The sequence below is a fragment of the Vanderwaltozyma polyspora genome, genomic scaffold (assembly GCF_000150035.1).
Source record: "Vanderwaltozyma polyspora DSM 70294 KpolScaffold499 genomic scaffold, whole genome shotgun sequence".
Classification (NCBI taxonomy): domain Eukaryota; kingdom Fungi; phylum Ascomycota; class Saccharomycetes; order Saccharomycetales; family Saccharomycetaceae; genus Vanderwaltozyma; species Vanderwaltozyma polyspora.
Window position 1 is genome coordinate 1 of NW_001834635.1, and position 69,733 is coordinate 69,733.

Genomic DNA, 69,733 nt, shown 5'->3' on the forward strand with positions numbered 1-69,733 from the left:
TCACAAATCATTATGGGTGTTTAAATTCCGCCCATGAACTTGTTTGTTCACCCAAATCAATTTGGCGGATACATTTCCCCCTTTTTACACGAGTGGTTTATAATTTTTGTACCGGGTTAATTTTCAAACCCTTTAAAAAATAAAGTCCTAGGTTAAAACTAAATTAATATTTTTTATTTTTACCAATTCGAAGCTTCCGCCAATCCAAACCAAAATAATTATGGTTTAAAGTATTCTAACCCGAGGCATGGTTTCCTAACCATTCCATATCATATCCCAAAAAAATTCCTTTAATAAGCTTTTCCTATGATGAGAATTCATAACCATTCTCATCAATTATTATTCTGACAGTCCACCCCTTGGACCAAACCCAATAATAAAGTACAATATTGGTACAATTGTACAACATAAAAAAAGTAATGCAATTCTTTCTAAACTATAAATATCTCTAAATCCATTACCTTGAGAATCGAATGAGTATACCGAATTAGAATCTAAACGCTGAATTGGAATCGTATTAGAATGCGGGTTCTTATCTTTATCAAAATACCCTTTATTTGTACCAGATGAAGCTTTTTTGTATTCATCAATGGTTTTAATCATCATCTCAACCTGTGAATCTGAAAATTGTTCATGCAATTCCATCAATTTTTCATGTTCTATCTCTTTGTGTGAATACTCTTTCTGTCTCCTTGATTCATTAACATTTTCTGGTAGTTTAGAAATATCCACCTCTGGAGTTGCATTCCAACCACCATCAAGCATGTTATTCTTCAATGGCACATTAGAAATCGGCGGTGGCCTAGTATGTTTTAGGGTTCCCTCAAAAGTATTTACTTTAGGTTGGCCGAAATACTGTTGAGTTTGTATATCATCAACATGAGTTTGGTTTTGCTCAGCGTTTAATAAACCGTAATTATCGCTGTAGAATCCCAAATTTGGCCCTACCCTATTAAAATTAGCTGCATTACTAGTATTCGAGTAGTATGTTTTGGGTACAGCTTCTTCCGGTTTTGGAAGACCCATTTCCTTTCGTAAAGCATCTACTGCATCTTCAAGTTCCGGTTCTAATCCCATCTCGTATTCATCTATCTCTTCAATGGATGATCCAGAAACACCTTTAATCTCTAATAAATTACCAGAACTATTAAAATTTGAATTGTCCATGAAATTCGTCGGGAGTTTAGGAAGTGTTTGATTATTGATATAAGAAATGGATTGATCAACGGGTGGATAATAAGATGACGTCCGTCTTTGTGGAGGTGTAGATCTTGCGGTTACCATACTTGAAGAATTTACACTACTCATACTTCGATTATTAGAAAGACTCTGATTAGTCCTCACTAATCCAGTATTATCACCATTAAAATCGAGCAACATCGAAGTGGAAACTGTACCTTGAGATTGATGAGCAGAATTTCGATCGTTTTTATTTGAATTATTTGAATCTTTTGACCTTGTTGAACCATAAGAATCTTTTGACCTCCTATTGTTAAAAGCTTGCAATGGCATTTTATTGCGATCAAATTTCAAACTCTTTAGTTTATAATCAGGAGAGGTACCAGAAGATGAGCTCTTAGGTAATGGAGATTCCACAGTAGTCGTCGGTTTAATATGAATTTCATTATCACTCTCACCAGAATACGCATTAATAATTTCTATTGTCTCATCGGTTAATAGAATTGAAGAAACTCTACTATTATTAATTACCCATGAATAGTCGTCTTCAGGAAACACAATATTATTATTATTATCTTCGTCGTCTTCATCGTCTTCTTTATCAAAATTTCTAATTCTTCCATTTGATGGCCTATCTACAGAGGTAACCATCTTTGGGTATCCACTAAGCTATTAACTACCTTTCACCCAGAATACCCACTGAATAAGTATAACTTTATAGTTATATATTTATATATATATATATAAATGCAAAGCTTGCTTGTGGAACAAACTTTTCAAATATGTATACTTCAAAAGGGTGATTCTATTCAATGAAAACGAAATTTACAACTTTCAAAGTTTTATCTTGCTTGTCTATCAATCTATGAAACAATCCATATATTCCTTGCCATACTTCTCCTAATATCAGTACTAAATATAGCGGATCAACTATATATATATATATATATATAGAAAGATAGATAGAGAGTTTAATTTAGAATAAAAGATCGATGAACTTAGATATGGATTAAATTATCCCAATAAGGCTGATCGCTCGTAGAAAAGTCAGCCAAACCAATTAGTATAAAAGAACATTACATCAACTGAATTAGGTGTCCATTTCGAAAATAGTTGAACTGAGATCACCTAACAGTTCTATTATGGCAAAGTGTCCCTCGAAATTCGAAATTCGAAATTCGATCTAGTTTCGCGTTTTTAATTTTTTTAATTTTTAAATAATTCAAAAGTTTCGCGTCAGTCGAAGAGTTCATATATATGGCTTCCGGAGCAATGATTGGACAATATATGGAAGATTGGATCAAATAAAGAAGAAAGTTTAAATTGAATTGTAGGTGCTGTCCGTTACATATCGAATATGTTGATGTGATTGTTGCTGTACAGATCTTATAGTCATAAATCTTCAGAACTGTTTGTTAATACCTTGCTCTTGTTCTAACTAGGAAGATATCGTGGTATAATGATATTTATATATCTATATCTGTATATCATATTAATTTATACAACAATATATAAATATATAAATTCAGGGACTATGTGATTTAAATTTTAAAAGATGGGAAACAAAAATACAATCAATGTGGTAGATCGGATCGGATAATGTAGTTAAGTCTTTAGACTATAATAACGATACATCCCACGTTCTATAGTTCCAAATATTTGATATTCATTTATTTGATCAAAATGTAATCTGTACCTTTGTGTTATCTCACTATCCTCTTTGTCATATATGTATTCTTCTGGATGAAGTTGATAATAGTTCTTTGGTTTATGTTTGTTTAATGTATATGATGTGTTCTGGTTTGAAGTTCCGTTCAAATACGATAGATTATTAGAATGAGAGAAACTCGATTTTAGCAAACTTAATTGTGATCTCCTTCTTTGTAAGTCAGGATTGTTTAAATAATCATCATCGGTTTCCTCAAGCTCTGCTTCATAATCGTTTTGTAATGATAGTTCTTCCTCTCTTGCTTCATTAACTCTTCTGTCAATGGGTTCTAACCGCGATCTAAGAGCCATTGAATGAAGATCGTGTATAGATCTATCCCAGTATAGTGCTCGGAACGTATTCTCACCGCTAGTAGAGACAACTGAACTAGGAATTTCAAGACCTCCTATTTCCATGGCTCTATCATCACCACCACCACTACTAGTGCCATTATTCTCGGTTCTATTAGTTTGTGAATATAAACTTTCAGATGATTCATTAGTGTGCATCAATCTCCAACCACCTGGTGGTAATCTAGGCGTAGTAATTGGAGATGCACTTGTATTAGTTGCAGCGTCACCTTTTCTAGTCAAAAATTGAGAGATAGGTGGTTTGAAATCTCTATAGGATTGTTTTCTTCTAACTGTACTCAATGAAACCAGACCACAACCTAGCATAATCTTTGTCTGGGCAAACTTTAAAAAATCAGGATGCTTAATAATTTCAATTATCTTATTACCTTGTGAATCGTATTTGGTCATGTTAGAGTGCATATCAATACCCTCTTTATTCAAATAAGGATCAACCTTATATAGCCAGTATCTTCTACCATAAGAGGAATCAATATAACATTTCCATTTGACTAACGTGGCTTTACTAATATCTTTAATAATGGAATTTGGGTTTTTATACCTATAAGCAACCAATTCATGTCTGTCATTCATATTTTCAATATTTCTCCAAGCATCGAATGATACTTCAATCGCTACTAAAGATGGAGAACAGGTATAAAGAGCAGGATCTTGTATAGTCCACTTGTTGATATATGTGTTATTAGAGACATTTAAGAATTTTAGTCTTTGAGTGCATGGTTGAAATGCTAATTCGTTCATATCTATATTCAAATTTTTAAATTTATCATTGACATCGATAGTTGGTATAGTATTTTCTGGAGTTAGGAATTGACATAACCTTGTAATCGACACATTATTATCCCTAATACTCAAGCTTTTTAATTTTGGAAAATTACATTTAATAAATTGTAAAGTGTCTTTGCATTTATAATAATATTTTGTTGGAATTACGGATAAATCTTCATCTTCATGTAATGGCATACCACCAATATTCAAATATTGTAATGTTTTATTATGTCCATAACGACACAACTTTTTCAATAGAAACATTGTATGAACTTCGGTCCAAGATGAAGTATGTGGGGAAACCCTTAAATTTAACCACTCTAAGGTTGTTGTATTATCAACATCAGAGATTGCTGGATGATGAGCAAAAAATTCTAGTATTGCTCTTGGAGTCAATTGCAAACACATCGCAAAGGAAATATGAGTTAAATTTTTTAAATGTGGTATTGCGGAAAGAGTTTCATCATCAATTGAAGTGTGTGTTAAATCTAATTTTTGTAATTCCGGTAACATCTTTAAAGTTCTTGTAACAACATAAGGAGGTAAATCTGTACAGTCATTCAAACCTAAACATGTAATTTGATAATTCTCTTTAATAGGCTCATCAATTTGTAAATTCACATCAGAATGATACAGTTTGTCTAATGCAATAATAAAGCTTTCAGTAAATTTACTTCCCGAGCATCCACAGAAATCTAATACACTTAATGGAGTACCAGGTTTAAGAAGAAAATATATAACATTTTCATCTAAATCATCTTGAATATGTTCACAAGCTAAAAATTCTCTCAATTTTGTTTGTGTTAATTCTAAAAATTCCAACAAAGTTTCATTCGTTAAATTTTTAATCATTTTATTCATTTCACCAGTTCTTCCAAGACCAATTGAAGTCAACTCTTGGAAATCTGCAACTTCTACAACATGCCGTATCTCTGTATGCTCTTTTAGTGTATTGAGTAAACTATTAAATCTTTTAGCAGTAGTGAAATTACAGTAACGATATACCAAAATTTTACAGATATGATAAAACCATTTATTAACGGTCAAATTGCTTCTTAAAAATGTCTTTAAATTCTCATTATACTTCTCTGGGCTATTAGGATAATCATTGCTCATAAAATCCCTAAATTGATAGGTGAGTATTTGATAAATGATCTCTGGTGGTATCACAGCCATTAGGAGCTAAATATTATCCCGCTATATATGGTGAAAAGTCCCAGACAAATAACAACAACACTATTTAACAATCACTAACGAGATATTAACAATTCCTTGACGCTATTCAAGTGTACTAAACCTTTCTTTATGTATTAATTCTTTAAGTATCCTTATTTATGTGTTTTATCTGATTTAAAGTTTTAGATGGAATATTTAAAGAAACCGAAATTCTAAACGATGTTTAATCAATGACATTTTTGAAAACCAGAGTGTCACAGATATAAAGATAGATGATAAAGAGACAATATATGGGTTTTATTTGACGACAGTAACTGTGTAATTTGATAAGTTGGTCGGTATCATAATGGATGTAAACGTTTTTAAGCTGTTTAAATACGATTAGATTTGATTAAATTGCCTTAAAGATTTTCTTTAGATGAAAGTTATGCTTACTGACATATATATATGTGGCAGGTATTATTAATTATTTATCTATATTTGTATATTTAAATTATTGGTATCTATATAAACTTAAAAGTCGGTCCGGGTCGTCATCATTATTATTACTATTATTATTATTATTAGTATTATTAGTATTAGTATTAGTATTAGTATTAGTATTAGTATTAGTATTAGTATTAGTATTAGTATTAGTATTAGTATTAGTATTAGTATTAGTATTAGTATTAGTATTAGTATTAGTACTACTACTGTTACTATTATTTTTTTTATTATTATTACTGATTATTATTCTGATTATGATTATGGTTGTGGCTGTGATTATATTATTATAATTGTAGTTGTGATTGCAATTACGAGTATGTGTTTGATTTGTAATATTGCTTGCAATATAGAATATTTTGTGAAAGAGGTAGAGCAAAAATACACCACTACAGTGGAGTTAATATCTCATCATATAACATTTGTTTTAATTTATCCATTGAAAGCAGACTTTCTTCATCTTCATTAGAAGACGGATCCTTTGATTGATTATCAACTTTCCAAAATTCATCATCTTCTAAATTTAATGGTTGGTATACAGGTTCATCTTGTGGATCATGATAGGTTGCCAAATAAGGGTGGTTTAGTGCATCCTCCGCACTAATACGTTTATGTGGATTAAAAGTCAACATTTTTTCTAATAAATCTAAAATACCTGGATTTAATGTATCCTTTTCTCTACCTAATACCATTTCCCAAGGTAGTCTTGATTTAAATGGTAAATTTGCAATGTACTCTTTTGCACGCTTAGATTTTATCTGTTCAAAATCGTCATATGAAGGTGTACCCAATACTTCTAATATTAACCATAGTTGATGATGGTAATCTCTACCAGGGAATAAAGGTTTACCTGAAACCATTTCAGCCAGTATACAACCGCAAGACCAAATATCCATCGCCGTAGTATATTCTTGGAAAGTTAACATAATTTCTGGTGCACGATACCATCTTGTAGCAACATACTCTGTCATGAATCCAACCAAAGTCTCCTTTGAATCACTACTACTTGCTAAACATCTTGAAAGCCCAAAATCACAGATTTTTAAATCACAATTTGAATTCAGAAGCAAATTTGATGGTTTTAAATCTCTATGTATCACTTTTGCACTATGAATTGATTTTAAAGCACGTAATACTTGGTAAGTAAAATATTGAATATGATCATCACTTAAAGGTGTGTTCTTCCTATTGTTATTAACAATAACTTTTTGCAAGTCAGTTTCCATTAGTTCTTGCACAATATAAACAGCATTCAGGTTATCAATTGATATTGGTCTGACTTTATCCAATATACTAATAATATTTTCATGATTATGAAAATATTTTAATAACTTCAATTCACGTAACGTCCTTGTGACAAACATGGTTTTACCAAAAGGTTGAATCTTTTTAATTGCAACTTTTGTTCCTGATGGCTTATGCACTGCTGAACATACAGTACCATAGGCACCTTCACCAATTAGATCAACCAACTGGTAGTGAGAAGGTATATCAAAAGTAATTGTACGTGACATTTCTAATATATACTAGAAAGAATCCAGTAATACTTCAAAGTAAATGAGCAAACAAACTCCAAATTTATAGAGATAATGCTGTTATGTTTTATTCTGAAATCTAGAGCAAACCCATACAGTTTGATATTATAAACCTTTTTCCTAATATATTTACAGATACATATATTTAGATATATATATATGTGTTTAATTAATCGAATTTGATCAATCAAATAATATATCTAAACTTGACAAAGTAAAAGAAAAAGGTATTTGGAGTAATCTATTGCCAAAAATAACCACTGAATAGGAACAATTGATCAATAAGGCACAACAACAAAGGGCTCGTTCCCTTTCTACAAATAAATAAGATCACAAAGGAACAAACCACTAGTACAAATAAGAAAAGTCTATTAACACACCAGCCAACTCTAGAGATATATGTGTATGAAAATGTCCAGATCTAGATCCTGATTCTAACTGCAATAATAATTTCAATTGTAATTTTAATCCAAGTCCAAATTCAAATCCAAATCCAAATCCAACTAAACCCAACTGATAAACCCAAACCAAATATATTGAACTAGTCGAAAAGTACTGTGTTGTTAAAAACTAGAAAGAAACTCAACGATAAAGACTTGAAATAAAAATAGATACCAACTGGACCACCAGGTTGTTCAGTAATGGAAGACAAAAATTAAGCAAACAACAAGAAGAGCAAGAAGAAACCCATTGGTTTCGAGAGAGGGAGAAGAAGGTTAAAGTGATAACAATTGTAAGAAATAAAGGAAAACTACGAACACGTTGAAATCCATTAAGAAGAATGTAATTGAAACATCTTTTTTCATATAAGCAACAAAACATTCTTTAGACACTTCCCATCCAGCATCCAGTTGGATAGTTTAGTTCGTTGCAGCAGTGACTTGACTGGATGAACATCTGATAATAAGATTAATATGTTGCAGTATATGGGAAGGAATGAATAAAACCATTAAATAATCAAACATCAAACTTATCTGTTTGGTTTGGGTTGAAATAGTGGTTAGTTTCTTGAAACTCAGTTTGTAAGGACAAGAGGAGCCTCAAAACTGTACAGAAATTGTGGGTTGAATTTTAATTCATGCAACTCTGGGCATCATTGTCGTTTCAATTACAGTTATAAAAAGGAAATATGGACATATGAGATGTTCGAAGGGTTTGAATGTCTTGTTTTAACTAAATTCTCCATCTGTATCCGTATAAATCGAACTATATAGAAGTAAATGAAACTAAATTTAGAATAATTCATCATATAATACTATATTTCTATGATGATGACGATAATAGGTTACTTGACATTCGGTTATTGAAATAAATCGTTACAGGAGCCACACACATACAAGACTATACACACTTTTACTTGTTGGAATATCGATATTAACGTATAATTATTCAACTTCATTCAGGTTAAATTACAAATTGTCTGATTCATCTCACTTCTTACAGTAGCAATGTCTTGCCTTTTGTAGTTTCGATTCCTTTTTTCCCTTCTTGATCCGATTTCGATCTCGATCTCGATTTCGATTTCAAATTCAAATTATACGTACATTTCGAAATGAATAAACTATACTAAAAGGCTCATTTTCAATATTATACTCTGTCAGATCATCAATTGAGAAGATGTTATAGAAAGTAACCCATTGTTTTGCGCCTTCTTAACCTATCAATAGAATACATTCCAGTCATGTCTTCTATATTATCTCAAAAGTTAAAAGTTGCTCTTATTCAATTAGCAGGTTCAAAACCAGATAAATCTGCCAATTTGCAAAGAGCTGCAAAATTTATTGAAAAGGCTTTAATCGATCAACCTGATACCAAAATTGTAGTTTTGCCAGAATGTTTTAATTCTCCTTATGCTGTTGATAAATTTAGAGAATATTCAGAAATCATTACACCAGATTCTATGTCCATTAAATTTTTATCAAATTTGGCTTCAAAATTTAATATTTATTTAATTGGTGGTTCTATACCTGAATTAGATCCAAGCACTGATAAAATTTATAACACTTCAATCGTTTTTGATAACCGTGGTAAACTAATAGGAACTCATAGAAAGGCACATTTATTTGATGTCGATATACCAAATGGTATTACGTTTAAAGAAAGCGAAACTTTAAGTAGTGGTGATAATGCTACTACTCTAGACACCAAATTTGGTAAAATTGGTCTTGGAATCTGTTATGACATGAGGTTCCCTGAACTTGCAATGTTGAGTGCTCGTAAAGGCGCTTTCGCAATGATATACCCAAGTGCATTTAATACAGTCACCGGCCCTATGCATTGGCATTTATTGGCTAGATCTCGTGCTGTTGATAATCAAATATATACAATGCTATGTTCTCCAGCAAGAGATAACAATAGTTCATACAAAGCTTATGGTCATTCACTTGTAGTTAATCCAAGAGGTGATATAATAGCTGAAGCTGGAGAAGGAGAAGAGATCATTTATGCAGAACTAGACCCGAATGAAATTGATACGTTCAGACAAGGTGTTCCTGTCACTAAGCAAAGGAGGTTCGATATCTATCCTGATGTTAACAAATGACTTCAATAGAGACATTTTTATTCGTCATTCTCTGACACCAAATATATATATTAATATATATGCATATATATTTATCTGCTATTATTCATGATTCAAAAAAATAGAAATTTTTAGAGAAGAACAGTATCAAACCTTGCAGTAATATGTAGTATTTCATCTTTTTTCAATGTTCAATGTGGTATAAAATAGGTTAGTCTCCTCTTAAATCTAATGGGAAGAAATATCGACGTTTGTGTTAACAATCAGCACAATTTAGGACACATTTTTTATTACGGTTTAATCGATACTTAAGATACTTCGAATATAAAATAAAAGGAAATTCATTGCTTCTCAAAAAGAACTAATTTTTGCTTTATCCTTAGTTACTTTATTCTTACGTTACCACATTATAAGCAATTGTTACATGCTATAGTTATAAAAAGTGAAAATTTAGGAACAAATTTAAAATTTTTGTCAAACCACGGTAACAAATATATTAAATTAAAACAAAAGAAGATTAACTAGTGAAGAGCTTCTCAAATAAGTGTAAATGTGTTTGGCAATTTTTCGTGGAAATTATTTGGAGTCAATTTTAGTCTATCAAAAACAACTTAATTGTTTCTTCCAAAACAAAAAGTTATATGGCAACTTGGCCGAGTGGTTAAGGCGAAAGATTAGAAATCTTTTGGGCTCTGCCCGCGCAGGTTCGAGTCCTGCAGTTGTCGAATTTTTTGCATAATTTTTGTTTTTATAGAAAAAGCCCAAAAATTGTGTTATTTTTAGTATATATATTTATTATAGTTTATAGATAAGAGGGCAAAACACGATAAATGAGGTTAAATGTCATATTCGTATAGAGAGGTTTATTAAATATATCAAGTTCAAATATATAGAAACATGATTGTTTAAAACAATTCTAATTTTTAGTTTTAAAATTTTATTACAATTAAAGTCAGCATTATATATAATTATTAAATATATCTATTGATTAATAAAAATATAGTTATATGATTACTTCTTTTAATTTTAATTTTTAATAAAAAGAATAATTTAATCGCACTTAGTGATACTATTTCGTCAGTCTGATAGACACTCTTCTATCCAATCAATTAAAATTCCAAATAGTAACTATTACCTTTGAAAATAGCAGCTTTATATTCTTGATCAATTTCTTTTATTCAATTTCAAATCTTAATTCAAATAAAGACAAAAAAAATTTCTCTGATTAATATTATTAAAATTATTAATATCGTTATGATTATTATGATTATGATTATTAGTCGTATTTTTTTTTTAAGTTTTTTAAATTTTAATGTGGTTTAATTTAGTTTATTTGTTAAAATTTCATTTTTAAAACAATCGAAACTTCATTTACTTAACTAATTTGAGCACGACCAGTAATACCTGGGATTGAAATTCTTAATCTATGAGTTAATGGTAATTTTGGTACGATACCAGCTAATATAGTAATAGTAATGTTTAAAATGAATAAGTTTAAACTGTAATGACCGTAATGAGTACTTAATAGAACCAATGCAATTGGTACTAACAATAAAAACTTTCTTGCAGGAGTATATAAAGTTTCATTATTAATCTGTTCCCACATAGTTAAATTATCATAAGCACCACCGTTGAAATCGAATGGTGTACCTTTAATCATATGAAACATTACATAGGAACCAATGACATAGGTTAAATTCGTTAAGGTCCAAGCCCATGAATTATTTAAACCAGGTAATAAGTTATAGAAGATCTTCAATAGTATGATGATTACTATATGGATGAACCAAGCACCTCTTTGATCCACCCAAGTAGCATTCATATTTGGTAACATTTGTTGATCATTTTCATCTTCGAAAGTTTCAGGTTCGACATGGGATATTATGGAAGAAGAACGTTTTCTTCTATGATCTTTGACAGGTTCAGGTTCCAATTGATCAGTACCTGAAGAGATGTTATTGCTATTAATAGTAGTACTACTTAAATTTGAGTTTTCGTTTGAATATGATGGGAATGGTTTTAAATAGTTGTTGCTATTATCATCTATGAGGGAGTTACTTAAACTAGTTGATCTTTTTCTTGTTGATGGAGACATTTCAGGGAAAATAATATTAATTGCTGATTGGTATAGAATATAAAATGTTGTATAAGTGTTTGTATGGTTGGGATATTCGATTAATCAAAACCAGAAGAAAAAATTATCCGTATTAAGGGAGGGAACAGAAAAGGGAGTGAAATAGTTAACTTTTTAATTGGAATGTATACAATGGAACAAACCTGTTTGATCAGACAAATGTAAATATATATATATAAAATCTAAACGTATTGCTTGAAATACGTTTACTATCTTTTCAATTAAGTGATAATAATAGCTTTTGCCTCAGAACTCCTTTTGAAAAACAGTCTAGTATGCTATAGTATGCTATAAATTGTATATATAAATTGTAAATTTTAATGTAAATGTAATTGTGATCTAAAGTCGAATAGAACAGTGCAGAATAGTGTAGAATACAATACGACAATATGGGAAAGATTATAAAATGTTTTAATTTTACTGAATAGCATAGAACAGCATAGAATAGAAGAGAACAGCTAGTAAGTATAAGCATTCGAAGAGAGAGAAAATATCAAAGCAGAAAAGAGAGAGGATTTAAGAACCAGAAGGAGGGTTAGACTACAGGTAATGACGATATCTACAAATGATAATGATAGCAATCTACAACAGTATAACTATAGCATGGTAAAAGGTATAGATCAGATTGGTTAGAGGTACAAGAGTAGAGAGCAGAGAGATGTAGATAGTTTCGAAATCCAATCCAATAATTATTCAGTGGTGGTGGTGGTGGTGGTGGTGGAAGTGGAAGTGTAAGAGGATTTAGGAAAAGGAAAGACAGCAGGGTTGAATATAAAAGCTATGGTGAGCAAGAACGTTTGAGATGATGTTTGTAGTGAGAGAGCGTAAGGGTATGCAGGATGTCGTCGCACTGTATCCGTCAATTGGCTAATTAGTCAGCTGGGCAACCAAGAAACGAGTTAATCTTGTTACGTTAAGAGAGGTGACATTGCTCTGGGCACAACTCTGCTTTGCTTGCTTAGCTTTGCTTGCTTTCTTTTTTACCTATATGCCACTTCTAAAATCAATTGAACAGTGACAAGATATATATTCAATGCAATATATATATATATATGAACTCAGCCATTGATTTCGATTAGTTAGATTAATTGGTAGGGCAGAGTTGGGATAGTTTGTTAAGATTTAATGGAACTCGGTGGTGGTACTTGTTGTAGCTGTGGGCAACATCTGTAGTGAACGTAGGATTTATACAACTTTTTCTCTCTTTCTCTTTCTCGTTTGGGCAAACTTACCCGGTTTCGTAGATACGTACCCAGAGAAGCTGTTGGTAAGTTCCCAACAGTTCGAACATGAACATGAACATGAACATGAACATGTGATTCCGTGGATCATACAATACTATATTCTCTTTCTCTCTCTCTCTCAATCTCTGTCCTAGACCCAACTATAGCTTTTCAATTTTTTCAGTCTTTTCGAACGTATTCACAACAGTAACACTGACCTACACCAACAGAACACTGCTTTCTATTCTGGTTGCACACTTATATCCTTTACTCAGTGCCATCCACTCACAGTAATCACTATTAACAGGAGTTTTATCCAATAGTACAGTACACAGCTACAATTCCTTTACTTAGCAATGGAAAAAGACCGTAAACCTCTAGTAACACACACATTCATAGTAGTCTCTCTCTTATACAGTCTGCTGATGCTAGACTCTAACTACTAGATATGTGAGTGCATGTATCAAGGATATTGGTATGTGAAAGCAAGAGTGAGAAACTGTTGGTATTAATTTCCTCTGTTTCACTGCCAGTATCTGTTCTGTCACTAGCGGTCTGTGATACTCTGTGCAAGATAAGTTATTAGTATAGCGTAAAACTCTCACATACGTTAAACCAAGGTTAGTATAGTTCCTTTAGATACCGTTTGGTTGTAGAAAAAGGGAGGGAAATAAGATATCTTTTTTATTGGGAAGGAAGAAAAAAACATCCCATAAAATGGCCCACCTAACAAATCAAGTAAAATATTAACCCACCCAACCTATTCCATCCATCCCAACCAATTTCCCTTCTTGTATCTTTCTTTGCTTGTTTTATTCTCAGACATATGCCCAACAAGCCAAATTAATAGTTTCGAATTTAATCAATCGATCAGATCACACAAAGATCAATCATTCACACACACAAGTTTTTATATATATATATATATATATACCTATACCCTGAATCATTCAAGATACTGGATTACATTATATTACATTATCATTACACCGAATCTGATCCAATCCAATCTAATCGAATCGAACACAAAATGGTCTCTCAACTATTTGAAGAAAAGGCTAAACAAGTCAATGAATTACCAACCCAACCAGCTCAAGCTGAAATGCTAGAGCTATATGGTCTATACAAACAAGCTACAGTTGGTGACAATACAAACCCATCAAGACCTGGTATTTTTGCATTAAAGGATAGAGCCAAATGGGATGCTTGGGAAAAATTAAAGGGTAAGCCTTCTGAAGAAGCTGAAAAGGAATACATCGAGTTGGTAGACTCTTTGATTGCCAAATACAATTGATCTTATCCTTTTTAAGACAATTACAATTTATCATGACACTATACTTCAGCTGAGCAATAGATAATATGACTTAATTTATATTATTTTAATTTATTTTAGTTTAATTCAGTTTAATTTAATAATATCTGTCCAACTTATTTTATTATGTGTATATAAATGCTATGTATACTATGCCATGTGTTCTTGTGTATGCTGAATCAATGACTTTATGGTCTTATGAACTGGAATGGACTATATAGGTTATATATATGATATGTCCTTGCAAGTATCTGTGTAGGTATCTAAGTATTATTTAAGATCGGAAATACATCACATATAACGGGGAACGTAAACAATGACACGATTACAAACGAAAAAAAAATATCAAAATCTTTAAATTCCAAATTGTTCTTTAAACTTCTCTAAAAAGTTTTTCCTTTAAAACTACAAGTTGCTTTTATGGTTCTATCAGCAATTAACATCCGCATCCACTCATCACAATCCGTTCATAGTCAACTTTATCTACACCACTTCAACTGTTTATTGGGATTATATTTGAAATTCATCATTTCAATTCATATCTTTCATTCAGACTAACAAGGTTTTTTTTTTAAAAGGAATATAATATATATATATATACAGAACCTAACTCATCGAGTAGTGGGTCTTTACACTTTGTTAATATAAATTTAAAGGGATTATTCTAAACACGAGTACAGGTGCACACCTAATACACATACACCTATATATACTCGTATTTGGAACATCATACTCGAAAAATAGGAAAACGTTAAAAACTGTTTATTGTGATACCCTTTTAAACCACAGTTTTTGTAATACATTCCCATTGAATTTAATTGTATTTTAATTTCAATTTTAATCCTAAAGTGATAGCGGTTTAACAAACTATATTCAAAAAGAAGAAAGAAAAAAAAAATTATTTTATCTATTTTTAATAACAATAATAATATAATAATGTCTGTGGTAGAATTCTCTCAATTATTAGAAAACTCTATTTTAAATCCTGATCAAAATATAAGAATTCAAAGTGAGACTCAATTAAAAAAATTATCAAATGATGATTTTTTAACTTTTGCTCAATTATCCTCACAAATTTTAATAGATGAAGACACAAATATTAAAGTAGAATCAAAAATTTTATCAGCATTAAATTTTAAGAACGAATTGTCTTCAAAAGATTCAATTAAAAATCAACAATTCAAGCAACGTTGGCTAACCATTATCGATTCAAATACAAGATCACAAATCAAATCAGTCATAATAAACTCACTATTCACAAATGAATCCCGTGTCTCTTCAGCAATAGCCCAACTAATAGCTGCTATAGCGGATATCGAACTACCTGTAGGTGAATGGCCAGACTTGTTGAAAATTATGGTGGAAAACACAAACCCTAATAAACCTGAAAACGTCAAAAGAGCCTTCCTATTGACTTTGGGTTATATTTGCGAATCAGCAGATCCAAATAGTTCTGTATTAGTTTCAAACTCAAATGATATTTTAATCTCTATTGCTCAAGGTGCTCAAGCTTCAGAACCTTCAAAAATCGTTAGATTAACCGCTTTGAATGCTTTGGCAGATTCTTTAACTTTTATCAAAAACAATATGGATAGAGAAGGTGAGAGAAATTATTTGATGCAGGTTGTTTGTGAAGCCACCCAAAGTGATGACACTGACATCCAAGCTGCTGCTTTCGGTTGTTTATGTAAAATAATGTCTCAGTACTATGCTTACATGAAACATTATATGGAACAGGCTCTATACGCTTTAACCTTATCAACAATGAAATCGACCAATGATAAAGTCGCTTCAATGGCTGTAGAATTCTGGTCCACAATTTGTGAAGAAGAAATTGATATTGCTTATGAATTATCTCAATTCCCTGAATCTCCTTTCCAAAGCTTTAACTTTGCTTTGACCTCTTTGAAGGAAGTGGTTCCAAACTTGTTGTTATTATTAACCAGACAAAACGAAGACCCAGATGATGACGATTGGAATGTTTCAATGTCAGCTGGTGCCTGTTTACAATTGTTTGCTCAAAACTGTGGAAATTACGTCTTAGAACCTGTTCTAGAATTTGTCGAACAAAACATAACAAATAATGATTGGAGATACCGTGAAGCAGCTGTGATGGCTTTTGGTTCCATTTTAGATGGTCCTGACAGAGAACAAAGAATCTATTACGTTCATCAAGCTTTACCTGCTATTTTGACTTTAACTAGTGATAAGGCATTACCTGTTAAGGAAACTGCCGCATGGTGTATTGGTAGAATTGCTGACTTAGTAATTGAATCAATTGATTCTCAAGCTCATTTACCAGGTGTCATTGAAGCATGTTTAGTCGGTTTAAGCGACCATTCTAAAGTTGCAGCAAATTGTTCATGGACTATTATTAATCTTGTTGAGCAATTGGCAGACCTACAACCATCTCCAATTTACAATTACTACCAAGTATTAGTTTATGCTTTAATTAATGCTGCAAACGCAACTGACAATGAAAATAACGCCCGTACTTCTGCATTCTCAGCTTTAGCCACTATGGTAGAATATGCTACTGATTCTGTAGCAGAAGTTTCTGCTTCTATCTCAACTTTTATTATGGATAAATTAGGACAAACAATGAATGTAAATGAAGAGCAATTAAGTTTGGAAGATAAACAAAGTTTACAAGAACTTCAATCAAGCATCTTAACTGTATTGGCTGCTGTAATTAGAAAAAGTCCATCAAGTGTTGAATCAGTATCAGATATGCTAATGGATCTATTCTTAAAATTGTTAGACAAGAAAGATTCTTCGTATATCGATGATGATGTATTTTATGCAATTTCTGCGTTGGCATCTTCATTAGGTAAGAATTTCGAAAAGTATTTGGAAACTTTCTCACCATATCTAGTCAATGCGTTAAACCAAGTCGATTCACAAGTATCAATCACTGCAGTTGGATTTATTTCTGATATTTCCAATTCACTAGAAGAAGATTTCAAAAAATATGCCTCCGCATTTATGAATGTATTGGGGCAAATGATTTCTTCCACAAATGCTAGAAAGGACTTACAACCTGCAGTCTTAAGTGTGTTTGGTGATATTGCAGCTAATATCGGTACTGATTTTGTTCCATATTTGAATGAGGTTATGACTCTATGTGTAACAGCACAAAACAGCGAACCAGAAAACGGTACTTTAGAAGCTTTAGATTATCATATGAAGATTTTAGAGTCTGTTTTAGATGCCTACGTGGGTATTGTTGCTGGCCTACATAGCGACCAACAATCTCTGTACCCATTTGTTGGTACAATCTTCCAATTCTTGGCTAAGGTAGCTGAAGAACCGCAATTAGCAGGTCATGACTCTACAGCCAGATCTGCTGTTGGTTTAATTGGTGACATCTCATCCATGTATCCAGATGGTTCTATCAAGCAATTCTTTACTCAAGATTGGGTTACTGAGTTCGTTAAAAAGACTAGAACAAATAAAACATTTAGTCAATCGACTAAAGATACCGCAAGATGGGCAAGAGAACAACAAAAACTTCAATTATCCTATTGAAGAGTAAATTGTTTTCAATTACTGTAACCTTTTTTTTCCTCTCAAGATCAACTAAACAAGATAAGAAACTAAACATTTCTCCATGTCTTATAGAATTATTTTTCTTATTATCATTTTCATCTCCATCTTCATTTTATTTTCCTTACTGCCCTTTCCTCTTTTTTGTTTTGTCATCATTTTGATTATTTTTTCTATTTTTTTTTTATCCTCCTAACTTCTCTTTTTTAAAGGTTAAGACACTATTTTTATAATTAGTATCTTAGCCATCCTCTGCATTTTTTCATTTAATACTTTATTTTAATTATTTTAGCACTTATATGTTTTCTGTCTTTCATTTTTTTTTTTCCCTCTCTTTGTTCTTTTTTTTTTTTTTTTTTTTTCCAGCTTATGGATTTTTCAACATTAGACATTCTATCAATGACTTCATCTGTATATACATTATTAAATCCTGAACCAATTGAACATCAATGTTTTCTGTTGTGCTACTTATATGGAGGTTCTAGGAGGCTATTCCGTAAATATTTATACTAACAACTTAAATTTTCTTGATATCCCACAATAGAACCCTAGTCAGCTTCACTCATCGGTTTTCATTTTTTTGGCTAATTAAGCTTTTAATCTTGTTAAAATTTAAAATTTAAAAATAAAATAAAAAAATCTGAACAATAAGGATAAGAACTTTAAATATACAGATGCTTGACTATATCTTTTGTAATGTTTCTTGATGTTGAGGTAACCCTGAGGACAAATTAATGAGAAGTTACATTTTCTAGTGGTAATCTTGTTTAATTGATAAATTTTTCTGTGTTTAAAAAGAGATCTTACTGAGTTTTTTTTTTTACAAATTTTAAGTTATAGAATAGCATTAATTTATCAATTTGCATCATGAATGTATCAGTCATCGACAACCCATATCTAATCCCCTTTGATGATACCTATATATTGTACGATGCCAGAGATCCAATTTCATTTATAAGTGCATATTTCTCATTATTACCAGTAGGTGTATTGGTATTTTACTTATCATGGTTTATTACCACTAGAGAAATGGAAGCTTGTATCATTGCAGGAGGACAAGTAGCTAACGAAATATTTAACAATATCATAAAAAATATAATTAAACAGCCTAGACCGTATTCATTTGGAGAAACATTTCAAAATGGTACCATGAGATCAGGGTATGGTATGCCAAGTGCACACTCGCAATTTATGGGGTTCTTCTTCGTATATACTAGTTTAAGGTTTGCTTTAAGATGGAAGGGATTAAATCAAGTTAAAAGAATGGCAGGTATAATTACTATGGGGACATTGGCATTTATGGTATGTTTTTCTCGAGTGTATTTAAAATATCATACGTTAGAACAAGTATTAGTCGGATTTTCAATTGGACTGGTATCAGGATCATCATATTTTTTCATTGTTGGAATATTAAGAGAGATTGGGATATTGGAATGGGTATTACAGTTGGGGATTTGTAAAATGTTATATATGAAAGACTCATGTAATCTCGCACCTATCACTTTAAAGGAAGAATACGAAATGTATTTAGCTAGAGTTGAACCGATTGCTAATAAAAGCAAGAGCGATGTCAAGGATAAGACCAAAATGAATAAAAACCAATAGTGGAATTTTGCACAGATTAACATATTGCTATTGATATACTCCCAGTATCACTGACAATGGATTGAGACGGTAACATAATAACAGTAGTAACAAAAATAAAAGTAATGATAATAATATTGCCAACAATAATGGTAAGAACAACAATAACAGCAACGGCTCTATTGCATATAACTCATAGATTCATATTATATATTTAGAAACGTATAGTTAATAGACAAACACACGTGATCATGCATATTCGTTACCGATACCAATCACATGATATTCACATGACCTGGTCATGTTTCATCTTTCCCATCCGCTCCTCCCATATATTACAAACAAGATGTTATTAGTAATTATCTCAAATAACAAAAATAAACAAAAACCGACAACACAACATTTACCTCACAAGAATACCCACTTCTGCAGTTTAAGAACATCAACTTTTCCAAGAAAGATGCAACATTATACAAATTTTACAAATTCTACATATCAATTATTTAACTCAGAGACAATTTTAAGATATAATTACAAAGATAAAATATTAACGCATCGGCAAAAAATTCAAGACATACCCCAGGAACTGAATCGAGTTCAGCCGTATATTACCGTTTAATCAGCGCAAACAACCGACACTGTCCCCCTTCTTCCTTGACCTCAAAAAGAATCAAAAAATGGATTTTTCAATCATTAAATCATAGTGAGCAGTATAAGGTTCTGATATTCCAAACTTGAAACAAATCCACTCACTGAAGTTTCATAACAGTCTTATCTCATCAACCATCAGCATTAAAATGCACTTGTAGCTTTGATAACAAGAAAAACCACTTCTGCATGAGGGGTAGGGTACAAGAAAAACACTACAATAGAATAGAAGAGAATATAATGCCTTTGACTATTCATTCTATTACAAAGTATATACAAAATGCTCACACCAAGAATTGAAACCTTCTAGTCTAACCCACACTCCTTTCGACAACTACATTAAGGAGTATTGTTATGTAAGGCTGTTTTTTTTTTGCATTTCTTACTTTTAATTACTGCATAACATATAACAAACACTACCTGTTGTGAAGCAATGTCATGAAATATAAGCTATATCCAAGTTCAGCCATACCATCGTATGGCTGAACATAACTATTCCTTCGCAAGAGAATTAATTAAAGTTTTCACCAGTTTATTCTTCGAATAAGCATTAGAATCATCTGTAAGATATTTTTTTACATTTCGTTACATTCCTGTTTTATATCGCAAGGGGTAGGTGACAGAAAAGACAACTCCTTATTCCAAGTATCGATTCCTTCTTGTCTTATACTGTCTTGTGAGCTATCTTCTCGATCATCAATAATCAATCAGTAATCAGCAATCAGTCTTGTTAAAAGTGATACGTAGAATGTACTTGGTTGCCAATTTTATTCAGCGATTTGTAATCAATCAACGGAAAGAAAGCTGTAAAGCTTATTAACTTCACAAGCTTTAGAGACTACATTGAATTATTCTTGGCATCGGTGTTTATGATCTATCCTAAGCATTATCGAAAATAACTTGTCGTTCGTTTGGTCGTTCTTGTAGTTGTCTTTGGCATTGTTTGTTATCAGTTTGGGCTTTAACACCTCCCCCCTCCTCTCCCTCTACTAGTATTTCTTTGCATTATAATCGAATTTAAGAGGTTTTAAGTTCCAGTTCTAGATCAAGTCCAAGACTATGGTCGGAACTTTATATTAATAATCCTAGTACCTTAAAACAATTCAAAAGAAACACTATTCGATGCTTTGAGTTTGAGCGTTTTAATTTACAGTTATTCTATCTATCTATGTCTAATTTTTGAAACTTTTATTTCTCATCTCTTGCTTCACATCCATATCCATATCCCTATTTCTTTTCTCGATTTTAAGGTTATTTACTAATTTCATATGTACAATTTCATAATATCTACAGTTTCACTCATTATAAATCGTTTAGTAACACTTTAAAGGTTAATGTTACATCTATGGAGTTGTGTGTGCATACCTGTCATATTCAGATATATCTTGTTATCCCTGTAATTACTATTCTCTTTTGATCCTTTTAGTGTCAGTGATTTATATCCGAAATTCTAATGCCATTTACAGTCTATAATGTAAATTAGGGTTAAGCAATTTTAAATTTAATTTACATTATCGCATAGCAATGCAGATATCCTTGGTGATATTTCATTAAAATATCGTCCTTTTAGGAACTGTCCCTGTAATTTTTGAGATATATAGTTTCATTAATTTTATATAAATATAGCTGGTTGGTTTCCATGTTACTTTCAAAAATTATTGATTTATTATTAAACAAAATTAATTTCCATATTAGTTAATATGTTTCCAGTAATACCAACATACCAATTTTCATAAGTCAACTCACAAACCAAACAAATTATATAATATATTTTTATTATCTTTAACAAAATGCAATCAAGTTATAATTTCACTCGAAGAAATTCCACATCAGATATCCCTTCAGATACATCGAGCTCGTTATTATCATCATCTTCTTCAGCATCATCTGGATTTTTAACCAGGAGAAGAGCAAGTGTGCCAAATATTACAAATAAAGTCTTATCAAAGATACCAAAAATTCCAATATCCAGAATCTATTTTGTTGGTAGAGGTACATATGAAAGTACTAAGCCAAATATAATTACAAGACATGACCTATTAATGGCTGCCGAAGCACAAAATAGGATTCAAAAAATTGCATAGTTACGTTAAGTTAAATATTAATCATAACAACAACAACAATAATAGTAATAATAATAATAATAATAATAATAATAATAATAATAGTTGTAATACTTTAATTCATTCTAAGGGGAATCTAGGATTCATTATCATCCTTCTAATTTGTACTAATATAATTAATAATATTGATTTCCTTTAAAATTTGGCCCAATTTAATTTAATGTAATCACATCTAATTCAATTTAAAATAATTTTAATTCATTATCATTTTAAAGTAGTATTAATATATGTAATCAATAATAATTTAATGAAATAACGAATATTTATTCTACATATACATTTATTTGAGTGCAACATGATTAATTCCTGTTCTCTTATATTATATATATATATATATTTCCAATTTAATTATATAACTAAGTACAATCAAATTTAGTATACAATAGGAATTCTTGTGACTTCATTTTGGAATGGTGTGAATGTAATTTCAACTAACTCGTTTCTAGAAAAATCGATTTTTGGTACTTCCATTGAATTGCTAGCCATAAAATATCCATATAATACTCTCAAAGTACTATCATGCCCCACTATCAATACATCACCACTTAATCTTTCCATCTCTAGCAATAATGGTTCCATTCTAATTGATAAATCATGGTATGATTCAGCTCTGGGGAATCTAAAATGATATGGATCTTTTAAACATTCTTCATATTCCATAGGGAACTTTTCTTTGATCTGTTCTTCATTCATGTCAGCAATAAGACCTGGTCTCTGTTGTTGCAATTCAGATCTAATTATGACTGGGATATCATAATCTTTAAAATATTTTGCAGTGTCATATGCTCTTTTTCTGGGAGCGGTTAATACTGTCAAAGCTTCATTCTTGTCATTAGATGAAATATTCTTATCAATATTCTCTTTTTTATTCTTTTCAAATCTATCTATGACCAATTTAGTTAGTGACTTGGCAAACCTTAAACCTTCATCATTTAGAAATTCGTCATCCATATATCTGTCATCATTACTTGTACCACAACGTGCAAAAAATACACGACCTTTTTTATTTCTAATATTCATCAAAAAGTAGACTATTTTGTTAATTAAATAGCCACCATGGTTGTTGTTGACGATAATTTTTTCTCCAAAGTTATAATATTTGACATAGCATAATTTTTCTTGTTTTGTCATTTCCTCATATAAGGGCTTGTTAATTGATAATCTTTTCATATAGATTTCAGTAGCCTCTTCTGTCGTTAAACCTTGGAATTCTGAAGACTGGGATGCTGTCATTATATTCTGTTTCATTAATTGTTCGTTATTAATAATCGACTCAATAAATAAAACCTTGACATTTAATTTCGAGAATACAGTTTCAATATTTTTTCTATCACTTCTTCGTATGTTCAAAGCGTCATAAATTGCTAATTGACCATTCAAATTTTGATAAAAATTTGCCATGGCGTTATAAGTAGATTCAATGATATTCGTTTTAAAGTCTCTACCTTCCTGTGTCTGTGGAACAGCAGAATAATAATCATCGGGGATATGTTCTTTATCCTTTCTATATTCAGAAGCATGAAATGACTCAGTTCTGACACCCAACCATCGAGAATAACGAGAAATCGCAACAGACAACAAGGTTTTGGAAGAAGCAGGTAAACCTACTAAAACAATCATAATTTTACCAGCATGAAACAATTTACCAGACTGAGTTGAATACAATTGGCCAGGGGAGGTGTTTTCTTGTGAATCTATAGGATCATGGATACCGTCATGTTTTAAAGTTGAAATACTATTAATATTTAACTTCCCATCTGTAGTAACCCATCTGGTATCCTTTCTTGCCATATGATTACCGGTAGCACCATCGGTATAATGTTCACTACCTAAACCATTAACCAGTTCCTCATCATTTGATACCAATCTTTTTATACTCATCTTTTTTAATTATATAATGACTACTCTTAAAGCTATTGTCCTATGGAGTCTTCCCTACTTATAGTTTGGACTGTTGTACCTATAATATTAATCGTATCACTAGAGTCAAGAGTATTAAAATAATCTTCTTGAATATGGTTTTATATAAATAACTAATTTATCAGTGCCAAAATTCGATATAGCTTACTCCTTTTCACTTTTTGAGTCCCTCTCACTACAAGAGCAATAAGAAATATAACAATATAGCAATGGCCTTATCAAAATCTTAAATGTTCAAATGAAAAAGCTCGACTACTACTAAACAAATATTCCAAGCCATATAAAGCCAATGAAAAACTCAAACAAATTACTATAATTACAAACAAATAATGAGTAGCAATAAGTTAAGTTAAGATACAGATTACTGATTAATTGATTGCTTGACTGATTGATGGATTGATTGATAAAGTATCGACCCCCTCCCTCCACATCTCAACTAACACGCATGAATCAATAGATATCGATATCGATATCGATATTCAAGTCAACTACTTGTGTTCTCCTTAAATGAGAAAATGAACTTGGTTGCTGTTAATGACAAGACCAGACCGATTTTATTCTTGCTCTTCTCTTCCAATTGAGGTTTCACCCCTTTCGATTATTTTAATATGTGGGATAAGCAGAGAGAGAGAGAGACAGGGAGTGGAGGAACGGGGGGGAAGGCCATGTGAGATATGGGATTGGATTGGATGGGTTCACGATGATGAAGACGGGTAGAACTGGACTGGTTGGAAATAATTAATACCTAATGCATCTCTGAATCCAATCCAATCGGAGAAGAAACAACCAAAGAAGGCAGGGTATCCTATCCCATCCCATCTTGTCCAATAAATGTGACAGAGGCACGTAAAGAACTATATCCACAACTGTCACCAATCTGTTCTAGCCATCAGCAACGATATAGAATTACTAACAGGATGGAAAATAGTGATAGTACCACATGATCATTGGTTTAAACATAGTGCCATTCTCACATTAAGCACGGATATTAGTCTTGGCCATCATGGTACATCTTGCAGGTGCTGTTGCATTTGCAACCAAAGATTCATTGGTAAAACTTGTTCAAGTCTTGTTACTTAAGCATTTATCAGTGTGCTCAATTGAATTTTGTAGTACAAATGTTGGTGTAATTAATACATGAGATGAAGTGATTTAAAAGAAATAAAAAATTATTTATATTATATAATTATTGTTTGGATAAACCATTTATTCTAATTTACCACCTTTTCTTTCGATCAAAGCTTTTCTGTCCTTGTCCAAGTGTAATTTGGTGATGACAACCTTAGATGGGTGGACGTTGACTGGGACTGAAGCACCGTTAGATTTGTCCTTAGTGACCTTGTCAACTTGAATGGCAAATTTCAATCTGTAAACAGAAGAAACCTTACCTTCTTGACCCTTCTTAGCACCACGGGTAACTAAGACTTCATCATCTCTTCTGATTGGTAAAGCCTTGATACCGTATTGAGCTCTCAATTCCTTAGATAATGGAGCTGACAATAGAACACGACGTTCAGAGGATGGGGCAGTGAAATAAGCCTTTCTGGCCTTTCTTCTATCAGAGGAGACGTCTAAAACAAATAAAAATACAATTAATACTGTTAGTTATATTGATCAAATACTGTAATTAATCTTCTTGAAAACTGAAATAAAACAAAAAAAAAAAAAAGATAATATAAATCTTTATAGTTAATCCTATTAATCTACAAGGTATTCCATCTCGTAACATCAACGAATGGATTGGATTGAAAATGTCCTATTTAAATTGTAAAGTTACTTTTGTAGTCTCCACTAAAGCACTTGAATCATTCATTCATCCACATAGTCTTATTTCACATTTAGAAAGGTATTTAATCAAGTAACACATACTGACTAAAACCATTAAATATATTGTTGAACATGGTAATTTTATACATAAATATTTGGGTACTTGACAAAAATTTACATTTTAAATCTAAAAAGGTTGATTTTCGTAATATCGACCATGAATTGATAGTGCTAATATGATTTCTTGCTTTAAAAAAGATTATTCATTCTTCCAGTTTCTTTCAGTTTCAAAAATTTCTTGGATTCATCCACAAATAAAATATTATTAAACATACCTAAAGATTGCTTAGCCATTTTTATATATCCTTGGTTTGCTGGGTTCTTTTTCAACTAAGCAGAATATCAAGATTTCAAGAACGTGTTAATATATATATAAATATATTGTTATAAACTAACATAATAGCATGATCGATCAATAGGACAAGGCAAACGATAAATTGAATTGTTAGAGAAGGTGAAAGAGAGAGAGAATACAATAATTACCAGTCTGCCTGAGTTAGGCTACTGGGTGCTTGCAGGTAGCACCAAACCTACCAAGTAAGAACAATTGTAGATAGAAAATGAATATCAGAACAATAGTAACGATAATACTATATCAATCCATCAATTGCTAGCTAGTGTTGGTGAACAAGATACTTTGGATAGTATTAAATTTTGCTAGGATAGAGGGAGAGATGTTATTGAAAGTAAGGTTGGTGATGAGCTTTCAGTTTGGTATGGGAGAGTGAAATTTTCTGAAAAAAAAAGTTTCAAAAGTTGTGATTGAGTGAGTCGGTTGTGCGATGGGCGTGGGAAAGAGGGAGAAGTACAACGGCAAAAACACAGAGAGAGAGACGGCGATGGTGGAAGGATAAGAAGAGTTTAGCAACGGATGAAGCTAACTTCCTTTCAGATACAGAGAGGGAGCTTTGGGCAGGGAGAGTGGGAATGGGAGATTTGGAGTGAGTTGGCTAGCTTAACAGTACAATACTAGTTCATTAGACAGAGATTGGATATGAATTGTTCCAACTTCTTTCTGAAGTTAGAAGGAACAGTTATTGGCTTCCCACCAGAGCCCGAACGGCCGAAGGCATTATTTCCAGCCTGGCTGTAGAGACATGTCTCTCGAAGCCAGAAAGACAGTAGGTGAACAAGACTTTTTCTTGGAGGAAATGGTATAAAGAGAGCAAGAGAGGAGAGAATCCAAGCAATGGATAATAATTATAGTTGCAATTGCAATAATGACGAGAGTAACAGCCCTACGATGATCCTCCTCTATCATCTCATCATTTTCTGACGCAAAAAATCAAACAAAGGTTCCAAAATGCGTGCTTTTCCATCCGACAAGTCAACAGAAAAGCAAACTTTGAGGGTGTTCGGGTGTTTTGACAAAAACCCAAACTTTTAACAGTCACTTGAAATCATAGACTATTCTTGTATTCGAACTTCTTTTCCTCTATTTAGAACTTAGCGTAAACTTCTTAACTGTCTCTTAACCTGCCGTTCCAATCTGACTGAGGGTAATGAGGCATACATACATCAATTTTGTTGTGTACTGAACTATGCCATACTATTCTCTTCAGACGTGTTTGTTACTACTTTTATTCTGAAATTGTTCTTTCCATAGGTTATATTTCAGCGACTCGATTTATACTGTCAAACTAGTTGAAGAGTTCTCCATAAAACCAATGTACACTCCCTGGTTCTAGTTCTACCTTGTTCTGGGACAGAACACATTTACACTGACCAGATCGAATAGAGTCTTAATTAAAACAGGGATCAGATGGTTACCACTAATATTGTGTTTTTTTATTTTATTTTTTTATTTTTATCTTTATTTTTAACTAATCATAGAACAAAGAATGATTGGATAATGTTAAAATAGTATTACTATACAAGTTAAGATACGTGGTAATTATTCGATCCCCAGTTGAGAATAGGACTCGATATAACAAGACTAAATTAGAATTAAATTACACTTATTATTTCTATTTCTGTTTTGTTCGCTTGTCTCTCTCTCCCTTGGACAATTAACTAATCTTGTACAGTAGCTATTGTCTCTCTTACGCAATTCTTATTTTAAAATATTGATTCTGGTAATAACAGGCACTTACAGTTTACGAAATACCTATATCTCTGTCTTGCAAGCAATATTGGTATCAGATTGTACTGTCATTTATTTGTATTTTTGTTTTCGTTTTCTTTGTCGTTTTTGCTTTTAAGTTCACTTGTTTTAGAAATATTCTTTCTCTACATGGGTAAGAATTAACAATTAACAATTAACAATTAACAATTAATATATATATATATATTATTTTTCTTATCCCTGCCAGGGTACACATCAAGTTTTTCTGTTTCACTGTGAAGATTGGTTTCCATAATCAATTATTATATACACTTGTTATTGATTTTATATGGGGAAAGAACTTCATAGGCCTTTTTTTGTAGACTGATTTATGCTTTACATAAATGACAGGATGAAGAAACACAAATTGGAACAAGATAAAAAGCAAAAAAAAATAAATTCAACAATAAGATTAATCTTCAAACAACTTAGTGATCCTATATTATCTTATTTGTTCATAATTTAACGTCAAGAATACCATTATGATTACTTCATTCAAAAATTGAAAAATATGATTTTAAATTTTGAGCCCATCCCGGGACTCGAACCCGGATCACATCCACCGGAAAAATGTATGCTAACCATTGCACTAAACGGGCATCGAATAATCATCCTGAATTATTTTGTGCTGTTGACCATTATCAGTAATATTTATGAATATTTATTTCTTTTCTCCCCTTCTTTCTGAAGGTTTCCTTTTCCTTTAAAAAAGTAAAAAAATTAAAAATTAAACTAAAAATAGGTTTTGAAAAATAAAACCATTTACCTAAAATCTACAATTATTAATTGCTGTAATAAATTAACTGTCTAGCTTATTACTCTATGTATACATTTAACCAGTATTATTATATTTCAAGAAGTGGTTAGGATTACTTATTAATTGCAAGTTTTACAATTGTTTTATCTTCACTTTTCGTATTTTTTTTGTATTGGCCATTTCAGATAAAAATTTATCCAGTTGATAATGATTAATTTAGTTCTTAAAAGATCTCCAAAGTTTGGTACTAGCTTAAAGGTAATTGCTAAACCAATATATTCAACAGCTTTACAAAGATCACTAATATTAAGTACAACTAATAAAACTTACTATTCGACTTTTCATTCTAATGCTAATTCTAAGAAAGGCAATCAGGATAAAAAAATTCCTCTATGGACAAGAATTAAATCATTCTCAACATTTACTGCATCCGGTGCATTGGTCATTGGTGCCACTGGTATTTCAACTGTAGTTATCTATTTGATTCTGACTGAATTGTTCTCACCATCTGGTGATACTCAACTTTTCAATCGTGCTGTAACACTAGTCGAAAAAGATGAGATTGTAAGGACTCTACTTCAATGTGATGATACTGATAATAAGAAAGAACGTTTAAAAGCTTACGGTGAATTATATGCAGATGATAAATGGACCAGAAATAGACCAATTGCTTCAAATAAAAGAATTGATAAAAATGGCAAAGAACATTATCTAATGCGATTCCATGTAGAATCAAAACAAAAAATGGGGCTAGTTCATATCGAAGCCGTTGAATCAGAGAAACGTTACCAACCTGATTTTGTTAGTGTTTATATTGATATTCCTGGTGAAAAAAGATATTACTTAATCAAGCCAAAAATTAATAGAATAGTTAGACCAAAAGGCTTTTTAGGGATTAACTGGGGTCCAAGAAAACAATAGTACATTTCAACCAGAAGTTACTCGTGATTTAATTATCTAATATTCCCTTATTTCATTGATCTTGTTAGTTATAAACCAAATATTCAATGCTAGTTTATAATTTGTGTATATAGTTTAATGCATTATCATAATATTTTATAAGTATAGCAATATGCTGTATCTTTTATGAAGTTAACTTTTGTTGTAAGAATTGTAAATGTGATAACATAAATAATAGTGCGTTTCTTTAAATATTAAAATACATGAACCTTATATACTGAACAGAATTAAAAGTTACACTAATGACCAATTTGTAAACCAGTACGTTAGAATTATCAAGTCTATTACCTAACCTTTTTATGGCAAACCGTGCAATAAAGTATGAAATAAAATGAGTACTCTTGAAGAATAAAAATAAAAGTAAATTTAATAATTTATTAATCATGATAGGACTATTTGATTGTAGACCAAGTCTTCAACTTTGGAGCGGATGTATAATCTGATGCACGGCTGAATGTTGAGAAACTTGGACCAGTGTCATTGTTGCTTTGATTTCTAGGTTGGAATAAGTTGTGAGCTACACCGGTTAAACCACTACCTAATTTATCAGAAACATGACTAGATGCGACAGCTGGGCCAATAATACAGGCAGCAAAACCAGCTAGAACACAGAAATACAAACTAATGTATTTCTTAACCATACGCTTACGCAGACGGGTTTGCTTCAATGAATAAATTGGTGGGCGGATTTGACGAGATGGTTTCAACCAAAATAACATCATTGAGTGGAAACTGTCAATACGTGGGATACATAAGATTGGTAATTGGCAGAATAACAAAATATGACCCAAAATGAAATCAGCTGCAAATTCTGACATTTCAATGACTTTAGCAGTTAATTCTCTACTTGGCTGTGTCCATGCAGAAATACCCATACCAGAACCATACCATTTACCAGTCCAGAAGGCAGTGTTGGAGTGATCGTTCTTGAATTCACGAGTCAACATTAAAACAGTCATACATTGGAAAACCAATCTTTGACATTGAATACATGTGATAGTACCTAGCAAACCTCTTGTAAAATTGAAACCTTCGAAAACCCACATAACAATGAAGAAAGCAAGATGGATAATCACAGCAACACCGTGAGCAATACCAGCCATAACAGAACCAGTCTTCTTACAACACATACCAAATAATGGACCAGAACAACATGACATACCCAAACAGAAGAATAGAACACCTAGGTTAATAGCAATTGGAGCCAAAGTACAGATAATGATACGTAAACAGGAGTTTACAGTAGGATCAGTATTATCAGTTTGGTTAACACCAGTTTGTGCATTGATAAATGTGAACGCAACAAAACAACCAGCAGCATATACAGCACATGGGAAAATTTCAGCCATGATGACATTGGTTCTGTGAGCTCTGCTGGCATCACCAACAGCCTTCTCAGACTCATCTCCAATCAACTTACGTTTGAAACCAGTAACACGAGATCTTGACATTCTAACATAACCAATCCAAGAGTTTCTGTGGTACTTATTGTTACCTCTGGTCAACCATCTAATGAAATCTCTGTAGTCTAAGAAGAAATCTTCCCAAGAGAATTGATGAGGATTAAAGACAAATGGAGAAAACATTAAAGAACTTAAGGAAGCCCAGAACCATAACAATGGTGCCTGCCAATGAGCAATTGTACTGAATAATAACATAAACAATGATCTAGCACCCATATAAATTGCTGAACCAGCAAATCTAGAGTATAAAATTGAAAATGGAATACGAGCAGTTGCGAAACCACGACCAGTTGAAATATAACGAGCACCACCAACAGTTAAATCACTTAATAATGCTGCAGAATATATTTGACCGGCGAAAACTTCAAACATTGGAGACAAAGAAAGGATATGACGGAAGAATCTAACAGTAGCTTTCCACACACCACGTTCAATCAATTCTTGGATAACGATAGGAATAAAAGCAATCCAGAACACAATGAAGATGGACAAAGTATAACGTCTGACCCAATCAATGGCAGGGGCGAAGTTGTAACAACCCCATGGATATAGAACATCAGTGATTGGAGTATTTCTGTTATAGAAACATAGAATAGATTCGTGAGCCAATGCATTTAAGTTAACAAGGGTTAACATAAATAATTGTAAGGACAATTGAATAAACAAGTTGTTCAAATGGAAACCAGGGTGAGCATAGTAGAAAGATAGGAAACGGTCAATTGGTAATTGTGTACCTAAGTAGTAATATTCACGGGATAACATTTGTTCACCCATACCAGCACCAATCTTAGTTGTGAAATTCAAAATTGTACCGAAACCTAAATCTCTACCTTTACCACATTGATAATATTCACAGTGCTTAATACGACCACCACGTAACATAGCATTCATACCAGCGTAAATATCTTCGTTCAAATGTAAACCTTTTTGAGCCTTGGAAACACCACCTCTTGTTGTCATGAATAAACCATTAACAAAATCAGGGTGACCATAATGTAATTTACCACCAATTTGAGATAACGTACGAGCAAACAGAGTACCAAATGTTTGTTCCTTACCAGCAGCAATATCACCTAAAACACCAGAATTTTCGGAGAAAATATATTCTCTAGCACCGACAATAGCAACTGGGTGGTTGTTGTTTTGTTCTTCATATTTCAAACCTGGAGCGTATGGATTAATTTGTTCAACACTTAATTCTTCAAATTCAGCCAAAACAGATCTAATCTTCAAACATTCTTCTAGATAGTTATCTTGGTTAGCATCAATCAATTGGATATATTCACCTCTGTAGAAAATCAAAGCATGATTTTGGTTATCAGATTTACCATCACCTAAAATTGGATTACCAGATAATTGAACTCTGAATTTAGGACGTCTACGGCCATTTTCCAAAATTTCACAGTGACCATCAATTAAAGCAGAGTAAATTCTTGGTTCATCACCTTCTTGTAGAGGAGGTTCTTCATCCAAGTACGCAATTTGTAAATCAGGATAAGCTCTCAACAAAAATTCAGCATTTTCCAATTCGTGTGGTTTAAACTTAGCCAATCTTTGCATAGAAACCAAAAACTTGAACTTTCTTCTTGCCATTTTTTCCAATTCCCTTTCTAAACCTTCAGCGTTACCACCGAACATTTGAACAATCTCAGGATTTTCAACACGGTATAACAGTTTAATAGCTCTTGAATAATTCATAAAACCAGAAACAGTACGATACAAAGTTTGGGATCTTAAAGAAGCCCAGATACGAGTACGTAAAGTATATTCAGGAGCAGCGGATTTGAAACCAATACAATAGAAAGGCAAGTCATCGATTTGGGATTTCAATGCATTTGCTTTTTCAGGGTCTTCATCATTGCCGTCGTAAGCAGCAGTTTCTTCAGCTAAAATTTTGGTATCCTTAACAAAACATTCCCATTCAACTGGGTGCAATTGTTTCAAGTATTCTAATAGAGTAACTCTTGAAAATTGATCATCTTCACGAATAATTTCTCTAAGAGACAATAGAATTCTTTCAGCATAATGAGGAGTTAAGACAGTAAATGTTGGCATGTTGTCAACTGGCAATGGTTCTGGGATAGGAGTAGCCAATGATTGAGCAAAGAAGGAAATACGACGTTCAGCTTCGGAATTTCTTGGGAAAAATTCAGTTTCAAAATTGTTGTCATCTTGTGAAACAAAGAAAGTTGGAGCTCTTAAAGTTCTCTTACCTTCAATTTCAGATGGAACTTGATGATATAACAACTTTTGAACATGATCAATAGCTAACAAGTGTTCTCTGTACATAGAGATAACAATAGCATTCCAGACTTGAGAGATCAAAACCTTTGGTTTGTATTTGATTTCCATATCAGTAGTAGCCAAAATCTTAGAATAAATTCTCTTTGGTAATCTAGTAAAGATGTTTCTCCAAGGTGTCAAAATAGAAATACCCATGTAGAAGGACTTACCGACAGAGAAGATAACGTTGACCAAAACATACCATAAGTAGGTATCTAAGAAGAATAATAAGAAATCGGTAGCAATCATTAAACCTAAAACAATCTTTGGTTGTTGCTTACACATGACATCACCCCACCAGAATTCACCGGTACATCTCATTGTTGTGGTAGATAAAATTCTAATTGGATCTCTTAAAGATAGAGTCAAGAAGAAATAAGATTCGGAGAATTTAGCAGCGAAAACAGTAACCCAAACCAAGTAAGATAACCACATATCGATACCGTGCAATGGAGCAAAGTTTGCGGTAAAGGTTTGAGAGGCAACGTAACGTCTGGAAGTCTTATTCATGTATGAAGTGAATAGCCCACCTAATGGCATGATGGAAAAGAATATCAAGGTACCAACAGCGATGAAGAAAGTAACGGCAGCGACAGCATGAGCAGCTGTAGAATAAACGTAATCTTTATCGTAAGCAAATACGAAAATCAATGGACCTAAGTTTACACCTAAACAACCACACAAAAACCAAAAACGACGAGATAGATGTTGAGCACCGGCCCAGTTTCTTGGAACAAATAGCCATTCACAGACGGTTGCAGCAATTTGTAGAGCACAAGCCAAAGTACCACCTAAAGCAGCACTTGCCCATCTATAAGCAGCTAAAGGTTGGTTGTCCACTAATTGTTGATAATTCTTAGTATAGAAAGAAGGAGCGTTGTAAGCGGTATACATCCAATAGACGGTAGCATGGATAATCCAAATTCTGTTAAAGTTTGTTACCATGTGTAACCAGGATCTAGTTTCTTTGAAAGTCTTGAAGAAAACGTCATCCCAAGTAACATCACCTAATCTCAAATAACGTTCTTCGATTGGAATTTCGATTAACTTAGTTGAATCTTCTAAAACGATCTTAGAGATACCTTCAGGGTACCAGAATAATTGGTTAACATCATCGTAACCAATAATTTTGTTGTGATCCTTTTCACGCTTTACATAACGGTTGTCAACGATCTCGTATACTTGATTTCTTAAGAAACGGTATAATGGAGTGATAATTCTGTTTAAGTAATCACCCTCTGGCATTGGCTCAGTACGTTGCTGACATAATGGGGAATCCAAATAGTCTAAAGCACACTTATAGATGAAACACAAACATTCTGAAGTGAATCTAACTTGATTAGCTTCACCCCAACATAGTAAGTACAAAGCGATATGACGAACTCTTTCTAGAGGAGATAATTGATTCATTTTAGCCTTCCACCTATAATCAGCAGCTTCTAAGGAGGTGTCACCTTCTAATTGGTTTAGAGTAGCTTCTGTGTCTTCTGCTGTCTCTTCCAGAGCCTTCTTATTTTTCTTTCTCATTAATCTTCTCTTCTTTTTAACTTTACTCAAGTTCATATTTCTAAAACCAACTTCATCATCTAAATCTAATTGAGCGGCAAAATACCATTTTTTATAATTGGCAGTATCACCACCGATATAATCAGAGTGTAACGATAATAAAGCTTGGTCTGGGGACATTCTTGAAGATCTTGAATCTAATAGAGTCATGAAATGATCGAACATATTTCTCATGGAATCTCTTTGGAAACCAAATCTATTTGTTAAATCTATGAAGACATCTTCGATTTGTTCTATAGAGACAGGAGATTGATTATCAGCTGTCCAGGCAGGGTATGGATCATTTGGTAAAGTCATTGCGATAGCATTTGGATCATAATTCATGCCACCGTAAATTGGTGTTGAAGTGCCCGATGAGTTTGGATCACCATAACTAACTTGTGATGGAGTATATTGACCCATGTTACCATAGTTATCGTAGCCTGGAGTAGCTGGAGGACCGTATGAACTAAAATCTGAGAAATTTTCTGGATCTTGGTGCATTTGAGGTTGATCATAATACTGATCGCCTGGATAGCCTTGACCAGCATTTTGATTTTCGTAAGGTTGTTGATAATAACCTTGACCATTTGGATTTTGGGAATATGGATCATTCATAGCATTTGGATCATAATATTCATCTTGAGGATGCATTTGATCAGGATAAATCGGTTGACCATAATCATCGTAAGCTTGACCTTGGTAATCTTGATCATTTTGAGGATAACCCATACCGTTCATATCTTGAGGATGACCATCTGGATTACCCATATTGTCCATATTATTGTTGTTGTATGACATATTTTAAACCAAAACGAATAATCAAAAATAGAGACTGTTTTATATCTAATAATAGTAGTATTTTGATCAGAAAAGTTTCGAAATATGCTTTATTTTTATCTTTTATAATAAAATTGGGCAGGACCAAAAAGAAAAAAGAAAAAAAAGAAATGTGGATCAAAAAAAAATAGAATACAAAAAAAAAAGAATTAAGATTCTTCTTTAATTGTATAAAAAGTATTGATACTATCGATATACTAACACTATAATCAATGAATTGAAGAGGGTATAGAGATTTGATTTTGATCAATTATTTCAGATGAAAGTATTTGAAACGACTTGATTATTCTTATTCTCTAAAGTGTAGTATAATATCTTAACAAAATGATTTCAAAAAATATTGTCTTCTTATTTCTTTAAATCTAATTTTTTTTGTTCAAAATGTATATTTTTATTCTTGCAATTAATTTTTGTGTGATTAATTTTCCAAACTTAGAGATATATAATCAGATAATAACTTTAACTGATCTAGAAAGTATTATAAGTTTCGAAAAATAAATAAAATTAAAGGAAAAATAAAAAAGTAGATGCAAACTGTGCGAAATTTGTGGATTGGTTAAAATAATAATATCGTTATTATTTATTCTCGATTATTCTTGATAATAGAATAAAGAAACTTGTTGTAAACCAAAAACAAATAAAAACCAGAATAGATTATATATTATGGTTAGACACTCAATCACTCGACAGAATTAGCCTTGTTAACGATACAAAGTAGGATATCTAACTTTGAATCAACGTAATTATATATATAAATATATATAAGGACTTGTATTGGAGGAAGAAACCTTATAATATATTATTAATGGAGTGAAAGATGTAAAAATGAATATTAATATATCTGATAATACCACTTTTTGTTTTTTCGACAGTACTAACTCAGTTAATGTATATATATATAATAGGGTATATATGTATATATATAAAAGTGTAAGTATCTGGGTATCTGAGTTTGAATTCAGGAAAAAAAAAAAGAGATGAGGAGGAGATATATACAGTTTAAATAAATAGTTACCAACAAGGAAGAATTTTTTTTGCAAAAGAAAGCATTAGTTAGATTTAAATAAAATAACCATTAAAGAAAAGTCTTTCTCTTGAATTAAATTACGACGAGTATTAAATAAATTACAATTAAAGTGACAAACCAGATTTCCAAGATACAAATTTTAATTTAATGTAATACATTTTTTTTTTTTTTGTTTTTTTGATTTATAAGTCAAGTAGGTATGGTATACTCTCAAACCAGAGAGAGGGAAGAAGAAGAGGCAGAAACCAAAAAAAAAAATATTCAATTAAAACGAAAAAGATCACAGATCAAGTGGAATTCGATAATGAGAATGGGATAGTTTTAGATATATTTAGTCTGAGTCTGAGTTTTGAGTTTGACTTTGAGTTTGGGTTTGGGTTTGGGTTTGCATTTGAGTTTGTAGATGAGTGTTGTAGGATACTCAGCGCATTTTAAGTCAAGTGTGAAAACGAAATGAAGCGAAATGAAGCAATAACTATAGCTGTACTAATAAAAGTGTAGTGATGGTGAAGGAGGGAGGGAGGCGAGAGAGGCGAACACATATTTCTGATGATTTCCTTGGTGAGATACAAATCAGGATATAATTCGAAACCTTTACTTTAGATCAAGAAGAAACAAAAATGAATTTTTTTTTTATTTTTTTTTTTATTTTTTATTTTATTTTTTTATTGTTTCTTCGGGCTTGTGCAGATTTGGAATAAGAGGTTGAGTAAAATTTCTTTTGTTTCCTGTTTTGTTACTATAATTAATATTTTAAAATAGTAACAAAATTGTATCTTGGTAAAACAGTGGTGATGGAGAGATGATGATGAAAGTGAGTGGGTGTGTAGTGGGAGTATCAGAGAGTGAGGAAGAGGAAGAGAGAGTGTATCACCTAATGCATCAAATCAAATCAAATCGAAATGAGAGCGAAACTCATCGCTAATTGCATTGGTTCCTTTCTTTCATCTTTTGATCCAGAAGAGAGAGAGGGAGAGAGAACGAAAAGCTAACAATAGAGCAAGAGATAAGAAGACATGTCTTCTTCGAATGAGTTCTGTGACTCCCGTGGATCATGGATGGATATTAAGAATAGATACGGGAATTTTTCTGTGCTATTAGGATATATCTAGACTAGATTCTTTGTAAGGTATCGATCAATAAACATCTCGAAACTGGATAGCGAATAAAACGGGAAATTTGGGAAAAAAAAAGCACATTTCTTTTTTTTTGAATTTTTTGGGTCATTTTCGCGTTTCTCTCTGCGTGTTTGTTTTGCGGGTTGGGTGGAAAGGAAGAAGAAAGAAAGGACTCGAAATGCCAAATTTTATTTCGAAGGCTGGTTAGTTCCGAAAAATATCCGTACAACGCCAAACCTGAAATATATATTTATTTAAAAAAAGAAAAGGCGAAAAAAAGAAAAAACCCGGTGTGCTTGTGTCTCTTCAGTTCTTCATTCCCTTAAGATATGACATGAGACAAGAAACACATGCATGCATACATGTGTAATCTCTGCTCCTCCATTCAGAGACACTCTAGTGGACGAGAAAGAAAGTAATAAAAAAAAAAGAAGAAGAAATTAAAGCATATATGCGTATATGCCTTGGATTTTACCATATATGTGTGGTTTTTTCGTTTTTTTCGTTTTTTTCAATCCAAAGTGACGGTAAATACACATATCTGCAGATTTTATCCTAATTAGGAAACAATATTGATCAGACTACACGACCTCATATCCGCACACGAAAAAGGTTGAGCTCATTGTGAAAGGCTTGTTCGTCAGGAAGGCACACAAAAGAAAAAGAAAAGGAGCAACGAAAGTCACAGGTGTCTGTCTGGTCCTCTCTTGTACCGTGTGATATGATTGTGTGGTGTTATAAATGTATCTTTGTATCTATTTACGAAGGCGGTTTTACAGTTGCAGGTTCGAAAATTCCGTAAAGGCTAGAGAGAAGAAGATAACAAACAGGGCCACCTTCAAATTTGTAATCGTTTTTATTGTAAATTATTCAAATTTTCATTTTGTTATGTTTTGTTATGAAAGTTTCCCTTCTCTCTGTATCTCTCTCCTTTTCGGCTAGTGGGTGTACCTCTCTCTCCAAAGCTTGCTCTTTTTCTTTTTAATCTGTTTCTCAAAGACAACACAAAATAGAGAGAGACCGTTCGCTACTTGGTGTCTCGTTTTGATTCAGACGCGTAACAAAAAAATAATAAATGAATAAATAAATGAATAAATAAATATGAATTACAGGCAAAAATGTTCCACTTTATTTTTATCTTATGTTTCTGGTGCAAGTATTTGGTAATACAGTAACACCAAACTATCTATTATGGTGGATCTAGTCTCACTCATACCCATACTCATACCCATAGGTGGCCTCTAAAAACTACTATATACTAGCCTCGTCTCAGTGACATCAAGAACCTCCGCCTCCCCCTCTCTCTCACTCTCTCCCTCTCCCAAATAGACAAACAAATTTACAAAGAAATGAACAAAAATAAGGCAGTCTTATGTAAAGATATCAAACTAGTAAAAGAATTACATCGATAATTTGTATCGTCCCTGGATATAATAATCTCTTCCTTCAACAGTCAGTACAATATGATTTTTATTTTATTTTATTTTATTTTATTTTATTTCATTTTGATATTCTTGGCTCCCCATCAAATTATACCAAGCTAAGATCTTCGTCCTCTGTGGCTACCCTTGTATAACTATCAATGCATCCTGCCCCAATTTGAGCTTCTTTCTTGCCTTTACCTCGTTTCTCCCCTTCTTTCAATTAGCACGATTGGCAATTGAGCTCCTTTCCAAGTTACTTCTCCAAGAGAAACAGGATCGTTGCGTTACACACTTCCTTCCACTTTCGAAAGTATCAGTAGGGTAACGCCTGTCCCAATCTCTCTCACTACTGAACACAACTACTTTGACAAGCAAGACCCGCCCACAATCCATCCATCCATCCATCCATCCATCATCAAAGTTAGCACTGTATGATATATTCTCGTGATATATGATATACGTTGCTCTATTATGGGAATATCAATGTGATTATCCAGAAGAACGAGAGAGGAAGATTTTTTTAAAAATAAAAATATCATGAATTCAATAAAGGCCTATCTCATCTCATCTCATCTCTTTCCACTTGATTTGGAATGGTCTTTTTTTTTAATTGATTATCATATTTGACATTATTTTAAAGTCATCGTACTTATTCTTATTCTTCGTATACATTATTTACTTGGCCCCACATCCCTTTACTACCCGTTTCTTTTCTGGATCGACATCTGTAAAATAATACAAAAAATATCATCACTTTTGTTCTCATCTCATCCCATTCATTTAATAAAGTTAATCCTCGTTTAGTTGGACAAGATTAAAACGTATATCTACTCGAGATCTCACTTTTATTCCATTTCGATTTCATCTCTATTTTTTGTGTGAGAGTGGAGTAAAAATTATACAAACAGCAGAAAGACGAAGATCTATTATATCTGGTTTTTTTTTTGCCAATTAGCATTGTAGTGGGTGGCTTATACTGTATTACTTAACTGCAGGGAAGAAGCAAGTAATCAAAATATCAAGAGGAAGAATTCTTTTGTTTGTTTACGTAATGTCAAAATTATACTACAATAATCAATTCATCACTGATTTGATACCAAATTATAATAATAATGAATGTTTAAATTTAATTGAAAATTTAATACTTGATCAAGTACTGTTAAATGAAAAAAAAAAAATTGAAAAATCTATTAAAATTACTAAAAACGATAACATTAAAAAATCTATTGATAGATTATTAAAATTGTTTAGTAACGATACTGATGGTGGAAAAAGAACAATTTGTTTGTACTCGTTAGGTAATAATTTGCAAAAATTATTGACCATCTTACAAATTTTCAAAAAAATTCAAAAAAATACTGTAAAAATAATACAATATAATAAATTAACTTCATTTAATCAAGTTACAAACAAAAAAGGTAACGAATTATTGGAATCAAAAAAATTTATACCAATTTTAATCGTTATATTAACTACTGAAAAAATTACTGATAATAATTCATTAAATTTAGAAAGCTTGGGATTCACAAGACAACTCGATTGACCACCTAATTTCCATATTTCAGCATAACCTAAATAATGATATATTGATACCATTCTTTAGGCATTCTTAGCATTTTTCCACCTTGTGTCATTGTTTAATTCATATATACGGACAGGTAGGTAATTATTTAATTATATATGTACAATTTTTAAATTCTATATTGAAAATTTATATCATACTTCACGACATATTTGATATTTCTTAAAAAAATTTATATCAATCTCAAATTTCATTAACTCGTTTTTTTTCAAAAAGGGACAAATTTGGGAAACTAATTGAATTATTCAAGTAAAATTACTCTCATAGTTACTCACAAACTAGCAACAGTTTTTAAGTTTGGAACTTACCAACTTAGTAACAAAAAGAAATTGATTATTGCCTAGAATTAAATTAAGTTTGTGACTTAACAACAATTGCTATTATCAATAAATTAAGGTAATTTGATGTTCTAATCATTTGAAAAATATTAAAAAAATTTAATTAAATCAATTTAAAAGATTTTGATATTTAAAAAGCTATTTTTTTAGAAATAAATTAATAAAAATATTAGAAGAAACTCATTCATACATAAATACATATCATTGAAACAATGGCGGGTCCACCAGCTCCACCTCCACCTCCACCTCCTCCTGTATTAGCTGCACCAGGCGGTAATAATGCCCCTAAACCAGCAGTTTCTGTAATGCAAGGACGTGATGCTCTATTGAATGATATTAAAAAGGGTAAATCACTGAAGAAAGCTGAGACAAATGATAGAAGTGCACCTTCATTAGGATCAAGCGGCTCTCATTCAGGATCATCCGTTCCAAGTTCGGCACCTTCTGCCCATTCTTCTGGTGCTCCCCCTGTTCCAGCAATGATGGGAGGTCCACAATTGGGAGATATACTAGCCGGTGGAATTCCAAAACTAAAACATATAAGTAATAATAGCAGTGGTTCAAGTCCTGTACCTTCAGGTGCCCCTCCGATCCCAGGGATGTCTGCTCCTTCTGCTCCATCAATTCCAGTAAAAGCTGCTCCCTCTGCTCCAGCAATTCCATCAAATAGTGCACCTGCTGTACCAGGGATGTCTGCTCCCTCGGTTCCTTCAACTAGGCCAAAATTGCCTTCCACAAGACCTCCTAGGGGATCACATAAGACTACTTCATCAATATCTAGTACAATAAGCTCGGCACCAACAATACCCAGCGCGCCATCCATACCAGGAGTTCCTCATCCTTCAACAGCAGCGACAACAGCATCTTCCATACCACAACCGCCTAGTACAAGTGCACCTGCAGCTCCAAGCATCCCAACTTCAGCACCTCCGCTGCCATCATCTCCTCTATCTGCTCCACCACCACCTCCTCCTCCACCAATGGGCAATATACCTGCTCCTCCATTGCCAACATCCTCACCAACTGCCCCTCCACCTCCACCACCTATGGCCAGTGCTCCGGCTGCCCCACCTCCACCTCCTATGGGAAGTGTTCCTGCTCCACCTCCTCCACCAACAATGGCAAGTGCACCATCTGCACCACCTCCTCCTCCTATGGGAGCAGCTCCAGGTATAACTTCTTCAAAAAGTGCACCAGCTCCAGGTGGTCCACTTCCATTCTTATCTGAAATCCAAAATAAAAGAGATGATAGATTTGTAGTCTCTGAAGAATCTAGATACACTACCAAGTCGGCGCAACCAAGTGTAGGCGGTGGAGAAAGTTCGGGACCTCCTTCTGCTCCCTCTATTCCTCCACCATCTAGCGGTAATTCCTTCTTGAGTGAAATAGAATCGAAATTGAAACATAACCATGCTCCTACCCCATCGATACCATCCGCATCTGCACCTTCTATTCCTACCGGAGGAGCACCGCCAGTTCCATCTGCACCAGTTCCATCTGCTTCTCTACCACCACCAATGGGCAAAATGCCTGCTCCTCCATTGCCAACATCCTCACCAACTGCCCCTCCACCTCCACCACCTATGGTCAGTGCTCCGGCTGCTCCAGCTGCCCCACCTCCACCTCCTATGGGAAATGTTTCGACTCCACCTCCTCCACCTCCTATGGGAAGTGTTCCTGCTCCACCTCCTCCACCAACAATGGCAAGTGCACCATCTGCACCACCTCCTCCTCCTATGGGAGCAGCTCCAGGTATAACTTCTTCAAAAAGTGCACCAGCTCCAGGTGGTCCACTTCCATTCTTATCTGAAATCCAAAATAAAAGAGATGATAGATTTGTAGTCTCTGAAGAATCTAGATACACTACCAAGTCGGCGCAACCAAGTGTAGGCGGTGGAGAAAATTCGGTACCTCCTTCTGCTCCCTCTATTCCTCCACCATCTAGCGGTAATTCCTTCTTGAGTGAAATAGAATCGAAATTGAAACATAACCATGCTCCTACCCCATCGATACCATCCGCATCTGCACCTTCTATTCCTACCGGAGGAGCACCGCCAGTTCCATCGGCTCCAGTTCCATCGGCTCCATCAGCTCCTCCTCCACATACAATAAGTCATACCGCTACTTCTGCTCCTCCACCTCCACCTTTTGCCAAGGCACCACCTGCCCCATCAATTCCATCTGCACCTGCCCCTGCTCCTGTAATTTCACACTCTCCAGTAGCTCACTCAGCTCCAGCTGCCCCTCCTCCTCCACCTAATACAGCACCACAACATCCCCAAACCCAAAACAATAAGCCCTCCGTTGAGACTCCATCCACCAATCAAGAAATGGCAGATATCAGACAAAGAATATTTTCATCTGGTTCATCTAACGCCACATATAATATAAATAAGCATACTAATACAGTTGAGGTTGATGTTGGTGAAATAACAATTAATGGATCCAATGATTCATCTGGTGTAAAACTTAATGCTGGCAAAATCACTATTAATGATTCACGTTTTAAGTGGGTTAATGTTTCACAGATGCCTAAACCTAGAGCTTTCCAAGGTAAGACGAAACTTTATCCTAGTGGTAAGGGAAGTAGTGTTCCATTAGATCTAAGTCTTTATAGTTGAACACTCGGGGTTTTATTTTTGTTTCTAATGATATTTATAATTTAGGACTTATATAAAATTTAACCATTGATGAATTGCATGAATAGAATTATTTTTCATCTTATTATTCTTTTTAATCTTAGTAAAACCCATTTCTACGTTTTCCAATTTTAGGTCATATTTTAATTGCTACTTATATATATTATATAATATTTTCAACAACTATTTATGATTCATAAAAACAGTGACATTCTTAATTATACTCTAATTAATTATTCTCTCTACTGTCGTCAATAGAAACTACTCTTCTTTTTTTTTTTAAAAGAAAAATCGATTTCAATCATTCGGTGGTAGTCCCGATGTGGGTTCGACTCGAACTGGTATAATTGAAAAATTTACAAAGAAAAAGATGAGATGAGATGAGATGAGATGGGATGAGATGAGCTTTCAAGAATAAGATTGAAAAGTTACAAATATATATTTTGAAAAGTAATAGTGTATTTACGCATTTACATATTTACTTCTGCTTGCATAGTCATTCAGCTGAGTACAGTAGAATAACGAATTTTATCCGTGCATTTGGTTCGTAGTTTTGAATTGCTTTGGCTATGGCAGGTGGACATAGTATTAACATACCTGGTGTGTTGCTGGATGAATTGAAAGGACGTGATTATTCAAATGATGATAGATTTAATAATCAACGAATTCATCAGAATAAAAAGAAGAGAAAGAATGGACCACAGTTAAGCAGAAAAGAAAAAAGAAAGCAAGAAAGATTGGCTAAAAAGCATAAAGCTCAAAAGCCAGATGAAGCAACTTTACCACGTAAAAATGAGAAAAGTAAAAATGCAATTACAAGTAATAAAAAAGCTGTAAGGTTTGAAATCGAAAATAAAAAGGCTAATAAAAACCCTACTGAATTATTATTTTCATCTGATGATGAATTGTCTTCAGGAGATTTTGATGAATTTGAGGATGATGATTTAAACGAAGAAGAATGGGAGCAATTGAAAGAACTAGAAGGTGAAGAAAGTGATGCTGAAGTCGCAAGTGACAAAGGAAGTGGTTCGGAATATGACAGTGAGGATTTTGAAGATTTCGAGGAAGAAGATAATGATTCTGATGCTGAGGATGTGGAATCCGAAATGACAGCAGAAGAAACCATGAATAAACTAAAGGCATTAAAGGAAAAAAAGTTAAGAAAGTCAGCTAACAGAGAAGAACTCCAGGAAGAAGAATTAGACTTAGAATCAGATTTAGAATCAGGTTCTGAAAATTTCTCCGAAGAAAGCAATTTAGAGTCAGAAGGTGAGACAATGACTGTGGAAGAAACTATGGCGGCTTTGAAGGCAATGAAGGATAAGAAAAATAAAAATTCCAAGGAGGATAAAACATCTTCTAAAAAGCATAGAACTAAAAAAAGTGGTAAAGAAGATGATGAAGAAGTTGTATACCCATTAACACCGTCTGAACGTGCAATGATGGGAAAAGATGAAATGGAAATGCAATATTATGCAAAGAAATTGAATTTAAAGGGCAGCTCGAAAAAAATTCGTGCAAGGGATGAATTTGATGCTATTGGTGGTTTGCTAGAGGGTTTAGATTTTTTTGAAAACTTTGGTGAAGGCGATGAAGAATACGGTGATTTTGCAATTAGCAATAAAACGGATAAATCCTTAGAATCTGAAACTAGTGAATCTGATGTAAGTGAATCTGACGAGAGTGGATCCGATGAAAGTTCGTCAGGTAATGACAATGGTAGGGGGGGTCTTGTGACGAAAGAAGGGGAAAAGCTTCCATTTTCTTCTGATGATGAACTTTCTTCAGGAGATTTTGACGAATTTGATGAGAATGACCTAGATGAAGAGGAATGGAAACAATTAAAAGAATTAGAAGATGAAGGACATGATAGCTTTGATTCTGAACTTGAAGAAAGTTCGTCAAAAAAGGAAAAGAAAAAAAAGGCAAAAGAAAACCCATATATTGCTCCGGTGAACAATTCATCTGATGCCTATATTCCACCATCCTTAAGAAAGAAGTCATTGAATGATAATGCTGATTCTCAAGTCGTTGCTCAAATAAGAAAAATTGTGAAATCTTCATTGAATAAGTTGTCAGATTCAAATATAATTGTCATTGTAACCTCATTAAATGTCTTATATGATTCATTCCCTCGTCAATATGTTACTGAAGTTATTTCAGAAGAAATTTTATCAATTGTGAATCAAAAGGAAAAATTACTTGATAGCTTTATTCTAAATTATTCGGCAGTGGCATACTCTTTATGGAGATTACGAGGTATTGAAGTAGGGGCATATTTTATACAGCAATTTGTTTCAGTTTTCTTAAGTCACTTTGAGAATCAAATGAATAAGATAAAGGATTCTAATTTAGAGTCAAAGGATAATTTGAATACACCCCAACTTCTTCCTAAGCATTGTAATAACATAATAACATTGTTGTCATACTGTTATAACTTCGGTTTAATTACCTGCAAACTTTTGTATAATATTGTTCATATGCTTGTTGCCACTCCAAATGAGTTTACAACAGAGTTGTTATTAAGGATTGTAGCTGTTTCAGGTCCTCAAATCCGTGGTGATGATCCAAGTGCCTTAAAAGATATACTTTCGGAACTTCTGAGCAACGTTAAATCTATCAACAATCATGGTCCGCGTTTAAAGTTTCTATTAGATACTATGTCTGACTTAAAAAATAACAGGCTAAAACCATCTGTGTTGGCGCCAAGTAACTCACAAGTGAAAAGAAACTTGCAACAAAATTTAAAAATATCAGCCTTTAGTGAACCAATCCAAGTTTCATTAGATGATATAAAAAATATTGAAACCAAAGGTAAATGGTGGCTAGTTGGTGCATCCTGGAAAGGTAATATGGAGAGTGCATTTGAAGAAGCTGAAAGTCAAAATGACGGTGGTCTTAAAAATACCAGCAACCTGAAAATTGTAGATGATCTTCTTGATGATATACCTGATTGGACAGAAGTTAGTAAACAACAGAGAATGAATACGGATGTTCGTCGTGCTATTTTCATCAGTATCATGTCTGCCCAAGATTTTATGGATGCATTCACTAAATTAGAGAAATTAAACTTGAAGAATAAGCAAATGTTGGAAATTCCAAAAGTTCTCACTCATTGTTTGTTGACTGATGGGGCAAATAATGGGTATAATCCATACTATGCGATTGTTGCAAGTAAAATCTGTGAACATCATCATCAATTGTTGAAAACATTTCAATTCTTATTCTGGGATGTAGTAAAACAACTTGAAGAGGATGCTGTTGGCGATATTCAAACTGATGCATTCACAAACTTTGATGATGATGATCACAGTTTAAGATTAAAGAAAATATCAAGTCAAGGTAAGTTTTTTGGTTCTCTTATTGCTGATAATGTTTTGACACTAAATTCTTTCAAACATGTACCAGTAATTAGTGGGTTGACAGTTGAAGGTGTTTTGTTTGTTGAACAGGTTCTATACCAATTTCTCTTAAGTGTTGCAAAGAAATGTGAAAAGAAGTCAAAAACAAAAACTGGTAACAAGAAATTTATCTATGACACTGATTTCTTAAGGAAAATAATATCAACTACAATTAAACCAGAGAACAAGGATGTCATTCTAAAGGGATTATTGTGGTTTGTCAAAAATAAATTAAAATATAATAAATATATTTCTGGTGTGAAAGGAAGCAAAGATTATGAAAGAGAGTTGAGAAGAATGGAATGGGTGGTTCCTGAATTTGTTACAATAGCAACAGAAGAACAATCTAGTTTAGGATAAAACTTTATAAACAATGTCATTTTTTATTAGCAAAGCATTTTTAACTATTTACACAGAAACTTTATACAAATTAAGAACGTAACTTTTGAAGTGAACTTAATATTTTATAGATTAAAATACTGTCAAGAATATCTTTAATTTTCCATGACTGGTGGTTACTAAATATAAAAATAAAAATAAACTCCGATACGGGGAGTCGAACCCCGGTCTCCACGGTGAAAGCGTGATGTGATAGCCGTTACACTATATCGGATTAGTTTCTGATAAATGTTTTTTCCAACAAATAGATTAATAATTGTAATAGTATAGCTAGTCCGGGTAAAATAAGATAATTGGTGTCACAATGAGAGAAACAAGACACAATGGAAATTTGTCTGAATGGTAATTGTAGAGTGTTGTGACTTTAACCTGGATACTCGAGGATAAAGTTTATGTCACTATTGCTATTTTTTGTACAAGGTGAATGTATCGATTTCTCTAATATATAAAAGGAACAAATTTTCAGTTCGGATATATAAAACTATTTATGTTATATAGACTACTCTGTTACAGGAGGATGAGCGAGTTACCACTCACTGACCTCAGTAATAGGTCAACGTACCTATTTAACGTATATCTACTTACATTGAAGCTTACAGCTTATACCATTCTGTCAGTTATGGCCAGAGTAATTGTCCTGGCTCTTCATTCGCTACCTAAAGGTTGCGCCAGTTATACTCACGGTGAGTGTATACTCTAGAGTACCACCAGTTAGTCTCAGGGTGCGAAAAATAAAGCATATATATTTTAACTATTTCAATTTAATAATTTTATTTTATTTTTTTAATTTATTTTTATTTATTTTTATTTAATTTAATTTAACCACATATATGTTATATTTAAATATCTTAATATATTTTTTTAGTTTTAAGTTTCGGAGTTTTGTTTTCTATTTGTTTGTTGTTTTGTTGGTTTTTGTTGTTTTTTTTATATAACGTAGCCTGAATTACGTTAGATCATATTATGTCCTACTCGTTCGATCGTGCGCCTATAAGACGTGTTAGTTCATGATACATAACATTTATCCCACTCATTCATGGGGTTCCCAGGATACATCATCATATCCACCATCCTGTCTTCGTATGGGTCGTACTGGTATGCCCAGCAGTTGCCCACTACCATGGCCTGATTATGGTTGTAGTCCCAAACTTCATACTTGAATGCATGTGCTTGTAAATCCAATTGACAGCTTAGTTGATGGTCAAATTCGCCGTAATCTCTGTATACGTCTACATGAGCTACCGAATTATCTTCAATCTGGTAGTCATGGAACTGCAGTCCACCTTGACTGAAGTTCTCGAGGTTAAATTGTTCGTCACGCTTCGCTAAATTGACTACCGGGTGTTGATCCGTCATGACGAAGTTATGGCTAGTGCCATTGGTGTCTAGAGTTGTGAAGTGTAAGATGGGATGCGACTCATGTTTAAGGGCGAATACTGGCCATCCTGAGTGTTCATTGTAGATAGGCTGGCCTGTGCGGTCGTAAATCACCGCTATAGCGACATCTGTTCCATTGATAAGGTTTAACGCCATCTGATGGACTAAATCTGTAGTAGTTTGTGCGGAATCACGCTTACCAAAACCTGGTAACGCCGTACCGCTTCTCTTAAGTGCCAGTCCTATCTCCAAGTACCCGGCCACTGCTGCACCCGCAGCAGCACTCAGTGTCACACCAGTAGTGGCTGCTCCTACGACACAATCACTCTGACCTGCTTTCCCTCCGGTAGACCAATCCCTGCAGGCCCTAATCGTACTCCATAAGCTGTACCCAGCCTGAAAGACGTTCCATGCTGATACCGCAGCCCAGAGGTAATTAAATCTCGTTTCGATTGGAGCTGTGTAATTAAAAGCTAACTTATCTGATATTGGTAGAGAAACAAAGTCACTAATCATATAGTCGCCCGTATATGCAACCGGTTGTCCGAAAAGGGCCAACTCCTCCCTCCTATGTAATGCCGCTCCTTGAGTCCTAGCGTCGGTGACGTTAGGCCTGGGACCTTCATCAATATACTGGTGCAGCTTATAGCCGGCTGGTATGAGTAATGTAGCTGCAATCGTCCAGGTAACTATATAAATTATCTTACTCTTAGTTGTTCGGTTGCTTTCTAGATTAATCATTTTTTCTAACAATTTCTTGCGCTCTCATTCAAGTATTTTAGTATATTGGTAGTTTGCCAATAATATTCTTTTATAGAAATACAGTACATATGATAAGTATCAATTAAGATCTTAGCAGACTTTATATACAGTGTTTAGATCTTTTTGATACGTCAGAAGATCATACTTTTGTATAGGCATGGAAGAGGACTAAAGGCCCAGCAATTGACTGAATTTGGCAAAAAAATTGACTTTACTGAATACGGATGGTAGAAGATTTCAAACGAATACCAGATACCATGTTGATGAGTTCACTGCTAAGGGTACAAGATTAGGCTTTCTTGGGGTTTGGAATTTACGTTCTGGACTAATTCAAATATTTAAATTTAAATTTATATAGTTTTGGTTAGTTTAACTATTTACTGGACTTACTTAAAGTCATGAAAACTTCATCCAACGTGCTGTGACCTAAAATATAGGTAATATAGTTGTATGTTTACAGGATATTGTTATAAAGCAATAATTATTTATTGTAATGTTAAGGTACAATCGAAGATTACAAATCCAATAGATTATTAATATGATTATTAATGTCAGGTTATCATCGGCAATCAGAATAAGTAATTATGATTAGAAATGATAGTGTGCAACTATGAATAGTATTGATAGTTAGCAATTATAATTAATGATTACAAAGAGAAACTATAACAAGCAATTGACAACCATCAATTGTATCAGTGGTAGTGAAGTGCAAAGGATTGATTAATAATTAATTAATAATACTAAGATTATGTAATTGGATCTAAACATATAGAAAGGACAAGATATTTTGGAATATTGAAATATCATCTGTCTAATTTATTATTGTATACTTATTTAGTTCAAATATAAGACTTCACGGAGAAATAAAAAAATATTACTATTACTTCAAAAATCATCTTAAATAAATCACTATAGTGAATAACTCAGATATTAAGTTAACATCTGAACATTAATAAGAAGTATATACAACTTAAATAGACATTTTGACCTGTGTAGAATCATAAGGTTGTTGTTTCTTTACCGAATCTTGCAAACTATTAGATTTGTTATTTATTTCCAAGGATATTCTTATTTAGTAGATGTTGATCCGTTGTATTAAAATACATAATATACATAAGGAAATTGTTCAAATTCTTGATTATTTTTAATAGGTGACATATTCATTTAATTATATTTCTCCTTGGGGATTTTATATTTAATATAAAATAATAATATAAATATGTTAATATAATCTTGGAAATTAGTCTCCGTATTTATACGTTTAACAATTCCTTGCGCTCTCATTCAAGTATTTTAGTATATTGGTAATTTACAAATAATATTCTTATATATTTTGTCGGACAATGCCGGATATAGTAGCTTTAACGTTATAGTGTCCACGCATTCAGATGGTTACTGTGCTCAAGGAGACGGGAGCCTGACACCTCCTCGTCTACTTGGCGTCTGGCGTAATAGCCAGCGTCCGTTAGTATAATATAGGCTATCGTGCCTGCCTATTACGGTAGTGTATGCTACCGAGTGTCTTGTTTGGACTTGTGTCCTTATTACCCACATGACATTATCGCGTGCCTGACTGCTAATCGATCTTCATAATTTAGGTTATTTGCCACACGCCAAAGGGCCACGACGCAACCTTCTGTAGTCCAATGTGGCATGCTAACAACCTCACCCTACATGTGGAACCTTCACCACGGTCTACCATGTTTGCCGATTGGTCACTTGGCTGTAAGTGACTAGATTTCTGGCATTTCATTTACCTTGCCTCGTAGGCCGTTCCTAAGGTTCCACTCGTACCTGATGCCGCTCCTTGAGTCCTAGCGTCGGTGACGCTAGGCCTGGGACCTTCATCAATATACTGGTGCAGCTTATAGCCGGCTGTGAAGACTACTATAGACATAATCGTCATGCTAACTATATAAATTATCTTACTCTTAGTTGTTCGGTTGCTTTCTAGATTTATCATTTTTTCTAACAATTTCTTGCAATCTCATTCAAGTATTTTAGTATATTGGTAGTTTGCTAATAATATTCTTTTATAGAAATACAGTACATATGATAAGTATCAATTAAGATCTTAGCAGACTTTATATACAGTGTTTAGATATTCTTGATACGTCAGAAGATCATACTTTTGTATAGGCATGGAAGAGGACTAAAGGCCCAGCAATTGACTGAATTTGGCAAAAAACTGAATTGTCCTAATTGGGACGATAAGAAATTTCAAACCGATGGCAGATAACATTTTAATGGGACCACTGTGAGGGTACAAGCTTAGGTTTTCTTAGGGCTTGGTATTATCGCTTTGTACTACGGTATATCTTTTGATATAAATTGGTTAGTTTAACTATTTACTGGAAAATTGAACATTATTATGATCAGGGCTTCTAAGATCACATGAATGACATGTGACCAAATTGTGACCTCTGGGAAGTTTCCGTTAATTTGCTTCTATAAATAGCCTGCGGGATGGGTGGTTTTTTCTCTCTGCGGGTATTTACTATGAGTGTATTTTTGTAGAGGAAATCCACTTCCATGTCTCCTCATCGCAAACATTATCCATAAATGGTAAATGTCCCGAACACGACAGTGTTTTTTCTGACACATTAAGAATTTTCAAACACTGCATATAAGAGATGATACGATCTTAATTGATACTTATAATATTAATTATATTCCCATGTGTATATCATATATCTTAATACATCGAATCAATATCAACTTATTAAGAATGTCCTTGGAAATAAATAAACAATCTAACACTATGAACGATTCTGTAAAGAAAACAAACAAATGACTATCTGCAAATTTAACTGCATAGATATTCTTATTTAACTCTTTTATGATATTTATTTATTATAATTAGGAAGTTAATGTGAAGTTGTAATGACCATAAAAATAACAGAAGACAGAGTATGTGTAATATTATATATTAGTATTTAGCAGACTCATATCTAGATGAAAATGATAGAAAGGGGAACTTGTTAAAAGAAAAATTCATATTGGTATATCTATTTTTTATTAAAAAAGCTAACATCTTCTGGAATTCCAATAAAAGTTCCTTCTTTGCTGAAATATAAGTAGAAATTAAATGATCTATACTTTATGAGAATGTAGACCATAACGAATCAATCAAATTATTATTGGAAAAAATAATATATCTTCTAAGATTTAATATGTTTGTGAAATTGCTAGTAACAGGCAATTCCCTACTGCTCATAAATTCAAAATAGCCGTTTGTAGTTTACACCCAATGTATTTCATCTACCAGCAGAAATATCACTTAGCTTTTATAGTACTTTACATTTTTCAACTCTAATTAATATAAATAATTGAAATATGTTATGCCAATTAATAATTAGTAGTCCGATAGGAGCAACATACTGTAAATATTCCTAGTTTGTAATTTAGGACTCTAAACCATGTGAATAATTTGACCCTATGATTAAATAATTTGAAGGACTATAGCTATAGTTAAATTACCTTAAAAACCTTAAAGGGTACTTAATATCAAAAACATACAACATAATCATAGTTTTCTAGATAATTGGAATTATAATAGTAATTATCCAAAGGAAGTATATTATGAATTATGAAATATATAATATGAAATTGGATGTCTATATTATCTTAAAAACCAAACAATACTGCTAAAAAGGACAGATATTCTGATGAATCATATTGATGAAAAGAAAGCTTAAGGAATAAATATTAAAACTTCAATTCATTATAATATTGTCAACTTGCACCCTAAGACTCCCAAACCATCCCAGTTCTTTGATGGTATCAAAATTATTTCTTTCATAACATTAGTTGACTTTAAGATTCTTAATTTCATTTCGATATTTTCATGCATGACGATGTAGTTCTTTATGACGTTCAAATTCTTATAATTTGCTGCGTTAAAATTATCAATTTGGATTAATTTATCGTTTGAATTAATTCCAGCTTTATCACAGGGACTGTTTTTAATAACTTCAGTAAAGATTGCAAATGGAATGTTACTATTCATTGGATGTATAACCTTATTTTGAATCGATTCCGATGAAGTTAAATTTTTTTTCATTAATTCAGAATTATTTGATATTGCCTTATGTAAACAATTCATCACTTTCTTCAAATCATTTCTCAACATATTTATATTCTTTTTAATTGTTATAATTGCTAATACGTCTAAATCATCTCTTGGGAAACCTTCCGGAGTTAACAATTCAGTGTCCCATTCTGCATTATTTTTAGCAAGTTCATCTATAAGATCATTTAACTCTTTTTCTATGTCTTCTTTCAAAGAGCTCAATTCCTGTAATGTAGAATCTTCAATTTTTTCAATTTTATTTAGCAAAGTTTCTTTAATTTGATATTTTACAGCAATTTCTTTACTTAAGGACATTACTACTTTAACTAACCTTATATTCTTATTAAAAACTGATTTGTACAAATAATTGACAATACTATTAGCTATATAATGTAATGACCAGGATAATATGTGTGGATGTTTCTGTAACAATTTATAATCCAAACAGTGTTATTAGTTTGGTACTAAACTAGTATCAGTTCGATTTAATTTAACTATGTGAAACCTTTAAAACTTTTCAATTTATTAGCATTACTACTAGTTAAATTATTTATCACGCTACCATATTTTGAACACTTAACTTCACAGCAAACCAGTCATTAAAGGCTGGTTTGGTTTGGTTAGCTTTGCTTAAGACTTATGTTCTACTTTGGTCATCAATCATTCAACCAGCATCCAAACACGTATAGATGTGATGTCAATTGTTAATACACGATGGTCTGTATGTACTACATAATGCATCGATCTCCAGCTACTAATTTAGACAGGAGCAGACAGAATCTATTTATATATATCTAAATCTATATCTAAATTTAAAAAGGTTATAGACAAATTAGGTCACTCTCTATGGATTAATTTAATATGTTTCAACTTAATCTGTTTTTAACTGTACTGCATGTATAGATGTGCGTGTTTACGTGTTATGACAACGTATGCAAATTTGCCTGAAAATGGGAGCTAACTTTGATGCCTGTCACTGTCCTGATTGTTCCTTAAAACAGAAAAAAAACACTATTAATGACCCATTAAAGAACTTTATACCTTTTGGAACTTAAAGATATTCTCATCCGGCATACTTGTCCTGTACATTTTGGGACACACGATAGTAATATATGCCCGTTCGCTTGCTTTCTTGCTTACTTGTCTGCTATTTCATTAGAAAGATTTAGATTCGATTACGAAAGAGGTGAAATTGTTCAGCTATTGAATAAGTTCGAATATTGCTTGAAAGAAGTACCTGCTTACACTGCTTTGCTTTGCTTCGCTTTAATTTACTTAATCTTATGTAGAAGTGGGTTATGCCAACGGTCTCCTTCGGAAGAAACCTTATTAGATATCAGATATAGAGATATATTGAAAAAAGGAAGATACAAGTCATTGGTCAATAATATATATACAGATCGATATAATTTGAACATACTTTGATGTCCTCAGTGTATGGTTCATTGTACTTTTACTATATTGAATAATATTTGGTGGGCAGTGCAAGGAACATAACATGCATTTCTCGTTGATATTTGGATTATGCCTATTTTTATTTAATCTGTCTTCTGCTACTAAATTTGGTTTATTATCTGGGGATAAAGAATCTAATGATGTTGTCAAGAAAGATTTCGAACTACCTGAACCTTTGACGGTTAATAATTTCAAATCAGAATTACAAAAGGGTTTACATATTGTTGAATTCTACAGTCCTTATTGTTCCCATTGTAAAGGTTTAATACCAATTTGGAAAGAAACCATTTTAGATATTGGGAATGAAGGTAAAGATGTAGGGTTGAAGTTCTCTCAAGTTAATTGTATTGAAAGTGGTGATATTTGTAATGAAGAGGATATTGATTTTTTCCCAGATATTAGGCTATATGGTCCTTCTGGTTACATCAAAAGCTTCCCGCAATTTGAAGAAAGAAGTAAAGAAAAGTTATTAGCATTTGCTCGTGAAGCAATATCAGACAAATCTAATCTAGATATAATTACAAAAAGTAATAGTAAATTGATGTCTGGAAATACCTTATCCAAACTTATAAAGGAAGGAGGGAATGAAAGGGGGATCTTAGTATCATTTTGGCCTACTAGAAATATGAGAAATACTGATGACAAATTATTATTTTATAATTGTGAGGACTGTAAAGCTTTCCAAAGAACATGGTCTCAAATATCTGAATTAGCAAATGAAAATGATATAGAAACAGTTCACATTAATTGTGACTCATATAAAGGAACGTGTCAGGAATTGGGATTCCACGAATTAACAGATCCTGGTGCTTCTAATAGGCAACCAAGAATAGGATATATCTTACCTAACAGCAATATGAAAAAGTTTTGGAGCTACACTGAAAATAGTTCACCAAACCCTAATAGCATACTATCCTGGGCTTTAAGAATTAAACAAAATAGTGAAGTACCTGAATTTTCTGAAAAATTGTTATCCAAAATTATATCATTTGATCCAACTACCTTATTGAAACATTCAAGTTTCCAACCTGGTTTGCACGTTGTATATACATATAATTATGATATAGGAAGGGAATCGCAGATAAGCGATGAAACATTGGCGAGTTATTTGGAACGTTTGTCTTCAGTACCAAATACAAATGTGTATAAAGCTGAGCCAAAGATGCTCTTGAATCTAAAAAAATCGTACAATTACTTCCTGAACACGATTAATTATAATAAAACTGAACCAACAAAGTTTTTGGATGAGGAATATTTTAATTTATATTCTACGTCAGTAATACCAACATTTATGATTTTTAGGGATGGTGATTCAAGACCATATGTATATCACAGATCTACTGATGAAACAGAAGCTCAGATGATTGAAAATTTAGAAGATTTAATTAGAGATTTAAAGTATACTATTTTACCAGAAGCAAAGGATAATGACATAGAAAGAATTTATTACACTTTGTCTGAGTCTGTAAGATATATATTGATTCAACTGGTTGATTCGAGTAATCAAAAAGACAGCATGGGTTTTTTAAAGAAAGCTATTGCAGCAATTTACGATTATGACTACGTTTGCTGGAAATTCATTGTAGATCATTTTAAGCAAGTTTCTGATCAAGGGGAGCAGATCTTGCAAAGGCTGAAAGAAAATGAACCTCTACAGGCTGATGCCACTAATTATATTACTGGATATTTAAAATGGATTAATAAGGCCTCTGTTCAAGCAGTATATATTGATGTCTCAAAAAACAAAAATTTATTGAAATATTTAGGAATTACAAAACTACCTGAAAATTACGGATTCGGGGATGTTTTATTATTGGATAGATATAAGAATCTGTTATATGATCATGACGTTTTTGGTAAAAAACTGACTGCGTCAAATTCTTTTGTTCTAAAGGAAACAATATTATCATTAACTTTACCAAATTATTCTGGTTTCAAATACACAATAAAGCCACAGAAATTTAAGCTGAAGTATAGAGTCCCCGGGTCCGTTGACTTGGTTTCAATTCTGATCTGTATTCTAGTGTTTTTCTTGGTTTTGATATTCTTAATAAAAATGATGAAGATATACAAAAAGAATAAAAAATATGACAAGAAACGTAGTATCGGTTTGCTAGGAAAGTCTCAAAAAAAACTAAAGGACTGAATTTATCTAATTTTATGGTGTTGCCTGTTTGTGTTTTCTTCTTAAAATTTATTTAGTAAGTATTTGAGATATAATTACGATGGGTAGAATTGAGTTATCAAAATTGTCGACACAAAGTTTGATATCGATTACAAATGTACTAATCTCTATAATCGAAAAAAAGACAGATGAAGTTAGAGCTTATTTTAAATATATATATTTATTATCATTTTACTGCACAACCAATTTATGATGTATTTCGACAGAGTGTCGTGGGTTCTCGATTCTTATTCCAGTAGACACAATACCCGAATTGTAAATTAAATTATTGAAACGACTTATAGGTATTTAGATGTTCGCATGTATTCATTACATAGATTACATAGAATTAAATATTTAATGTAGTATCTTATAGGGTGATTCTTATCCCAATGACATTTTGTGATTTAAAACTCTCGGTTTACTACTGTTTCGAATGTTGTTGATATAGTTGGTTTAACCACCTTTGTTAAATTTGGGAGGATGAAGCCGTTTCCCATCGTTGTACTTGAAGGGGTGCTGTTTATTGTTCCCATTTTACTTTTACTTGTATCAACTTCATTCTTCTTTTCTTCCTTGAGGCAATTGGAATCAGCATAATTATCGTTAACCACATTCTCATTGGACAAGTTTTTAGGTGGTAGCGATCTTTGGCAAATTAAATTATCATTTTTAATTTCTTGATTTAACGTATTTTCATCCAATTGATTAATACCTTTATCTGTAACTTGATTACTATTCTCATGAGAGACTTTTGTATAAATTGGTTCACCCTCAAATGATAAGTGTGTAATGCTATTATCCTCAATTGGCATTATGTTGATATTTTTATTCATTGAATCCTTATCGTCACTTGATTTTACCTCTGTCCTATCCTCGATATCCAGTTCAATACTTTTTCTGTCAGCATCCTGTACACTTAAATTATTGCTTTCCTTAAAAATATGATTATAGTCTTTTTGTAATATTTCGAATAAAAGAGGATAGTGTTGAGAATTTATTTCTTCTTTTGTTACCGACTTATTATTTGATTTTAATTGAGAATCAGCAGTGACCAAATCATCAATCATGTCATGTACTGTCTCCTTTAAACCAGTAATAAGTGATTCTAACCCATCTACTTCTTTATTGAAATCATCTACAATCGCTAAATTCTTATTTTTTCCATTGGAACTTAATATGGTTCTTCTTTTCATTATCTTTGCATAACTTTTATTCACATTTTTTAAAGATTTCTTTAGTTCTGTTTCAACTAAATCTATTTGTGAAATTTCAGAATTAATTTCACGTTCTATAACAGAATAAAACATTTGAATATCATTCTGAACATTTTTTAATTCTGGTTTCACTGCTTCAAAGATACTATTTGTTCGTAATTGCTTTGATGAAACTATCGAAGGTAACTTTGACAATTCTTTAAAAGCATAGCTGTGCTCAATATTTTGAAAGTTAAGCTTGTTGCGCATTACTTATTATAATATATACACAGGTGATGATGTATACTGTTAGAGATTGACTTCCACTCTGTATTTATGCCCTCTTTATCCACATCTTCTCCTCATAATTGTAAAACTTGATAAATCCAATTGGGTTCGTTGATAATCTATTATGCAATTTAGTACAAAATTAAATTCATTATTTAGTTCGGAATTTAATTGATTCGATTAATCCATTTATGAACAAAACATGAAAAAAGGGAATATAAGGCTTAATAGATAACAAACAATAAACAGAACTGTTTGAGAGTTTAGTATTTAAGTAACAATATCAAACTATATAGTAAAACCAAGAGATGGATAGGTAGATGGATGAATGTTTCCAATCCTGGCAAACAAGGAACTAAAATAAAATTTAGGTTTGCTATCCTTTGCTAACATTTAGTTTTTATCTGACAAACTTTACTAATTTAGAAGGGTATAGACATACAATGGTATAATAAGTATGTCCCTGTATTCTGGATTTAAGACGTTTTTCCCTTATCTCTATCATTAACAGTGATCTCAGATCAATAAAACCAAAAACAAGGTTATGTTTCTCGTATAATTAGAGTTCATTTCTTTGACTAAGATATTACATATTATCAAGCTCAGTTTTGTTGTTATACACAATTTCATTTAACACTCAGGATTCTACAGCCAAACGGTACCATTTTTATATTCAATCTTTAGCAAACCTCAAGATCCTCATCTACAGTTGTGATAAGTTTATATACATGTAACACCTACTATCTTGCCCAATAAATTGTATTTTTTATACACCCAACTTGCTAAAATATCGAATTTTTCATTGTAAAATTTTCATATATTTTAAGATTAATTAATATATATATATATGATATATATTGAGAGACAAGAAGAATTGGAGTTAATATACAGCTAATAGGTAAGAAATATCAGAAAATACCAATAGACATTTATATTTGGAAATTTAGGTTCTGGATCGTTTAGCATTAGTGTGCCCACCAAGAAGAAAAGAGATCAATCGTTTTAGTTTCCAATAATAAGAATGGACGGTAGAAATAACGGTATGTTAGCTTGTGATATAAAGTTGGGTAGAACCCTCGAAATTATTGTATATTTTATTTACTATAGGTCTATTATTTACTAACACCCATTGTGTCAATTGACATGGACTACTTTTTAATTAGCATTCCAATTAAAATATAATGATTATAAGGAAAGATTAGAACAATTACAATCTAAAATAATTGAATTAGGTCATGATAAAGATGAACATAATGTGGTAATTAACACACTAGAAGACACTGATTCCGATAGAAAATGTTATAGAATGGTCGGCAGTGCATTGGTTGAAAGTAATGTCCAAACTACAATTCCAATTCTGATAACGAAGAGAGATAATTTAGATTTGACTATAAATAAAATGAAAGAAGATCTAGTAAAAACTGCTGAGGAATTTGAAAAATGGAAAAAGGATAATAAAATCCAAGTTGTGAGACAATAAAAATAAATCTTGTGTATAAAAAAAAATATTTACCATATATTTATTGTATGATATATAATTGCATCGAGGTTTCCTTTAATTGATAATTAAATTATGACATATTAATGACTAAAAATCAAATTTCAAAAACTTAATTGAATAAATTGATTTAGTATACCTTATTTTATTTTAACAGGGGAGTAATTATTCTAACAATGGTAACATATAAGTTTTTGTCACTTTTATGAATGGTGAATATTTCAATTATTTTTCTTTTCGACAGAGACATGTCTTTTTGATGAAACAACAAAAAATATAACAAAAATCACCCATGTTCCAATTATTCCGTAAATGGAACTTATATATACCCAGGCGTTAGTAATTTCCCAACTTCTTGGATATTCATCATTTGCAAGATGACGAATTGCCTTGACATCGGATTCAGATACAAAAGTCAAACCCTCTCTTTTATAGTTTGTGGAAAATGTAAAAACACCATGGTGGTCTGGTAGCTTGAACTCACCAGAGGTATAATACTGAGTTGTTTCGTCCTTATGTGCCTGTTGTAAAGTTAATCTGTAGTATGGATCAACCATGCTCAATTCAAACTGAATATCATTTGCAATGAATGGTACCCATTTCTCACCTGTCCACTCAGACAAACCAATCTCATAAATTACTGTATCCTTAATTTTATATGGCAGAGAACTATAGCTTGTGCCATCAGAGTGCGTATGAGTGGCACCAGAACTTTTAATGACGCCCTTTTCCCTGAAATTCCATTTGGTTAATTCTTCAATAAATTCACCATTAATGTTGTAATAGTGGTTCTTGAAAAAATCTTGGCTACCAACCCAAACACTTCGAGCATTTACTAAGTTTTGGAAACCAGCAACCAAAAACCCTTGTGAGCCAACAGTCCAAGATTCTTTATTCTTTAATTCAGTAGATGTTCTTCTTGGTGCTTTCAAAATTGGCACTATTTGTTCTCTATTATCCAATAACGCAGCACCACTGTTTTGGAATACAAAATCCTTCTTCTCTTTAACAGAGTATACACGATTTGAAAGTAAGTTTTCAGATGATACTGATACTTTTTCTGGGATATCTTCAAAATAATCTGTCAAAACGTAATCTTTAGGACTTGGATAGACCCCTAATTCATTGAGAAAGAAACGGACAGAATCAGTGACAGCATCTGGATTGGTTACAGTTAAAATGTCACCTCCATTTTCATAAAATTGTAAGAAACTCTTCACAGGAATTAATTTGTTTAAATGCTTCCCTTTAACTGGGAAAACAACCAAATTGTCGTACAATCTATCTTCTTTATCGAATAAAGGAATTGATTCTGTATTATTGCCAATTTCTTGATATAGTAATTCATAAGAACGATCTTTCAAAGATTTAAAAAATTTTGAATACTCATTCAATTCTGTTAACCTTTCATCATATAGCACCAAAGTCTTTAAAGGATGGACTGATAGAGCACCAATTAACGCACACAGATAAAATGCCAATAATATTAAATTAGACTTAATCATCTCTTTGTATACTAAATAAGTTTATATTAAAAGTAAATGAACTAAATTCCTTCACAGTCTTCCCTTACCCACACAATTCAAGAATTGGAATCGATTATAAAAATGTGAACCAGGACAAGAACAAATATAATATAATATCAATTGAACGATAACAACAGCAAACTATTGAATTATACTTTCAATCCAACCAATCTATATTATGGTTTGTTTTATTTAACATATAACTAGGATAAGTTTTGTAAAGTTTCTTCTTGTTTCGCTTTAATTTTTGAAAAGTTTCAGATATATATTTTATCACCTTTAACAGCAATTAATCAAATATTAAGCAAATAAGAATATAATTGAAATATAAATTGTAAAATAGGTTATTTTATAAAAAACTGTAAATTTGAAGGTTGGTATAATGTTTTTACAACTTGATACTGTTCTATATTGATAGGCGAATATGCTTTTATAGAGATTTTTGTGACTTAATTAAACAACAAGTGGCTTATAGAGCAAATAAATTACCATAAACTGATAATCTAAGAGTTATAGATAAGATGGATAGTGCAGATTCCAACGAATTCAAAGAAGCTTATTTAAAGTTAAATGAAGGGGAAGAGACTGCTACAAAAATGGAGAACAAATTGGACCAAATTGAAGAAAGGATAAATCAATTATTACAACAGATAGAGGAGAATAGCAATACCGATATGATGAAATGCATGGATTTGAATGATGAAATTAGTAAAATTACAAAGGAGCTAGAAACGTCAAATGGCAATTCTGAAAAAAATTAAGTGAACTCAGATATTTCAATATTTGAGACCTAATCCTTCAAGAAACATTTTGTTTAAAGATTGATGAAATATTATTAAAATTCGTAGTAAAATCATTATGGTGGTTATGCTAAATTATGGAAATTATTCTAGATCAGATATCACCCTTTCCCGACAGTAAATTAACTATATCTTTGTTATTTTACTGAGAAGTTTCTTAATTGAAATGTAGAGGCTAGTGTAGTCTATCACAGTATTAAATTCATTCGTGGACAATAATTCCCTCTTATTTCCAAAATTTATTGATCCATACGTCTGTATATTATGATATCCATGGTTTGAATCATTGATAGGGATAAGGTGTTAATAGGAAAACTTTTAATATGTATACCTGAATTTTTAATTATTTATATAGTAATGTATTATATAGTATCCTAATATTATGATCATGATTATGACTACGATAAACAACTTCCTCACTAAATTAAAACAAAAATTTAATCTTACTTGTATATATGAAACATAAAATTAACTTTTTAGTAATATAAGTGCTAAATCTTTTATTTAATTACATTTTCAGTTAAAATGAAATAAAATATTCGAAAATTACAAATTATATCTCTATTGAAATAATACGAAATAATACAAGAAGTAATTAACGATTTTACAAATACTTGCCTTCTTTGTTGAACAATTGTGGAAAATATATCATCGAATTGGCTCTAATGAACGAATATAGGACTGATTTCGAAAAGTTATGCTATGCATGTAGAGTAGGTGATTTAGAAAATGTAGATAGATTAGCAGCGGCTGGTGTTAATTTAAATGGTGTGGATAATTTTGACAATTCACCTTTATTCTTAGCAAGTTTATGTGGTCATGAAGAAGTTGTAAAATTATTACTAGAAAGAGGAGCAATTTGTGATAGAGATAGATACGAAGGTGCTAGATGTATTTATGGTGCACTAACAGATATAATAAGGGATATATTATTAGCTTATGATATTTCAAAAGCGGTTGATACGAGTCAACCATTTGCTACTCATATATCTTCTTTATTAAGTGAGGAAGAATTTTTAACTAATGGCTTAAAATTGGTATTTAAACAAGATAACGAACATATCGATATCCATCAATTTCTTTTAAAAGCTAGATGTGTTGAATTGTGGAAGACATTTTTCAGTGCTTCTAATAAATTTATTCCAACCTTCTATGTTCCAACTAACAACCGATTAAAGATATTTACCTTAATTATAAAATTCATTTATTTAATACCTGTAATCCATGAAATCAAGACAACAGAATATCCAGAATTGATAGATTTATCTAAAGAGTTGAAGCTAGAGACATTATCAAACTTCCTTGATAAATTAAGACATGTAACTGATCCATCTGAAAAATCATCAATGATTATAGAATTTCAATTTAGAGTTACAGAGGAAGCAAGACTACAACTCTGTAATTTTGTAGAAAATAATATATTTTTGAATACAATCGATCCAAAGAATTTAAAAACTGCAAACACGCCAGCAAGTTATAATTCGAAAATTATAGATCCCTCTGCTGATATCCTATTATTGGCGAAAGACAGTTCAGATACAGAAAGAATATACCCGTGCCATATATCTATTTTATCAAGAGCACACTACTTCCAAGTATTATTTTCTTTACCTTTCAGTGAGAACCATATGTTTCGAAAATTAAAGAATAACAATGACAGCGATGCTTTCTCAAATTTGCCAGTTATCTCACTTCCTCCATGTGAATTCATAGTTGCTGAAATAGTGATACGATATCTGTACTATGATGATTCTGATATACCTTGGGAATATTCCATCGATGTCCTATTAATTGCAGACTTTTTGTTAGAAGACAGATTAAAGTCAATGTCAGCCATTGTAATTACACAGGATCCCCAGGTACTGAAAAATTACTCCATATTTGAAATCTTAGATGTAGCATGGCAAACAAGAATGGAGAGACTGGAACATTTTGTTGCAAAGATACTAGCAAAAGATATCAGAAAGTACTATAAATCTGAAGAATTCAAAGATGCAATAATGAAGAGTTCTAAACGAATTTCTGAAAGGGAAGAAACCGATACAATTGAGTTGGTAGATGATATTAGATATTATCTTCTTGAAAAGTACTCATTAGAACCCGATGACATCCAATATTATGAAACTGTTGATGATATTAGAGAACTTCAATCGGCCGGTATATTAGACTACAGAAAAGATCTTGATTTAATTGACCAAGTTTTGCATATATTGCATCTAAATGCCTAAGAACAACTAACTTACATTATATGATAAAATGCTCCCCTTTTCACCTTAGAGTAATAGGTTAGACTTCTGAAATGTATCATCATAATCTAATTGTATGGATATACATATGAATATTAAACATACAAATATATCTCTATATAAACATATTTAGTATTAATTACTAGAAAAGACTACCTGATTTCAAAACCAATTTATTTTTTGTATGTATCAGGCAACCATGTTTCATCGACCTTAACTGTTTTTGACTTACCCTTGGTTTCTTTAGTTGATGCTTTCAAATAAACCAAATAATAAAAAGCACCACCTACCAAGGCCCCAAGAGTAACAATAATGGATAAGAATTGTGGATTGAAGATAGATAATGGTAATGGTGCAATTTCAACTGTAACTGGTTGAACAGCAACTCTCATTAGTTTTTCATCCTTTTCGACAATCAACACTGGTTCCAAATAATATCTACCTTCTGGTAAGACCAACCTAACTTCTTGTTGGAATATAGCAGATCTATTAAACATGACTTCTAATGGTTCAATACTTGATTCAGTGATGTTAGCAGCATAGTACCCATCTGGAAATGTATAGACATTACCAGAAACACCAACCACACTTACTGAAGAATTTTCACCATTGTAAAGATTGTAGTTCAAAGTTAATGTTTCTTCTGGGACAAATTCAAACAAATCAGTTAGATTTAAACCTGGTCTTTCAACAATTGAATATGTGACATTTAGATTAACATATTGTTGAACAGGAGATTCTTCAACATCAAAATCTTCCTTAAGATCTTCTGAAACAACGTCTGCAGCTTCAGCAACCTCTTCAGAAATACCAAAAACCTTGCTGAAAATAGCAAACCAGATGAAGAACAACAATTTCATATTTATGATAACTCTTGGGTTTTATGGATATATCTTTTATATGTAGATTGTTTAATTACTTGTTCAAATATCAAGATTCTCAATTCCTTTCCTTTTTATTTCAAAATAAAATACAATACGCCAGGTCAGCAATTTGGTGTCGATCCAGGAAAATCTATTTATATTATCACCTGACTAAATAAACAAAATATATTATTTCTATTAAAAATTTCAAATAAAACTAAAATAATAATATAAAAGAATATATATATATATCAGATTTCCGAACAAAGTTTATGGTTTGAGAAAAAGTATAAATATTTTCATGTTAATGCCTATCTATACATTATATATGCTATATTTGTGCAAAAGCATTTAAGCTTACATTTGCAAAATTTTAGAAATGAGAATATCTTTTGCATACCTGGTTAAATTATATTATTAATTAGTATTGTACTAAGATGGATCTTTCTCAGAGATTGCAATTTATTTTAATTCATTATTGGAGTTCATCGGTCAAGTATTTAGAGTTAACCCTTTGGAATCTAGGAATATTAGTTCTTTTAGGTCTTATAATTAATTTTCGTCCTTCATGAATTATCCCATTTAATTCTAATGCATTTTCCTTGGAACGTACGGAATCAAATTCTACGTACGCATGTCCTCCTTTGTTGGAGTGAGTATTTTTATCATATAAAATTGTAATCCTCTGTATATCACCACAATTGCGAAACAGTTCATCAATTACTTCTGGTGTTATCTCCAATGAAATATTCGATACAAATATGGATTTTTGATCAGAGTCCTTTCGCTTGCTACTATTATTATTTTGATCAATAGCTATATTTTGATGTGACATTTATAAATCTTGATGAAGTAATTTAAATATAATAATAGAATCTTCTAATTTCCTAAAAGTCCAATTATCTTTTCTAAAGACTAAATAAATAACGTGAAAACACTATCAAACCTTCCACTTATAAAACATCATTAAATTTTAATAAGTATCATGATTTTGGTCTTAACAAGGGTAAGGAAAGTTGTTGTAATTATTCTCTTAATCTAACATAAAAATGTCAAAATCAATTTTTATTCTACAATCACGTGATAATGAATTTAAGTAGCGGGAATGGAAATTTTGAAAAATTTTTGGGCGATGAGATGGCAGAGAGGCATCTTTCTTATAGACTACAGACTATAAGTTTAGTTGGTATATTTAAGAAAGGACAGTTAAATGAACTAGACAAATGAGTAAGATTGGTAATACTATTAAAATAGAGAACTAACTGGTCTGTGACGATATTCTTTGAAAGATGACTTCTGTGAGAAAGAGAAAAATGAATAAATCTTCCATAGGGAAGGCAACTAGAAGAAATAAAGATAAGCAAAGAAAGATTAATATTAGATCAAATCCAATCATTGCAGAAAACTGGGATTACTCTTTGACATTAGCTCAGAACTATAAGAAACTGGGTCTAAGAGCTAAATTACAAACACCTGCAGGTGGTCAAGAAGCTAATTATGATAAGATTGTTAGGAAAGAGCCTTTAACGCATTCATCATATTTCAAAAATGATGATGAGGAACAAGAAGAGAGTTCAGACGATGAAGTGAATGAAGACGAATTAAATAGTGATGGTGAATATGATGTCAATAAAATACCAGAAGGTGAAGGCAGAATAGTTCGTAATGCAAATGGCAATGTCTTAAAGATTGTTTATGGTAAAATGAAAGCGTTTGATGTTGATCAAGATGTTTCAGAACTTAAGAAATTAGTAGATTCAAATTCCGAGAAGAAGACAGAGGTAGTTAGAAAACTAGAAGAGTTTGCAAGTAGACCTGTACTAAAGAAGGAAAGATATCAAAGTGACAGAGAGGATGCTTGGCTTGAAAGTCTGTATAAAAAACATGGAGACAATTATAGAAAAATGTTCTTTGACAAAAAGTTAAATATATACCAGCAGAGCCAAGGTGACTTGAAAAAGAGGATCACAAAATGGAAACTAAAACATGGTATTGCATAAATATATCATATCGAACTTCATTCCAAATGCTAAATTGTACCAAATTAGAATATCATTTTATACCTGTATAATATAAATAATATTGTTAATTAATCCAACTTAATAATATCGTTAGAATTTAAGAACCTGCATTAGTAAATTAATATCTTTTAAGATATCTGTATGTGTTCATTAATTTTATGTACATACGGTTCTTACACTTTTAGAGTTTATTTGATAGCGCTTTCAAGATCATGAATAAAATTCGAGATGAAAATTTTTAATATCCAAATTTTAAAGCGATGAGATGCGATGAGCTTGAGACTAAATAGTTTATCTAAGAGCTAATATAAAGAATGATTGTTTGACTGCATAGTGTTTTTAAGTTATATGATTGCTACCACATAGAATATCAATAGGTTAAAATACCCAAAGTATAATGAGAGTAAGAAAGAGAACCTCGAGAAGAACCTCTACCCGTATGAGGGAAGGTATTAAGAAGAAGGCTGCTGCTCAAAATAGAAAAGAAAAAAAATTGGCCAAGAAAGACCCAACATGGAAGTCTAGAGCCAAGAAGGACCCTGGTATTCCAGCCAGTTTTCCTTATAAGGCCAAGATTTTAGAAGAGATTGAAGCCAAGAAGTTGAAGGATCTCGAAGAAAAGGAATTAGCTAAACAACAAAGGATGGAAGCCAAGAGAAGAGCACAAGAACTTGGGGAATTAGATATGGATGCTGACTTAGAAGAAGAGGAGGATGCTGGTAATGGTTTGACTGCATTGATGGAATCAGCCCAACAGGCGGCTATGGCTTACGAAGGCGATAATGGCCAGGCTTTTGGCACTGAAGGTGATCTAGATATTGTTGATCATGACATCGATTTCTTTGCAGGATCTGAAGAAGGTGACACTGAATTAGAACAATCAAGAAAAGCATACGACAAGATTTTTAAAACTGTGGTAGATGCTTCAGATGTAATCTTATATGTTTTGGATGCCAGGGACCCAGAAGGAACTAGATCTAAAAGAGTAGAAGAGGCAGTTCTCCAAAGTCAAGGTAAGAGATTGATTTTAATTTTGAACAAGGTTGATTTAGTACCCCCATTTGTGTTAGAACAATGGCTAAATGTATTAAAGTCAAGTTTTCCAACTATTCCTTTAAAGGCTGCTTCGGGTGCCACTAACAATACCTCTTTCAACAAGAAATTAACTCAAACTATGACTGCTAGTGCTTTGCTGGATGCATTAAAAACTTATTCTAACAACAGCAATTTAAAGAGATCAATCGTTGTAGGTGTGATTGGTTATCCAAATGTTGGTAAGTCTTCTGTGATCAATGCCTTGACCACTCGTCGTGGTGGTTCTTCAAAAGCATGTCCAGTCGGTAACCAAGCTGGTGTCACTACTAGTATGAGAGAAGTCAAGATTGATAACAAATTGAAGATTTTAGATTCACCAGGTATTTGTTTCCCAAGTGAAAGCACAAAGAAGACCAAGGTTGAGCAAGAAGCTGAGTTAGCTCTTTTGAATGCGCTACCAGCAAAACATATCATAGATCCATATCCAGCAGT

At 32.3% G+C, this 69,733-nt stretch overlaps 26 protein-coding genes and 3 non-coding genes across 29 annotated transcripts in view; 14 read left to right on the forward strand and 15 right to left on the reverse strand.

Annotated features, from left to right (window-relative positions):
• Positions 1-339: 339 nt before the first annotated feature.
• Kpol_499p1 (uncharacterized protein) lies at positions 340-1,830 on the reverse strand (the record flags this gene model as incomplete). Its single annotated transcript, XM_001643781.1, has 1 exon — positions 340-1,830. The coding sequence occupies one exon, from the start codon at positions 1,828-1,830 to the stop codon at positions 340-342; it is 1,491 nt and encodes a 496-aa protein (XP_001643831.1).
• A 954-nt stretch (positions 1,831-2,784) lies between these two features.
• Positions 2,785-5,202, reverse strand: LUG1 (Lug1p; the record flags this gene model as incomplete). The annotated part of the gene is made up of 1 exon (XM_001643782.1): positions 2,785-5,202. One exon carries the CDS (start codon positions 5,200-5,202, stop codon positions 2,785-2,787), a length of 2,418 nt encoding a protein of 805 aa, XP_001643832.1.
• An 872-nt stretch (positions 5,203-6,074) lies between these two features.
• On the reverse strand, positions 6,075-7,199 carry KSS1 (mitogen-activated serine/threonine-protein kinase KSS1; the record flags this gene model as incomplete). The annotated part of the gene is made up of 1 exon (XM_001643783.1): positions 6,075-7,199. One exon carries the CDS (start codon positions 7,197-7,199, stop codon positions 6,075-6,077), a length of 1,125 nt encoding a protein of 374 aa, XP_001643833.1.
• Positions 7,200-8,901: 1,702 nt separating this feature from the next.
• NIT3 (putative hydrolase) lies at positions 8,902-9,762 on the forward strand (the record flags this gene model as incomplete). The annotated part of the gene is made up of 1 exon (XM_001643784.1): positions 8,902-9,762. One exon carries the CDS (start codon positions 8,902-8,904, stop codon positions 9,760-9,762), a length of 861 nt encoding a protein of 286 aa, XP_001643834.1.
• Positions 9,763-10,384: 622 nt separating this feature from the next.
• Positions 10,385-10,466, forward strand: Kpol_499trna1. The gene has a single exon. It is a non-coding gene; the product is annotated as a tRNA-Ser (tRNA).
• A 650-nt stretch (positions 10,467-11,116) lies between these two features.
• Positions 11,117-11,836, reverse strand: Kpol_499p5 (uncharacterized protein; the record flags this gene model as incomplete). Its single annotated transcript, XM_001643785.1, has 1 exon — positions 11,117-11,836. The coding sequence occupies one exon, from the start codon at positions 11,834-11,836 to the stop codon at positions 11,117-11,119; it is 720 nt and encodes a 239-aa protein (XP_001643835.1).
• A 2,292-nt stretch (positions 11,837-14,128) lies between these two features.
• On the forward strand, positions 14,129-14,392 carry ACB1 (long-chain fatty acid transporter ACB1; the record flags this gene model as incomplete). The annotated part of the gene is made up of 1 exon (XM_001643786.1): positions 14,129-14,392. The coding sequence occupies one exon, from the start codon at positions 14,129-14,131 to the stop codon at positions 14,390-14,392; it is 264 nt and encodes an 87-aa protein (XP_001643836.1).
• Positions 14,393-15,346: 954 nt separating this feature from the next.
• On the forward strand, positions 15,347-17,938 carry KAP95 (karyopherin beta; the record flags this gene model as incomplete). The annotated part of the gene is made up of 1 exon (XM_001643787.1): positions 15,347-17,938. One exon carries the CDS (start codon positions 15,347-15,349, stop codon positions 17,936-17,938), a length of 2,592 nt encoding a protein of 863 aa, XP_001643837.1.
• Positions 17,939-18,823: 885 nt separating this feature from the next.
• Positions 18,824-19,561, forward strand: CAX4 (dolichyldiphosphatase; the record flags this gene model as incomplete). Its single annotated transcript, XM_001643788.1, has 1 exon — positions 18,824-19,561. The coding sequence occupies one exon, from the start codon at positions 18,824-18,826 to the stop codon at positions 19,559-19,561; it is 738 nt and encodes a 245-aa protein (XP_001643838.1).
• A 3,122-nt stretch (positions 19,562-22,683) lies between these two features.
• On the reverse strand, positions 22,684-24,192 carry Kpol_499p9 (bifunctional fructose-2,6-bisphosphate 2-phosphatase/6-phosphofructo-2-kinase; the record flags this gene model as incomplete). Its single annotated transcript, XM_001643789.1, has 1 exon — positions 22,684-24,192. The coding sequence occupies one exon, from the start codon at positions 24,190-24,192 to the stop codon at positions 22,684-22,686; it is 1,509 nt and encodes a 502-aa protein (XP_001643839.1).
• A 1,245-nt stretch (positions 24,193-25,437) lies between these two features.
• Kpol_499p10 (60S ribosomal protein uL24) lies at positions 25,438-26,352 on the reverse strand (the record flags this gene model as incomplete). The annotated part of the gene is made up of 2 exons (XM_001643790.1): positions 25,438-25,802; positions 26,334-26,352. 2 exons carry the CDS (start codon positions 26,350-26,352, stop codon positions 25,438-25,440), a joined length of 384 nt encoding a protein of 127 aa, XP_001643840.1.
• Positions 26,353-28,689: 2,337 nt separating this feature from the next.
• Positions 28,690-28,761, reverse strand: Kpol_499trna2. Its single transcript has one exon. It is a non-coding gene; the product is annotated as a tRNA-Arg (tRNA).
• A 365-nt stretch (positions 28,762-29,126) lies between these two features.
• TIM21 (Tim21p) lies at positions 29,127-29,840 on the forward strand (the record flags this gene model as incomplete). Its single annotated transcript, XM_001643791.1, has 1 exon — positions 29,127-29,840. The coding sequence occupies one exon, from the start codon at positions 29,127-29,129 to the stop codon at positions 29,838-29,840; it is 714 nt and encodes a 237-aa protein (XP_001643841.1).
• Positions 29,841-30,271: 431 nt separating this feature from the next.
• On the reverse strand, positions 30,272-35,971 carry Kpol_499p12 (1,3-beta-glucan synthase; the record flags this gene model as incomplete). The annotated part of the gene is made up of 1 exon (XM_001643792.1): positions 30,272-35,971. One exon carries the CDS (start codon positions 35,969-35,971, stop codon positions 30,272-30,274), a length of 5,700 nt encoding a protein of 1,899 aa, XP_001643842.1.
• Positions 35,972-40,630: 4,659 nt separating this feature from the next.
• On the forward strand, positions 40,631-41,122 carry POP6 (ribonuclease P/MRP protein subunit POP6; the record flags this gene model as incomplete). The annotated part of the gene is made up of 1 exon (XM_001643793.1): positions 40,631-41,122. The coding sequence occupies one exon, from the start codon at positions 40,631-40,633 to the stop codon at positions 41,120-41,122; it is 492 nt and encodes a 163-aa protein (XP_001643843.1).
• A 589-nt stretch (positions 41,123-41,711) lies between these two features.
• VRP1 (Vrp1p) lies at positions 41,712-44,120 on the forward strand (the record flags this gene model as incomplete). Its single annotated transcript, XM_001643794.1, has 1 exon — positions 41,712-44,120. The coding sequence occupies one exon, from the start codon at positions 41,712-41,714 to the stop codon at positions 44,118-44,120; it is 2,409 nt and encodes an 802-aa protein (XP_001643844.1).
• A 587-nt stretch (positions 44,121-44,707) lies between these two features.
• Positions 44,708-47,899, forward strand: SGD1 (Sgd1p; the record flags this gene model as incomplete). Its single annotated transcript, XM_001643795.1, has 1 exon — positions 44,708-47,899. The coding sequence occupies one exon, from the start codon at positions 44,708-44,710 to the stop codon at positions 47,897-47,899; it is 3,192 nt and encodes a 1,063-aa protein (XP_001643845.1).
• A 181-nt stretch (positions 47,900-48,080) lies between these two features.
• On the reverse strand, positions 48,081-48,152 carry Kpol_499trna3. The gene has a single exon. It is a non-coding gene; the product is annotated as a tRNA-Glu (tRNA).
• A 791-nt stretch (positions 48,153-48,943) lies between these two features.
• Kpol_499p16 (uncharacterized protein) lies at positions 48,944-50,056 on the reverse strand (the record flags this gene model as incomplete). Its single annotated transcript, XM_001643796.1, has 1 exon — positions 48,944-50,056. One exon carries the CDS (start codon positions 50,054-50,056, stop codon positions 48,944-48,946), a length of 1,113 nt encoding a protein of 370 aa, XP_001643846.1.
• A 3,745-nt stretch (positions 50,057-53,801) lies between these two features.
• On the reverse strand, positions 53,802-54,464 carry NAS2 (Nas2p; the record flags this gene model as incomplete). Its single annotated transcript, XM_001643797.1, has 1 exon — positions 53,802-54,464. One exon carries the CDS (start codon positions 54,462-54,464, stop codon positions 53,802-53,804), a length of 663 nt encoding a protein of 220 aa, XP_001643847.1.
• Positions 54,465-55,647: 1,183 nt separating this feature from the next.
• Kpol_499p18 (uncharacterized protein) lies at positions 55,648-57,750 on the forward strand (the record flags this gene model as incomplete). The annotated part of the gene is made up of 1 exon (XM_001643798.1): positions 55,648-57,750. One exon carries the CDS (start codon positions 55,648-55,650, stop codon positions 57,748-57,750), a length of 2,103 nt encoding a protein of 700 aa, XP_001643848.1.
• Positions 57,751-58,175: 425 nt separating this feature from the next.
• VAB2 (Vab2p) lies at positions 58,176-59,234 on the reverse strand (the record flags this gene model as incomplete). The annotated part of the gene is made up of 1 exon (XM_001643799.1): positions 58,176-59,234. One exon carries the CDS (start codon positions 59,232-59,234, stop codon positions 58,176-58,178), a length of 1,059 nt encoding a protein of 352 aa, XP_001643849.1.
• A 1,039-nt stretch (positions 59,235-60,273) lies between these two features.
• GIM4 (tubulin-binding prefolding complex subunit GIM4) lies at positions 60,274-60,732 on the forward strand (the record flags this gene model as incomplete). Its single annotated transcript, XM_001643800.1, has 2 exons — positions 60,274-60,292; positions 60,416-60,732. The coding sequence occupies 2 exons, from the start codon at positions 60,274-60,276 to the stop codon at positions 60,730-60,732; spliced, it is 336 nt and encodes a 111-aa protein (XP_001643850.1).
• Positions 60,733-60,971: 239 nt separating this feature from the next.
• Positions 60,972-62,255, reverse strand: WBP1 (dolichyl-diphosphooligosaccharide-protein glycotransferase; the record flags this gene model as incomplete). Its single annotated transcript, XM_001643801.1, has 1 exon — positions 60,972-62,255. One exon carries the CDS (start codon positions 62,253-62,255, stop codon positions 60,972-60,974), a length of 1,284 nt encoding a protein of 427 aa, XP_001643851.1.
• Positions 62,256-63,741: 1,486 nt separating this feature from the next.
• Positions 63,742-65,304, forward strand: Kpol_499p22 (uncharacterized protein; the record flags this gene model as incomplete). Its single annotated transcript, XM_001643802.1, has 1 exon — positions 63,742-65,304. The coding sequence occupies one exon, from the start codon at positions 63,742-63,744 to the stop codon at positions 65,302-65,304; it is 1,563 nt and encodes a 520-aa protein (XP_001643852.1).
• A 191-nt stretch (positions 65,305-65,495) lies between these two features.
• IRC22 (Irc22p) lies at positions 65,496-66,182 on the reverse strand (the record flags this gene model as incomplete). The annotated part of the gene is made up of 1 exon (XM_001643803.1): positions 65,496-66,182. One exon carries the CDS (start codon positions 66,180-66,182, stop codon positions 65,496-65,498), a length of 687 nt encoding a protein of 228 aa, XP_001643853.1.
• A 478-nt stretch (positions 66,183-66,660) lies between these two features.
• Positions 66,661-67,020, reverse strand: SGN1 (Sgn1p; the record flags this gene model as incomplete). Its single annotated transcript, XM_001643804.1, has 1 exon — positions 66,661-67,020. One exon carries the CDS (start codon positions 67,018-67,020, stop codon positions 66,661-66,663), a length of 360 nt encoding a protein of 119 aa, XP_001643854.1.
• A 454-nt stretch (positions 67,021-67,474) lies between these two features.
• Positions 67,475-68,185, forward strand: NOP16 (Nop16p; the record flags this gene model as incomplete). The annotated part of the gene is made up of 1 exon (XM_001643805.1): positions 67,475-68,185. One exon carries the CDS (start codon positions 67,475-67,477, stop codon positions 68,183-68,185), a length of 711 nt encoding a protein of 236 aa, XP_001643855.1.
• Positions 68,186-68,603: 418 nt separating this feature from the next.
• Positions 68,604-69,733, forward strand: part of NUG1 (RNA-binding GTPase NUG1) — a gene marked incomplete at both ends in the record, with an annotated part of 1,563 nt that continues 433 nt past the window's right edge. Inside the window, one exon of the mRNA XM_001643806.1 lies at positions 68,604-69,733. This exon is cut by the window's right edge and continues 433 nt beyond it. Coding sequence (XP_001643856.1) covers positions 68,604-69,733 — 1,130 coding nt within the window.